Here is a 72089-nt window from a genome sequence, read left to right as displayed (position 1 = left end):
GAATACTTCCACTGAAATTGGGTTTAGTATATCATCAAATACCAGAACTAAACAGAAAAGCATACAGTTCAAGTGAGATTATGCTGGATTGGTTATACTGCATTAACATAAGTAAAAAATAAAGCTTTTGAAGTCCTTTTAAAGTAGGAGATAAAGTGACATTATGGTTACCAACAAATCCTCACTATAGTTAACTACACAATCCATAACTCACACATAACAGCCATGAAAACCATAAATCAGCAGCCTTAGTGGGCAGGCCATCAATGTGCACTCACTAAATTCAGGTTCATGCACCCCAAAAGTTGTAGGCCGCTATTGTCTGTTACCTGATACTATGACAACAGAGAATGGAATGGAATGTAACAGGGTTCTATGATTTTTACAGTCCACTGCCTTGCTACTGAAGATGCAAATTATGGGTGCCATCTTGAACGTGTTGAGTCCACAGCCTTGATGATAAGAGCATGGAAGCGTGTTGAAAAGCTTTTTATAGTACTCTGCCTTGGTAGCAAGACCACATACTATGGATCGTCAATTCAGAGGGCCTACAGTTGCTGGGTTTCACTATCTCTTTAATAGGGCCTTAGACCATGGAAAAACTACTGACATATTTGAGAGATATGTAAAATTAAAACTATAGCAAGTAACTTCTTAAGTGTCAACCTTTAAATGGAATGCCATCATAGGGAATTTTCAGGGACAGGCTTTTATAGTGAACTCAAGTTTTTTTATGTGCAGAGTCCACATTCTCTATCACGTGACCACATACTCAACAAGTCTAGCAATGAAGGTAGGAATTCTATAGTTCGCAAACTTCCGGTTGAGTCCATAGACTATTTTATATCAAACAACCATTGAGTTTCTCATTGGATGATATCTCAGGTATTCTTCCACTACATGAAAAAGTGTCTTTTCCTTGGCTACTCTTGGTAATACGAGGCACAGTCACCATTTTCAAGAGAGTAGGAGACATGGAAATGTGATACTATGCATCACAGGTTATATTTAAGAACACAAAAGCTCAATCAACTGAAGGAAAGAGTTCTGAGTGAACTTATTTTTTCTAGAGAAGGAAAAATAAGTCCAATGACTTGTGAAGAAGTCAAGAAACACTTGGGTGTGAAGTTCATCATTTATCCACCAGACGAGAAGAAGCTGAATATACACTGGGCCATATGTACAATAAAGTGGCAGAGAGAGGCGTTAGCCTTCCTGGCTTAACACCTCTCTGTGCCACTACCGAAATGCAAGGCTGCACCATATTTACAAGAATGTGGTGTAGCCTTAAATTTGCCCCTGCGAAGGGGCTAAGTTTAGCAACTTAGCGACAACGCAGGCACCCTTGCACCCTAGTGCAAAGGTGTCTGTGTGCAGGGGAGGGTTTTTTATGTGTTGGAATGTCACACTTCCTGCACATAAATAATGCTGAATGCCATTCTGTCACTTTCATATGTGCTGCTTCATGCAGCACACATGAAAGTTACAAAATGGAATTTTTCTTAAATATTGTTTATGTATAGGAAGGGACACCTTCCTGTACATAAACAATGCATGGCAATTTGCTTTTTCTATGTGTGATGCACAAGGCAGCACACATGGAAAAAGCAAAAACAAGGAGAAATAATGAATTTCTCCTCGTTTCGCCAATTTAAGACCAGGATTGACCTGGCCTTAATTTTGGCGCTGCCTCCTATGTATGCCACCCTTGCACTTGGGGGGCAGCGTCAAAAAGAATTGTTGTTGCAGTGCCAACGCCCACTGCAACACCCACTACCCACCCCTTTCATGCTAACAATAACGTGAAAGGGTCCTTATTTACAAAGCAGCATTAAGCCATGTTAAGTGGCTTAACGCTGTCTTGTAAATAAGGCGCAGCCCCTATCGCCACCACAGCGTCGGTAAAAGTGATGTTGTGGTGGTGACAGGGGCTTGTACATATACCCCACTGTGTCACCTACAATATATGTGACCGTTAGACCTGTCATATCTTGGCGTGATTACCCCTGACTTTTTGCCTCTACCACCTTTGCATTTGGATGCTGTGGGTACTCTGCCACTGCTGATCAGTAACAAAGTACCAGTGTTCCCTGTTTAAATTGTAATGGTGATTGGTTGGCCATGATTGGTATGTTTTCTTTACTAGTAAAAGTCCCTAGTGATGTGCACTGTGTGTGTAAGGGCTAGTAATGCAAGGATGCGCAGAGAAGGGAACTCAGGCCTTCAGTGTAGGGCCTGTGCACAGAATGCTAAGTTAGCATGTAGTCCTGACAAGTGCAACCACTTGTCAGGCCTGACTTTCCCTTTTACATACACATGGGGCACCCCTGTGGTAGGTACCAGGTAACCCCTGGGCAGGGTGCAATGTAGGTAAAAAGCAGAACATAAACTGAAGTGTGTGTTATGGTCTGACAGTGAAAACTCTTCATTTCGTTTTTCACTGCTGAGAGGCCATTCTGCCCATAGGACAGAATGGGGGAGGCTGGTTGTTGTGTTTGTTAGTGATTGAGGATCCAGACTCACAATATCAAAGGGAGAGAGGTGACACTGGGAGGAAGACACCCAGAACTGATTTAGGGAGGGGTCAGGGACCTCTGAGCACATACAAACGTCAAAGACATTAAGGAGTATAACTATGAGAGCTGAAACCCCTGAACGTTGGAATGAAACAGATATGGATTGAGACTGAAAATGCTTGGACCCATTCTGTGGTCAAGAGGAACCTCTGCTAAAGAAGGAACAACTGAGGAGGATGCTGTGGATAGACCTACCCTTGCTCCGTGATCTGGGGCTGGTCAGCAGTTTACCGTTCTAACTGAAGAAGAGGCTGTTGGGACTATGCTTGGAGGCGCTGGGTCCCCCTGCTTGAAGAAGACTGTGCTTTATGCTGTGTCTGTTAACTCCAAGGGCCCGAGGTGAGTTGGCTCCCTGTTTGGGAATACAGGATCATAAAGGTTTCCAGATAAGTCCCAAGCAATGAAGTGTGTGTGTTCCTTTTGGCGCTTAAGGCCCTCAGAAGTTGTGCCTTGTGATCGTGGGCACGCAGGAGTAAGCTAAGTCTCAGACGCGCAGAATGCGTGTCATGGTGCAGACCAAGGCGTTGGTGAAGAGCATCTGGTCGTGGTGTGCACAAGGAGATGAGGAGAAGCTTGGACGCGCAAGGGTGCGTGTCGTGGGGCAGCCCGGGTGTTGGTGAAGAGCGCCTGGGCTCATGTGCACCAAAGGAAGAAGCGAGACTCTGAAGCGCAGTGTGAGTGTCATGGTGCAGCCAGGGCATTGATGAGGAGCGCTTGGACATCGTGTGCACCAACTGAAGAAGTGAGTCTCAGATGCACTGGGTGCATGTCATGGTGCAGCCCGGGTGTTAGTGAAGAGCGTCTGGGCCTTGTAGGCACCTTAAAAAGAAGTGAGTCTCCCAAGTACAAGAGTGCATGTCATGGTGCAGCCAGGGCATTAGGGAAGAGCGCCTGGACATTGTGTGCACCGGGACAAGAGGAGAGGCTTGAATACGCAGGGGGCGTGTTGAGGTGCAAGCCGATCGTTGGTGAAGAGCTCTGGTTTGTCCTGAGAACCATAGGAGAGGTGAGTCTCAGACACGCAGTGTGCATGTCGAAGTGCTACCTGAGGTGCTGGTGAGGAGTGCCTGGTGAGGGTGTGCACCGAAGTGAAGTAAAGTCTCCACATTGCTGAGGGCAGGTCTTGGTGTGGACTGAGACCGCCGGAGTGAGGGCCAGGTCATTTGGGGACCATGGAGTCAATCAGCAGCGGCCCGGACCGGCAGCCATGGAAGAGCTGAGTTGCCGGCCCAAGTCCGCTACAGCCTGTGACGGAGTTCTAGATCAAGGCCAAAGTCGCTGACGTACGGGAGGAGAGTGGGATCGCACCCCCCCCCCAGGAAACATGGATCAACACCTGGGGTGGGGTGCGGGCCCAGAGGGACACTCTCTCGCCCTCCCACTTCAGTCAGCTGTGCGAGCCAATGCTTCGGCTCAGATCCCGGTCCGTGCTGACCCAAGATGGGGCAGTACTGGGGCCGGAGAGGGAAGCAGTATTTTTTGTGTCATCTTTTGATCCATAGCGGGGGCACTCTTAATGAAGCGCGTAAAACTGTTGTATTACACTTTGCATTATTGCTGCTAACAAACTAACGAACTATTGAACTGTCGTATGACGCCTGACCTCATTTGTGCCTAACGAACTGTATGCTGGGTGCGCTACTCACTGCATTCTTTCTCCCTTGCATATTACCTGACTGTAATGTGGCGCATTGCATTATTTCTTCAGTGCACAATTTCTGAGTATAGCGTGGCACAGTGTAATATTTCTTCATCGCACCGTACAGGATTGTAGCGTTACGCATTGCTTTGTTTCTTCCTGGTACAGGGAATGCTGGTGGTGATACACAATGCATTATTCTTTCAATTGCAAATTGCATGACTGTGGCGCTATGTATGACATTGTTACTCTGTTGTTTGTGTGAATACAATACTCAGGCAAATCTCCAAGTAAACACTAGCACATGAACAATGACATTTGCCAAAAGGAACAATAAAAAGTGATCAAAACAAGTTTTTGCACATTTGATGCATTTTAATTAATCAGTATAAAAAAAAATTCAATTATAAAAATATCTGGTACATTCATATACATGTATGATAAAATATTTCAGCATTATAGCATATGCATAAGTTCAGACATTTATCATATAGCAATAGAGTTAAAAGATGGTTTCCTGTCTACGCGTTTCGACACAGGTGTGTCTTCCTCAGGACTGTACCATCGTATTTCTGTAAAACATATTAAAAATATTTACAAATCTGTGTATTACAGTGCAAAAACCGTTTGTAAATCCAATTATGTTATTACATATACAAAGCTAGTGTTTCATGATTTACATGTTTGATAATACCGCTATCAACTGATATATGAGTTTGTCACAGAGAGAGAAAAAAGAAAACATCATTTGTACATATATACATCTATATACACGTCGTCAGACATCTATATACATAATTACAAACTATTTCTGAGCACCTAATGTTGCTCACTATAGATTTTACCCTTCTATTGAGTAATATGTTGTTTTTATTAGAACACAGTTTATCAACAAACACACTTATAGTAGAGGATGAAAAGAACCATATAAGTGGGAAAAACAGGGAAAAAACTCAGAAATGTTTATACATAATTTTAAGTTCTTATGCTTGGCATTAGAGCGATATGTCCCTTTATATATCACAATAAAAGATTAGTATGGGTTTTTATTGGGATTGCAAAAAACCACATCAGGTAATTTGCAGCATACTCAGCATATTGATTCAAAATCAGCTTACCTAGATGATCTAGAAATAACAGCTAACGTCATGTATTGAAGATTGGAGACAGCGAGTTATAGTTCCTGAAAGACGGATAGGTAATATTACTCTCTACTTAAAAGGATTCAAAAAATTATTTCATTGCTGCATTTAACCTCACAGTATGGATTTGCCTATTCTTTGGCTGTTTTTGGCTATTATGTTGGACATTGTTTTACATAGTTATGAGTCGGACAGGTAGTATTACACTCTACATAAAAGGATTCAGAAAATTATTTCATTACAGCATTTAACCTCACAGACTGCATGGTGTGCCTATTCTTTGGCTATTATCTATTATTACATATTGTTTTGGGTATTATTTTATCTAGTTATGAGTCTAGTAAGGTAAGAAAAATGGCACGGTGGATCATAGATTACTCGTTGACAGATCCCCAAATAGGTGCTTAATAAAGATCTAGCATGTATCTCACAGATTATTATTGTGCAGGAGTTTTTCTTACCAAATAAGAAAACGTAACTGTAATGATATTTTCTGGGAACCGCTGATGGGAGACACCGTCCTTACTGAGAAATCTAGCTCTAAACAATGAAAGGGGTGAATGGTATGTATTAGGTTTTATCCGTTGTATCTGAATTTTGTAATCTGTTAATACACTTCTTAGCCTATGTAGTATTAGCACATAATGTAGCCTTCTTACCATAATTTTTTAAAAAGCCAGTGGATTAATGATCGTATTTCAATAGATGGGCAGTGGCGTCGCAGATAGAATCATCTAATATTCTGGATATCAAAGTATAGCGTGAGTATAGCGTGGCACAGTGTAATATTTCTTCATTGCACCATACAGGATTGTAGCGTTACGCATTGCTTTGTTTCTTCCTGGTACAGGGAATGCTGGTGGTGATACACAATGCATTATTCTTTCAATTGCAAATTGCATGACTGTGGCGCTACGTATGACATTGTTACTCTGTTGCACAGTATGAGAATATTGTTACGCATTGCAGTATTGCTTCCATTTGCAAAGTGTGTGCTTCTAGCAAATATGACTTGCCTAATTTTTTGAGAAACAGTTAGACGTGAGCTTGACTGTTAGTTAGAAGCAGTGGTTGGGATTAGAACCTACCAACCCGCCGGAAAGAATACTACCCATTCTTATATGTTGATTTTTTTATCTTGTGGCCATACCGTATAATTGCTTATATAAAAATTATACTCATTATATCAATACTCGTGTGGACTCTATTTATGATGACATCATGGGGTTACTGTGAGCGTGGTTGCACATACTGAACACTCGTGCCTTGGAGATAAGCCTGGCTGCTCGTGCCAAGCTACTAAGGGGGTGAGCAGGGCTATCTCAGACGGTGTCCTTACTTAGCCTAACATTGAAGTGTGGGGTCGGGGATGCACGCCTCCAGCATTTCGTGGCGGTGGTATGTGACAGGGACCTCCACTTCCAACAGTGACCAAATGGTCAGTAGTGGAATGAGAGGACACTAGTCCTTTAAAACATCTACTATGTGAAGATACATTAAATTGAAGCATGAGAAGGATTAAGGGATGTTACTTCATAAGAGAAAAGAAACTAGACACCAGGAATTGACACCCTAGATTTTTCCAGAAGAAGTGCTGTAGTAAGTTGAAGAAAATAATCTACACCTGAGTACCTTTGTATTTTACTGCATAAAGTGAAAAACAAGCATCTGATATCAGGAGAAAAATCCCAGAATTGAGATTGAGATTATGAAAGAACATTATCAAAAATTCCATCAGAAAAAATAAATGTAAAAAAAAGTTTATCGAGATGTCATCAATGATGTCATTTAACACGTCATGAGTGATCTAATATGTGAGGTCATAGGAAGGCATTACAGGTTTTAGTTATTTCACTAAATTAAAACAGGTGAACTTCTACGTTATCGTTGGTTTTAAAAAAAAATGTTTTTACATTATTTTAACACCTAACTATGATGTTTCTTCAACCTTTGCTCCTTATCAGTGAATTTCCAGATTTTTTTTACGAAAGCAAAGATCTTATTACAATACTTAACTATAACAGGACGGCCTCAACTTGCTGCGGGGCTTTGCGAATCCTGAGGAAAATTGTACATTACCTGTCAATTGAAGCCCGTAAACAGGTCACAGTAGCCCTCATAGCCTCCCGCCTGGACTATTGTAATGTACTTTATCAGGGAATCTCCAAACATCGTGTCCAGCGTCTCCAGATCCTGCAAAACGTGGCCGCAAGGTTCGTTGTGGATGCTCCTAGGCGCTCATCAGGCTCAGCCATTAGGAAAGACCTGCACTGGCTTCCTATGCAAGCCATGATTGACTTCAAGACCTTGTGCCTTACTCATCGTGCCCTCTATGGGCTTAGGGCAGAAGACATTAGGCCTCTTGTGTCTCTTTATGTCCCTGGTAGGGTCCTTCGCTCGGCAAACAAAAACCTGCTTGCAGTTCCCAGAATTCTTAAAGCAAGATGGGGCGGGCGAGCTTTCTCTTCCCTTGCTCCGAGGATGTGGAACACCCTTCCTGTGGAACTTAGGGATCAGCCCTCTCATTCTCTGTTCCGGAAGGCCTTGAAGACCTGGCTCTTCAGGGAAGCCTATCCCTAATTGACACTTTTCTTTTCCTCACATTCAGCTTTTTTCCATCACTAGCGCCTTGACGCCCTTGGATAAAGTTGCGCTATACAAGGCTCTAATCAATCAATCAATCAAAAACACCATCTAAACCTTTGCTTTTAAGTGAATATAGAATATATATAATTTAATTGATTTAGTTTTTGTCACAATGTTCTACTGTTGAATACTTTCATTTTATCTTTCAAAATCACAAATGACAATTTTGTGGTACACTGAACTCAAAACGACCTATATGCTAAAAGGCACGAGAAAACCCCAGCTGCTGACACCCCGAGGGAGAACAGTAATGTGTCTGAGGTCCTTGCGAAGGCAAACTTTACTAGAGCCCCTAATAAACCAAAATACATCTGGAAGCACACATCTGTGTAAAAGGTAAGCCAGGTTGCGTAGCAATGTTTACCAACGAGTACAGCAAGGAAGTACCAGCACATTGGATCAGTGCTGGGGTTCACCTCCCCATCTTCTGTAACAAGGAGGTAGACAAGGAGACATTGGTGTTTTCTTATTTTCAAGTTGGTGTTTCTAATGCGCACAATTAACAAACAGTTGGCTATTAAAACTACTCATTATGTGGGAGTGGAGTGAGTGGAGTGGTTTGTGTTTGTTGTGCTGTGGTACCATAGCTTTTAAATGAATGTCCACAATTTAAAGTTCAGAGGCTAAGAGAAAAGCAGCTGTCTTTAGATCACGCATTTTGTTATGAATTTATATGTATGTGTCTGCAGTAACAACACAGAAGCCTGTTAACATACTGCTAGATTAGCTCATGTGTGAAGAAAGGGAATCTGCACTGAGTAAAGGAACTGCAGGCTCCATTAACGCACAAAGCATTTAGCTAAAACTAGACTCTGTGGCAACCACTGCATCTAAAAAAAAAAAACTCAACATATTACCATTTAGCCTGAGGCACGCCTTTGAAGATCTAATGAGATGAAAAACTTAGCAGAGTATGCGAATGCAACTATCACAATAAGGTCTTTAAAAATGACTGTGTGCTTGGGATTTTCTCAAAATAGACATGCCTCTGCAGAGACAAAACCAGCCGCCAAAAAGGACATCAGCAACATGACACTGGGTTCAGAAATCAGCAATCAAGTGAGTGAGGTTTACCGTTGTGGACACTATTGCGACGAGTCGCATCAGGATTAATGAGTATGAGAAGTAGTACTACAGAAGTAATATTTTATGTTCTCTTAAATGCCTTTTTGAATCAGTTCCAAAATGTCTTGGCTACTATTAGTAATACTGCAGTAATGTTGTTTAGCATTGTTTATGAATATTCCCTGAATTTTTGCCATTTAGGTGTTTTGGGACACATGTACAAATGCACTTTACATACTTGACAATGTCTTTACCCCACACTTTTTTCCTGTAAGCGATAGGATCCTATTCACTAAGGAATTTGAGAATTTACAGACATAGTACTCTTTTACATACTCTCGATTGCCTTTTTGAATCAGTCACAAAATATCAAGGACCTCATGTTCAAAGCGTTTTGGCTTTTGCAAATCCTCTAATTGGGTATATCGGAGGGTTCGCAAATGCAAAAACCCTTTTTTAAATGTACCAAGCCCATTTAATGATCGGAAAGGTTTTCTGAATCATTAGATGGGTTTAGGAAACCATTAAGAATTGCTATTTGGGAGGGTCGTGTTAAGGGCATCCTTTCTAAATAATGATTCCTTATTGAAAGTATTAATGTTTTTGACCAACGTCTGGCTGCAAAACATTAATATTTTAGCACCAATTCAATGGAGGTTCTAAGCCCTTCAGAAATGGAAAGGGGTCCTAAAGGGGCCTCTTACTTTTTTAAAAAACACTTTATTTAAAAGCAATCACAGATATGGTGATCTACTTACCTCTGCAGGGGCTATCCCTCTGATATTGGCTTACAATTTGTGACCTATCATGAATATTGCAGAGATAGAACCAATTGCAACTCACTATGCTTCTGTATTTTGTCAACTGCCCTATTAGGTCATAGGTCATGTCACAAAATAACAATGCATTTGATAGAAGTCGGTACCCAAATTGCAACGATTTTTAACAAGTACACTTTAAAATATTCCAGAAAAGAAATCATAAGTTGTTGTTAATCACAATTTACAGGTTGTTATTTTGAATCTTTGTGCAAGAGGCCCCATTACTGTAAAAAAATTAGTAATATTCTGAGAATTTTCAGAAATATTTAGTACAAATAAAGAGGTGTTTTGCCTGGATTGTCAATGCACTTTGTTCGTTAAGAACTTGATGAAATCAATCTGGTATCATTGATGTTATAGTGTTCACTATGGAACAACCCTGAAGCTTAATGGAACAAGATGATTATGTTGGACTGCCTGTCATGCGACAGGGGCTCCTGTATTTTGCGACTTTCTTATATTAAGGACACTTGTAATAAGTTAGGCAGACTAACTTATCCAGCTAACATCTCCAGTAGGGATACAACCTTGGTTAAGTCCAGGTTCAGTGACCTTAGAAGGGGGGAAACAATTGGCGTAGCTGAAGAAACTGGCTAATATGAAGTATTTGTTGATCCACACCACACAAGGGTTGAAACCATATTAAGAGCGGGTGCCAAAATCTTGGGAGGACTTTATTGACCAGATTTAGGCTGGGACTATTCAGGACTCAGCGATCGTTCACTCAGGCCCAGTATGGTCTTAATTTTATTTTCATTTGCCCTTGCGACAGACACTCCCTGCAAACCCTTGCAGACTTTTATTTTTTTGCAGATTTTATCATTCTTATTAGACCTGGCACCATTGGCGTGGGTCTCCATTCCATTTTTTTGTTTGCTGTTGCCCCATGTATTTTTTGCAGGTGTTGGATGCTTTGGGCACTGTGCCACTGCTGTCCAGTGCCACAGTGCAAGTGCTCCCTATTGTAAATTGATATATTCATCAGTGGTTCAATGTTTGGCTATTAGTTTACTTGTCAGACCCTAGTCTAGTGCACTGAGTGTGCCCAGGGCGTGTGAATCCAAATGCTTCTGGTGGGCTTGCAGCAGTGGTTGTGCCACCCACAGAAGCAACCTTGTAAAATGTGTCTAAGGTCTGCCATTGCAGAGCCTGTGTGCAGTCTGGTACTGTCACACTGACTGGGCAAGTGCACCCACTTGCCAGTCCCTAAACCTTCCCTTTTCTTCATATCAATCACCCCTATAGTAGGCCTAAGGGTGCATTGTAAGTATAAGGAAGGACATGCCCTGGTGTGTGTCATGTCCTAATAGTGAGTTACAGCCATTTTCGATTTTCACTATTGCAAGGCTACCTGTTCTCCATAGGCCAGAATGGGCTGTTAGAAGTATTACATGTTATAATCCTAACTGACTCAGAGAACATGGTAGAATTTCAAGCTTAGTATGCCTGAACTCAGAATGATAAAATACATATTTTAGTGAAGTTGGTTTTGATATTCTGTGTTTGAAAATACCACTTTTAGAAAGTAGGTATTTTCTTGCCTAACCTTTCAAGCCTGCCTCTGCTAGGTTGTGTATTCCTTGTCTGGGGTTTGTGAATGACAGGGCTGGGGGATTCTAAGAGACAGGATGAGTCAGCCCAGTGGTGAATAGAGAGATCTGCATCTAGATGGGAGGGAGGAGTTGCACCTGAACCTTGAATAGGGTTGTGCCTGCCTTCCACAATGCTGGCTCCACCTCCTGTGGTGCGGCTGATGTCTCTGCCCTGCACACTGAAAGAAGAGAAGGAGTCCTGTCAACAAAGTGCTCCAGGGCTGTACTAGCCTTCCACAAAGCTGGCTCCACCTCCTGTGGGGTGTCTGATGTTTCTGCCCTGCACTGTGAAAGGAAAGGAGAAGTCTGTTCAACAGAGTGCTTCGGAGTTGGTTTGGACTGGGCAAGGGCCCCTTTCCCCTCGGAGAACAAAGGATTTTGAGGAGAGGAACCTGAAGAAACTGAGGAGAGACTATTCCTAAGCTGAAGTGCTGCTTTGGGGATTGGCCTGCAGTGGTTGCCTTACTGCCAAAGAGAGGAGAAAGGAACTTTGTGTACTTTGCTTTCAGCTTGTGAAGGATCTCCAAGGGCTTGGAAAAGAGCTTGCCTCCTCCTGAAGTCTTGTGGACAACAGACTTCAACCCCAAGCTCCCCAGAGTTCTTTTGGAAGTGCCTGCTGCTGTTTTGGGCCTTCTGAGGAACTGCGTGTCGCAAGGAGTTGGAAGCGCGACGCAACGAAGAGGAAGCAGGTCGCCGTCGCTGCTGCTGCCGTCGCACTTCTGAAGAAGGATGTCGCCACTGGTGGTGTTGAATTGCACCGCATCGCGAGAAGCATCTCGCAATGAAGAGGAAGCGTGTCGCCGTCGCTGCTGCCTGCTGTCGCACTTCTGAACAAGGGTGTCGCTGCTGGAGTTGTCGTACTGCACTGCATCGTGAGAAGAGTCTCGCAACGAGGTAGAAGCGTGTCGCCGTCGCTGTTGCCTGTGTCGCACTTCTGAACAAGGGTGTTGCCGCTGGAACTGTCGCATTGCACCGCATTGAGGAAAGTGCCTCCCATCCCCCGAGAAGCGTTCTACCGTCGGAGCTGCTGCCGTCGCATTTCTGAACAAGAATGTAGTTTGTCGCATTTTGCAGAAGCTTCACTCAAACGTGGGAGAAGAGTGTTGCAGTTGAAGCTGTTGCGGTTGCACTTCAGAACAAGGGTGTTGCCGCTGCAGTCCACACATCGATCCGAGAACTTCTCGCATCCCCCGTAGAAGCGTGCTGCATCTGGGAGATCTTCACGTCTTTATTTCTTTGCACCCGAACTTTGCCGCATTTCCCTCGCTGCGACATTGCTTGTCATGGAAGCGCAACGCATCGTAAGGTACATTGATGCAAAGTGTCGCATCTTAAGAACTGAACTTAACTAAGCTAAAACTACCATTTACAGTAAAATTATTGTGTATTTTTGTCGTTTATGGTCTTGTGGTAAATCTATATAAAGTCTACTTTTTTTAAAATATAAAAACCTTGTTTGGTGTCCATCTGTAGTGTTGTCACTGGGTTACTGTATGTGGTCACAAATGCTTTACTCACTGCCTCTGAGATAAGACTTTCTGCTCGTGCCAAGCTACCAAGGGGGTGAGCAGGGGTTATTTTAGGAGGGTAATCCCCTTATCCTCACTAGAGGCAAGGGTCCCTATTTGTCACAAGTACCTACCTGTGTCAACTAAAGACCCACAAATCTAACAATTGTTTTACCCAAAGGTTTTTTTCCTCTCCATAAAGGTGGCTTGATTCCTAAGTATATTGTGGCCCTTCTATTTCTAAAGAACCTCCCCTCCCTGGAAGTATATTTAGAGTTGGCTACTTCTTTGAAGTGTGCCGTCCAGCGCTGACAATCTCTTTTGTTGCAGCTTACTTGATTTTCCCTTATAGTAACCTTTATAGGGTTTTGGTCTGGGGCTGTGCCCCTAAAAACTGTCATGCAAAAAACTTGTTGTTAGCTGGGCCGTTCTAGTGAGTGTGATGTATGATTTCTACTGTCTTGTTTGGACTCTGCACCTTGCCCGATGACTTTGGCTCTTAGGCTTTAAATCTGTTTGTAGCATGAAGGCCTCTGATATTAAATTCTAATTTGAAATATTTCCCTTTTTTAGCAGTATTTTTTTAAATGTTTTTATGTGCAAGTGCTTTTATGGTTTGCATTTGTGAACTAAATAAAGAAATGAAGTAAAATAAACAGGGTTGGGCCTTTTTTCACTTTTATTGATAGGGTTTCTGGGCCAGATGTATCAAGATACCGTATTGCGAATCCTAAATAGCGATTTTTTGCGAATCGCTATTTAGAATTCGCAAAACGGTATGTATGTAAAAAAACGCAAATATTTTGCGATTCCTTATTATTCTTTATTTGCGAATTCGCATTTTGCGAATTTGCAAATAAAGAATAATTTCCAATGCATTCCTATGGGCCAGGAGGCCCATAGGAATGATAGTGCAATAATTCTCAAATTGCGAATTCGCAATTTGCTAATCGCAATTTGAGAATTACATCAAGGGTGCAGGGGTGTCTCAAAGACACCCTGCTGCACCCCTCAAATCTGCATGTGTGTGCATGTGGCACACATACATGCCCTATGGGCATGTATGAGTGTCACATGCCACCCTTACAAATGCCAATTAGGGCATTTTTAAAAGAAATCGCAAATTACCACCAACTACAAGTTGGTGGTAAATTGCGATTTCTTAACACAAATTCGCAAACCAAAAATGTGTCATACATATCATTTAAGGAATCGCAAAATTTGTGATTCCTTAAATGCTATGGCAAAATAAGGAATCGCAAATAATTGCGATTCCTTAAATTGCGATTTTTTCATACATATCAAAAATCGCAAAACGGCCGTTCCAAAGGCCGAAATTCTGCGAATTTCGGCCTTTGCGAGTCGCAAAAGCCTTGATACATCTGGCCCTCTGACTTTTGGGGTCTGATTCGCAAGCACTTGAAAACATGCATAAAAGTATCACAGGAGTACATTTTTACGTAGTCCAAAATGCCTTTGTTAGGAAGCCCCTTGGTGTCTCATCACATAGAACAGCATTTTCATTTTCTGTTTGCTTCCTTCCGATGGGCCATCAGTTTCGTGTTTTTCTTGGTAACACAATGCATGCTCCTCTGGAGATAGAAATCGTAACATCTTCTCTGTCAGTTCCTTGCTGTCAGTGGAACTTATAAAAATGAAGAGAAAAAAAAGCCTTGCTTTTTATATCCTTGCTGTGTGATACATCTTAGAAGCACTGAGTGATGCATACGGTTTGGTATGGGTTTAAAATCTATTCAATTTAACGGAGGTGTTTATTGAATAAAAAGCTCTTTTGTTGCCCAACTTCTGCGTCTACGATTTGGCAGAAATAAAGCAAATGCAGTGACTGTGACATGGATGTTTTTTTTACTTTTGACAAAATCCGCTTTCATTAAATTTTGATCAAACGCACAGTGCATGGAAACATTATTTTTCGCTTGATCTTGCTAGACTGTCGTTCTCTTACCCTTCTGATGATCACACCGCTCTTTGATATGATATATCTTTGTCTTACTTTGAAAATATAGCGCCCCTACAAACATAGCAGGGAATACTGTTGTGAAATGTACTGTAACATGTTCGGCTGGAGAGAAACCTTCTGAGGGATGACAGATATCAGTAGACAGCTAAAGCCGAACAACGTCCCACGTTTCACGCCGTTGATTTGACACATGACTGATGCTCTTTCTAAACTCCGCTGCTTTTCACATTAAAAAACTGCATTTTTCTGCCGCTTGCTTGGCATCATAATTCTCTGACATACAGACATGCTTCACTTTGGAAAAAAAACAACAGTTCCTTTTTCACCCTTTTTTCAGCCACGTTCCGGCAGCACTGATTTCCTTTGAAGGAGCTGATAAAAGCGCTCAGGTCCTCATTACGAATTGTGGGTCATATTATCAAGAAGCAGCATTAAAATTATCGCTACTTTAGTGGCGGGAAACTGCCGCTAAAGCGGCAATAATGGTCTTGATAATATGCCCTTGTGAATTCCCATAGAAGCCCATGTAGTGGTGTGAACATGGGCTTCTATTGGAATTCTCAAGGGCATATTATCAAGCCCATTATCGCCGCTTTAGCTGCAGTTTCCTGCTGCTAAATTAGCGATAATTTTAACGCCGTTCTTGATAATATCCCCCGTGTTTTTTCACCCGGAGTGGAAACTCTGAAGGAAATAACGCAATTGGGTTTAAAGTTTTCATGGCCTGTGAATCCCATGCCGGTATTATCTGGTCCACAACCAGATCCAACAATTCCGGCTTGGAAATAGCCAACCTCTATTAAAGAGTGAAGGGGCTTGGTCTTCCAAAAGCAGCATTGGAAAGCCACACCTGCTGCAGTTCGGGGGGGGGGTGGGACCGTTAATGCATCAAAACTCAGAGGCAGCTTCTCCACTAGGGCGGAGGAGCGTCGCCCCACAGCTTTCTCGCAGTGTGAGAAGCAGAAACATAAATGGAAATAGCTACCACTTTATGTTACTGCTTCTCGCACTGCGAGAAAGCAGAACAGTAGGGTTTGGTTGCAGGCGGGTGGGAGGGCTCTGCTCTGCGAGTAGGGCTGGGCCGGGGAGGAGTGGTGTGCCACTCCTGAGCGCGCATGACTGGTTTGGTCGGCCCTCATGCGCACTCTGCCCTTTCTCCATGCATGCTGCAATGCAGCCTACATGGAGAAAATGGCCAGGCTATTAGCCCCTGGCTGAGCGGTGTCCTGACCAATCACAACGCTGCCATTGCAGCATTGTGATTGGCTTAGGGGAGGGTAGGGAGGCTGCCTGCTTCCTGTTCCTAGCAGGGGAGCAGAAGCAGGTGCCGTGACTGCCACTAAGAAAACGCGGGACCCTGCTGGCAGACAGGTATATTTTCCCTTATTATTAACCCCCCTCCTCGCCACCTGTGATTAATGCCAGCCATGACTGTCAAAACCTAATTCCCAACCAGCTGTCCCGCTGCCATTTTCCACCTGTTCTAAAGAGACTGAGAAAATGTTAACTTTTTTTTAAGAAATGGTGAAACCTGCTCTGAACACCACCCAATTAATCTGGTTGCTTCCAGATCTCATGGAAAAAACTCATAATGGCTGGAGTTTGCCGCGGAGATACAGAGAACTTGAATTCCAATAGCTGATGTACTCATAAGGAGCCCTCAGTGAGGCACCTAATAGGTCACACATTCCTGCTAAGGTTTGATGTCATTTCACTGCCTCATTTAGACCATTGGGTAGAAGTTGGTTATACTGTGTGTTGGACCAGGCCCTTTTTTCAGGACTGTTCCCAATCTTTATGCCTTCCTCTTGTTTTTTTTCAGTCCTGTTTTTGTTGGCTTTAAGACTCTGGGCACCTTTACCACTGCTATGCAGTGCTTAAGTGTATGTGCTCTCTACTTTAAACTTGGTATGATTTGTCTACACCTGTTTAGCATATTTAATTTAGCCGTAAGTCCCTTGTACAGAGGTATCCTGTACACACAGGTCCTGTAGATTAAATGCAAAAAGTGGGCCTGCAGTACTGCTTGTGCCACCTCCAGAAGTAACCTTTCAAACCTGTCTCAGGACTCTGCCTCCTCAGCGTCTGCTTGAGTAGTTTACTGCCATGGTAACTTGGCATTTAAAGTTGCTTGCCAAGGCTGGAACTCCCCTTTTACTACATATAGGTCACAGCTAAGGTAGGCCCTTGGTAGCCCTATGGGCAGGGTGCTGTGTAGGTAGAATGTAGGACATGTGCCTTCATTGTGTGACATGGCCTGGTAGTGACAAACAGCCTATTTGGTTTCTCACTGCTGTGAGGCCTGGTCCTCTCATAAGTTTGCATTGGGAATTTCCTGATATATGTTTCAGTGCTAATTTCTGATCTGAAAGGTGTAGCATTGCCATGTTTGGTATGTTTGGATTAGTGGTGCTACAGCCTGCTTATTGGTGAAGATGTGTCTTTATTATTATTTTTAAAAAGTGGGAATTTTTGTGTGCTTATGACCCTTTGTGAATTTCAGACTGACTCCAATGAACGTCTGGTTTAGGCTGACGCACCTGTTGGTGCATTCACTCTAGACAGTCACACATTTGAAGTTGAGTTGTGTCCTGCATATTCTGATGGTCCATCATCTAGCTGATTGGCCTTCCTGAGCTAGAGTGGTGAGAGGAGTTGTCACTGACACCTAAAGAGAGCTGTGCCTGTCCTCTCACAATGCTGTCTTCACCCCCTTTTAGTGTGTCTGGAACCAAGGCTGGGGGTCGAATGGAGGTGCTGTGCATTTCTAAAGCTTGTTTGGAAGTTACCTTCACATCAAAGGCATTTTGAGTACAAGGGGCTCTGGCCCCATAATTTTAGACTCTGCATGGACTTGTAACTTGATGCTGAAGGATCTATAGACAGCACATTGCTAGAAGGAGCTGTTATGCTGACAGGAATAATCGCTATTAGACTGACTTGCTTGTTGTGCTGACCTGTGGCCTGTGAGCTGTAGGAAGGATTGCCACTTACTACAAGGACCCTGCTGCCTGTTTCCTTACTGCTTTAATGCCCCCAGTGCTCTCAAGGGGCTGTGGACCTTGCCTACACCCCCGTTCATGTAAGGGGTTTTCGGAGTTCATTAGGATCCTTTTCAAACTACCTAGAACTTCATTATTCTGGAACGAATGTGGCTAGCGTCAGCTATCTGACTGTTTCCGTAGAGTTTGATGTCAGCTTCCCTTTCCTGGCAACCAGCGGGTGTGGCGCTGCTTGTGGAAGTCTGAAGTGTGAGTACTTTATTTTAAGAAACTCAGCATGGTGAGTACTCCATTTAAATTTCCTTTTGTCCCAGAGGCCAGTGCATGGTGATTGTGGCATTTCAACCCCAGTAACATAAATCAGAACAACCTTTTTCAGAGCAAGTGTGCTTCTATTCCCCCAGAGCTGCATACCCTTGTGGTCCACCATTCGCCGCACCTCAGTTAAGGGCCACAGGGCCCCTTTGCAGGTGGTGCAGCTTACTTACTCCTGAAAAGCCACAACCCGGTGGCAAAGAAGAGCTCTGATTTCACCAACATTAGTTATTTTTTGACCTTGTGGGGTAAAACAGAGAGAGAGAGAGATCTCTGTGTGTCCTGGGGAACCGGTCGCTTTCCCTTAAAGCTTAAGTTTCAGATAGGAGAACAGATGCACGGTATCTTACTGTCCTAAGGGTTCATGTTATTGCTAAATAATGTTTTAGGAGAGCAGAAACGTTGCACTCTAGGTGTGTATAATGTTATTTAGTATTCTTTGTACGAATGATGACTCGTGGTGATTTATGTGCTTCTAGCCTTACCAAACTACTACATTTGTCATGCCATGAGCATTCACGGGGGTTGTGATTTATGTCACTGTCAATAAATACACCACCCAGAATACTGAGTAATGCTTCAGTATTGGCATAAGGTCCAGAGTAATTATGGTTTATGTGTTTTTTTCCATTGGATGCTTGCTGCATGTCATGTTCATGGTGCGATGTTGGTTTATGCCTTACACTGCCAGGACAATGAATAACACAGAATGCAACTGTATACAATGCACAGTAATGATGTTTTGGTATTGTGCAACATAGAAACCCTTCTTTTAATGCATGCATTGTGATGTTATGACAATTGTCTAGTTGGCAAAGTGATTATTGGGTAATGTGGTTTTAGAATATGTTTTATATGCAATACAGAAACGTATTTTTATTTACGACTGTGTGGAGGTCCTTTTGTGGTGTATTTAATGTGTCACTGGTGTGTATGTGTTCTACAAATGCTTAACACATTGCCCTTGAGAGCTACCTGGTGGTATCACAGCAAAACAGCTTCCCAATGACAATAACTTTGTTTATGCAAACAGAATGTGAACTTAAATTCTGAAGCCTGACTGCTGTGCCAAGGTACCTAGGGGGTGAGCAGGAGGTATCTTGATTGTGTAACCCCCTTACACTGACTAGACTGGTGGGTTCTGCCTGGCTTAGGCACAGACTCTAGCCAACCAGAACCCCAATTTCTAACACTGTGTTCAACTTCCATCGTAATAAAGATATCCAACCTTTAGCAGTGTGTAAATTGAAAAGACATGCTTGTAATCTACAGTAACTTCCAATTTGAATTTCTTGTCAATGTAACATTTTTTACTGTGAAGTTCAAGTTCAAATTCTGTTTCCGTAAACAAAAGTTATTGTCATTGGGAAACTGTGTTGACGTGATTCCACCACATTTGGTATTTACTGGTACAACTGCACCACCTCTGATGAAACGATTTCCGGGACAACGTGTACTTCTGTCACTGGGTACACTGCGCAAATAGAGAGACTTGTGTGGTTCTCTGCTCTTTAGATGAGTAGTCTTTGCTTTTGAGCACTGGTGGGTATCTGCATGGCAGAGGAGGAGTTTTCTTTGGACTTGGTGTCTTGTCTTTTGTAACCTGGTCGGGACTAGTCAATAGCCCGCATTGCAGAAAGTTCTGCACAATGGTGAGAGTCATGGTGGTATGTCACTACTAGACATTTCTTGCCTCCAGGGTATTTCAAGTCAGGTTTTCTAGCAAAAATAATTCCCAGCAGTGTTTCAGGCATTTATTTTAAGGCATTCCCAATCCATCTTGAGCTCTAATTACTCTCTGCCCATATGTGTCACTTCATGTGTTTGCTTGTATTTAAGGCTGCAAAGGTATTCAAGCCATTTGCTAACACTAGCATCTATCTCTAGCTGATCTTGTGCTCAAGCCATTTGCTGGTCTATTAGGCTGGTTTTTCATGAGTCAGTAATCTTCAGTTCTTCAATCCTCTGTTAACTTCTACTGAGATTCAGTAAACCTTGCAGATTTTAACGCCAATCGTGTGAACAGACCATAGTTACCTGATCCACAGAAGACACAAAAGTTGCTGCTATATGCATTGGGCTATAGGGAAGGTGGGCTATATGAAAGACATGTAAGCAGAGAAGTCTGAACATTGACACCGGAAAGAGAGAGGCTGAAAAGGAAAATCTACCCGGTTATTCAACTTCAAAGGTGGAAAAAGCAGGATAGGTGCAGAAAGATCAGTAGACACTAAAAGCTACTGATGTTGTATCTACTGAGGACTGAGCCACACTAGCAAGCACATACTCCAAACTAATATGAGATTGCAAATTTGAAAGTTAGGGTGACCTGCGGAGTGCCTAAATCATTTTTATAATGATATCAGAAATGCATGGAGGAGCTAAATTAAAGAGGTGACATGTGAGCCGCTGTCTTATGTTAGAAACCCTGAGCTCCATGGAAGCACAAGATTATTCATACTGCAGGAAAATGGCATTGCTGGTAATGACCAGGTTACTTACCTATAATTGTTATTACTCTGGGACATAGTCTTCCTCGCCACAGTCCTTTCAAAATGAACTACTCTGTGGCTCAAGCACAGTTTTCACCCATCAAAAAAAGAAAACAGAAATCTCCCTACCAAAATAACCGCACAAGAAGTGGATAGGGATTTGACCATATAGGTGGAGCCTCTGCAAGAATATTTCTTGAAATTACAAAGCTAAGATGCTAAACACAATACATATATCGATCACATTTCTTCATCCCTTCTCTGTTTAGGGAGGGCCTGGGGGAATGCTGGACTGTGAAGATTATGACTTAGAGTAATAAAGATTGCCAGTAAGTAGCTGAGGGGCATATTATCAAGGGGGTTTATCTCCGCTTTTTTGGCTTTAAAAGCCAAGAAAGCGGAGATAAAATTATCTCCCTATTACCAAGCTGTCGCTAACACCAGTTAGCGACAGCTAGTAGGAGATAGCGACCATCTTGGGCCCCACTTTGCATGTCAGTGATATTTATCACTAATGAGATGCAAAGTGGGCGTGCCAAGATGTTAGAGACTGAAAACAGTCGCTAACATCGCTATCTCCTATTACCAACTTTTGGAGATATTCGCGCTAAGCGGGAATATCTCCAAAAGCTAACACCTGCCCTGAGCAGTTCTTAGCCATGTTATCCAATGGGAGGTGGATAACATGGCTAAGAGCATTTGCTCGATAATGCATGAATATCGCTGACTTTTCAGCGATATTCATGCATTTCGGCCGTTTTTTATCGCATTTGCGATAAACCTTGTTAATAGCAAGGTTTATCTGCGATAAAAATCGCCGATGTGCGGCGATAATTTTTGTCTCTAAACAAGTTAGAGACAAAAATTATCGCTAGTTGTTGGTAATATGCCCCTGAGTTTTTACCTATCTCGTCCATCTTCCCCGCTGCATCGAGCATGTAGAAAACCTAGTTGAAAATGGAGTTGGATTGTTCTCCAAAACATTGAGGCAACACCCAGTGAGCTTTTATTCTGAAACAAAAGTACAAAGAAAAAAACAGCACATACATTACTGTACTGCAAATAGAACAGCAGATCCAAAAGATGAAGAAAAGTCATCTCCCATTCTCAATTTTTAATGAGATATGAAAGGGTGTGGAGTAGACCATGTAGCTGCATGAGAAGCACCCATAACAACCACCCAGGAGGAAGCCAACCCCCTTATTTAATGACCCTGCACCCCCAGATGAAGGTAAGTTACTGCTTTCTGGTAAAAAAAGAAATCACAGTCTTAATACAAAACTAGGAGTAGAATCAGAAGGGATTGACCCCTGTTACCCATGCCAAAAGAAACAAACAAAATGTCAGTTTTCTCTAAATATATAGTCTGTGCCATGACCAAATCCAAAGAATGCCACGAGACCACCTATTCTGAGGAATGGAAGGGAAAAAAGCATGAAGAACCAGATCTTGAAAAACATGACAGGAAGAGGAGACTTTTGGAAGAAAAGTCTGGTCTGGATGGAGAACCACGTTAAGATGAAACAATTTGAGAAATGGCACATGAAATAGAAGAGCTCCAATTTCTCCCAGCCTTCTTCCAGAAGGTATGTGACTAGAAAAAAGACCTTCAGAGTTAGATATTTCAAGTAAACTGGGGAGAGAGGCTCAGAAAATCCCGAAGTCATGTCAACACCAGGGACAGGTCCCAAGGAGGAACAGGGAAATGGATCACTTGCTTCTTTAGGTGGAAGCTTCGTAACTAACAGACAGGAGGCTAAAGTAACGAACTGTGCAAGAGAAGGGCCTTTAATTGCTTTATTCACAGCCCACTGCCTATGTAGGGTTGCAATTGAGAGACCTAACATAAAACCTTCTTGCAGAAACTCAGTAATACTACAAGACAGAAACCTTTGGGGGAACACCATCTAGGAAAGATCACTCAATGTCTCTCGGTAACCTCTAAAGTACGCTTCTTTCGTGAATTTTGTATGAATTCTGGAATCTCAGAAAAACAACCTAAGGATTGCAGTCTCTACCTTTTAATCTCCAGACCCCAAGGCAGACTTCTCATAGAGAAGTCTTTGGTGCGCTAGGGGATCGGAGGGGAAACAGAAATAGAGGGGAAACCCAAGTGGGTTGGACTGCTAGCTGGAGTAGCCATGGAACCCAGGACTGTCTCTTCCAAAATAAGACTACTAGAAGAACCTTGACCCTTTCCTCCAGAATGTTAATTAGTATATGGAGGTCAAGGGAAACAGGGGAAATCCATATAGAAGGCTAGGAGCCAAGGAAAACTCATTGCATCCACTCCCCACACTTCCAGAAAATGAAAGAAGAGAGCAAAAGTTGGGGAGCAGAGCATATCTGGGAGGTGCAAACAGGTCCAGCGATGAAGCGCATAACTGGTTTGAAATCTCCTGAAATGTCAGAAGAAACAAATAGACTGGGGAGAACTACTCAGTAGGTATGCATCCCCCTTCTCCCTTCCTGGAAGATATATCACTGCCAGAGATAGGAAGTTGTCCTTGGCTCAAACCCATTTCTGCTCTGCCATAGATGCCACGAAAGGAGAGTGAGTGGCTCAAAAATGATTCACATAAGCCCTTGTAACCTGACTGTCTGTTCTGATCTGGACAGAGCTGTGGAGGATGTGAGAAGGGAAAGTTTGGACAGCTTTGTGATCTGTAGCCAGTTCTTTTCAATTTGATGACATGTTGGATTTCAAAACTGTCCAAAGACCTTGAGCTGAAAGGTTCCCCGACACTGCACCCCCGATGGCTGGCATCTGTTGTTATTGTTAGAAGAGGGGGAGAGGAGAACCCCTTTGTTTATGTTTGATACAGTCAGCTACCACTGAAATTTCGGGACTCTTGCTGGGGAAATCTGGACTGGGGTATAGAAGATTGTTAATGTAATGTAATGTCAATGTGTTTAATGGAATGTTGTTGCTCAAGTGTGTCTGATAGCCACATCACCAGTTCACAAACCCATGACAATGTGAAATCCCCCTGGGATAGATGCTGAGGTTTGAGGGTGCTGTCAGAAGTCCATAAATATGCTTTTTTAGTTCAAACATAGTGAAACAAACAACCAAACAGAGGAATCATGAAGGAAATACTTTTGTCAGAGAGTAGTCAAAGAAATGGAGGAGGTCTTGGAATATAGTCTTGGAAAGTGGAATGTAGGGCATTGTATTATCACCATATGGAGATAAAGAAAGATACATTGTAGCAGGGAGAGGTGTAAGATGGGTTGGGGTATTCAAGAGGGCTTGGATACATAGAAATAGCAAGAGAAGACGGAAACTGCAATTTGCACAGCATGTTAAAGAGTTTCTTCTTATAATCCATAGCAGATGTATCTAAACTACACCAAGGAGTGTTCCTGGTTTCTTCTTTACTGGAGAGATTATCCTTTCCTCCCATGTTAGGAGTAGCTGTCTTGTTCAGATAGATTACCAGTGGCCCCCATGCATCCACTACAGAGGTCCATTTGTATCATGCATAAGGCCCTTCATGGCATCGGTCTGGTTTTCTACAACACTCCTTTAAATGGTATAGACCAAGGAGAGCTCTTCGATCCATGGGTGTCTAGAAACTGGAGATCAACAGATTTATACTCTCAGACTGGGAGGGGGAATCTTTGTTACTACAGCTAATTAGTGAAGTTCACTTCCCCTACAATTCAGAGCCACTTCAAAACTGCTGCCATTCAGGAAGGTTCTTAAAGACTGGCTTTTTCTGCCAACTAAGTATCCATCAGGCACCATATCAGTTCACCATGAGCTAGCGCCTTGAATCCTAAGGGTATTGCCAACCTCTACAAGCATCTATAACATAACTGCAGAGATCTTATTCTAGAGTGTGTAAAATTTGTAGTTGAAGATCCACCAATGAGTGACTATTATCAGCTGGGGTCTTTCCAGCCAGTCAAAAAACAAAATTGGGGGTTCTCTTTAATGGTTGTTTATCTTAATTTTTGAAAATTGTCAAGAAAGATTTCAATTTGCTATATCAGTATGTGATCTTCAGAACAGGTATAAGGTGACTCATTTGATTTGAAGAAGGCATCTTGTATTTTTTTTATTCTGGTAACCCAGTCTACACATGTCGGTTTCCTCCATGCATGCGTTTCCTGTCAATCCTGTATCCTAGCACTCTTGGTTAACTAGAAATTTAACAAAGACCAGCAACTGCTTCTCAAATCACTGTTCATTCCCCTAGCTAGGAAAAGCTTCAGGAGCTAAATAAAGGGCACACCAAAAGGGAAGCACAATGGGCCATATGTATCATCAACCTGATTTGCGATTCTCCAATAGCAATTTTTGAGAAATTGCTATTTGAGAATCGCAAATAGGTATGTATGTACAAAATCACATTTGTTTTGCGATTTCTTAAAATTCGCATTTAAGGAATACTTTCCCATTCATTTCTTTGGTCCAGGAGGCCCATAGGAATGAATGAAAAGTTATTCTCAATTTGCGATTCGCAATTTGCTAATTGCAAATTGAGAATAATTTCAAGGGTGTAGGGGTGTCCAAAGGACACCCTGTTGCACCCTTGAAATATGCATGGGTGCACATGTGGCGCACATACATGCCCTAAGGGCATGTATGTGCATCACATGGCACTTTGAAAAATGCAAAAATGTGCATTTTTCAAGGAATTCGCAACTTACCACCAACTAGAAGTTGGTGGTAATTTGCTATTCCTTAAGGACATTTTGCAATTTTTTTTTGCTTCATACATTGCATTTAAGGAATCGCAAAATTTGCGATTCCTCAAATGCAATTGCAAAATAAGGAATCGCAAATTTTGCAATTCCTTGTTTTGCAACAGATTTTGCTTTATACATACCATTTAGAAAATTTGCATTCGCAAAGGCCGAAATTCTGCGAATTTCGGCCTTTGCGAATGCGAATTTGCTTGATACATATGGCCCAATGTTCCTATAGAGCCAGGCTGGAATTTAATTAAATTCTGAAGGAGTATTTCAATCATCATGTTTTGTCAGGATCCCTCATATTTCCTCCACAGGTACTAAAGGAAGTTCTTCAAGAGAGCTTTTTTCTCTTTCTGTCTTGAATCTGTCTAACAAACTGGGTGAGAGGGACAATTGAACGGTGCAATGAACTGAAAACCTCCATCCTTTCCTAAAATATTTCTCAAACCTAAGACGTCTCCCTTTACAATAAAATGAAGTGTATAATCCAATATACAATTTCCACTGTCCAAAATCTACAGATACATTTGTGAATTATGCAATTGTGGGAGAGCTTCCTCTTGCCACAAGAGTCTACACTCTGTGCAGAACTCTGTGAAAGAACCAAAAATATTCTTCCAAATGTGCAGTGCCATAATCCCTCTACTTGTAAAAACAGAAATCAACCCCGAAGCAGATTCCTGCTGCCACACATCTATCCATTCACAGTATCTTGCAAAAAGTAAGTTAATCAACTGCATTTCTGCTCCATCGCATTGCCCATTATCACAGGAAACATTTAAACAATGAGCAGAGGCACATGACCTACCAGTCGGCCAGAGGAAAAAAACAACAAAAACAATTTGGTGTTGTAAAGCAAATGGGGTAGCAGCTTCAAATGGACTGTGAGAACAAAGGGGCATATTATCAAGGGGGTTTATCTCCGCTTTTTTGGCTTTAAAAGCCAAGAAGGCGGAGATAAAATTATCTCCCTATTACCTAGCTGTCGCTAACACCAGTTAGCGACAGCTAATAGGAGATAGCGACCATCTTGGGCCCCGCTTTGCATGTCAGTGATATTTATCACTAATGACATGCAAAGTGGGCGTGCCAAGAAGTTAGAGACTGGAAACAGTCGCTAACATCGCTATCTCCTATTACCAACTTTTGGAGATATTCGCGCTAAGCGCGAATATCTCCAAAAGCTAACACCTGCCCTGAGCAGTTCTTAGCCATGTTATCCAATGGGAGGTGGATAACATGGCTAAGAGCATTTGCTCAATAATGCATGAATATCGCTGACTTTTCAGCGATATTCATGCATTTCGGCCGTTTTTTATCGCATTTGCGATAAACCTTGCTAATAGCAAGGTTTATCTGCGATAAAAATCGCCGATGTGCGGCGATAATTTTTGTCTCTAAACAAGTTAGAGACAAAAATTATCGCTAGTTGTTGGTAATATGCCCCAAAGTACCTATCTATGCAGGGGTGTAGCTTCAGAGGGGTGTTTGAGGTGTTACATCCCCCTAATAAATGTTTTTCTGATAAATAGTTGGGTGCAGGTGCTTTCAGTCGTGTATGCTGTGGTGTCTGTCCGATTTCACTAGGAATCTTTACACAGACAAAAATGACCACACACTGGAAATCTCTCTCTGTTTGAAAAGACTTACATTTTTTTTTTAGCTATTTAACAAAATAATGTGCTTTCACTCACTTAGTATCGCTAACCAATCAGCATTCCACTCCCTTTCAGCTGTCCCTTAAGCCCCTCTCGTACACCCTGCTTGTCATATAAATTATTTTAACATTATGTGCCACAGTGATTGTTGAGAAATCTGAATCTCACAACCCCAGTCTTACTGACCAAGTTATGCCCGTTTCTATGCCATAGTGACATATTTCAAGAGCAGAATACTGTACAATACATTGTAATGCACCGTACAATATATTTGTACAGATGTATCTGGATCTGGATTCTGGACTAATACAGTTATCAGAAAAGAAAATAGCTATTAAAGTTACATATCTTCCAGTGATGGCCAAGTGTCCTAACTTAAGCCACACCTGTCCTACAGTATAATGGTTGCGTTTAAAACACTCCGAACCTTGCAACTTACACAAATCATCCACTAACCCTAAGACTAAAAAAGACTTCAGATTTTTAGTAGACAGGGAAATTTCATGTTAAAAGAAAAGAGGGGAAATGATTATTACTGTTTTCTGATCCTTTTCAGGATCCATGCTTTATGGTTGTATGATAAAACAACAAATGGTTTTACCACACGTGCCACTACCATGCAGCCCATCCACGAATGTGTCTGAACCACACATTCCTTTACCACGCATGCCTTTATCACGAAATGTCATGGTATAGGCATGAATGGCAAAGGGGCATGTGTGTCTAATGTCTTCACTACCCCACCACCCCCACCCCTGCCCCCTAGCTGTCCCTTAAACTACCACACTCCCTTCCTCTGCCATACAACATATCCCAACCCCCAACACTAAAAACGACTCCAACTACCCATTCCCCTCCCACTGCCTTAAGGCTTAAAACCCTACAATACCCTGACCCCCCTGGCCCCCTGCCATCCCTTATACTACCCCAACTCCTTCGACTTCCTTAAATCCTACTTAACCCCCAACCCTAAAGTCAAACCCAACTACCCAGTCCCCTCCCATTGCCCTAAGGCCTAAAACCCTACACACAAAGTTACATTACCTTACCCTGTCCCTTAAACTACTACAACCCCTTCCACGGCCCTAAAACCTATGCCGAACCCCATCCCTAAAAACTACCCCAACTACCTGTTCCCCCCTACTGCCCTAACGACTAAAACCCTACACTACCCTGCCCCCCACGCCATCTCTTAAAATACCCCAACCCCTTCCACTGCCCTAAAGCCTACACTGACCACCTGCCCTAAAAACGAACCCAACTACCCATTCCCCTCCCAATTCCCTAAGGCCTAAAACCATACACTCTAACTTACACTCCCCACCGCCCCTGCACTGTCCCTTAAACTACCCCAACCCCTTCCACTGCTCTAAATCCTACCCCGACCCCCCAGCCCCATCCACCTCGCCATGTCTTCCTGCTTCCTTCTGCCTTCACTGTAATCCGTCTCTTCAGCAGCTAGACCGTGCAATGGCTTAACCACGCATATGTTTCTTACGGCACATGCGTGGTTCAGACCGCGGTATTCCGGCTATTTCCTGTGCTTTGCTTTCAGTGGATTAAACCTGTCTCCTAATGTGATGGTAGATTATATAGAACTCCGGAAGTGAAGTGCTTATAGCAGTCACTCATATTAATGGTACAGTAAATCCATCTGTGGACATCAAGATGGGTGGTTTGAATTTCTCTTATGGTTAATTGAGGTGATTCCGTTTTTTACAAGACAGAACATACGTGTCAATGCTGATGATCAATAGGGTGGCAAAGGAGATACGACTTTTGAGGGAAGTCTGCTGTTTGAAAGAACTTATCTCATTAAATAAAATAATTCAAAGGAAGAAGTGAAGTAATTATATTAAGCTTTGTTTATATCACCTTAAGGTATGTTTAAAAATAACTCAGAAAAGTTTTCGAAAAACCACAGTTATGGTGAAATTATGATTGTATTCATAGTTTACGTGTGGGACTTCTGTCTCTTTTTAAGTATGGCTGTATAAGGTGACAACAAGCCAAAAAGCTGATCAAGGTAACACAACTACCAAGCACAAGCAAATACTTGTTTACCAGCACTGTAATATCAGGGCCTCCATGTTAGGTTTATGATGGAAAGACAGACTCACTGAGGCGAAGAGATTTGGGGGCCATATTTATCTAGAAATAACGCATCCGCTGCAAGTCACCTTGCTGCACTGCATTACAGGAAAAAGGCAGGAATGTGCACATTTATTTCAATACAGTGCATTCCTGCCTTTTCCCAGCGCTGGCGCAGAATTGTCTGCCTAGCAACAACGCAGGGAACCTACCACCATGGTGCAAGAGTTCCTGCGTTGCATTCAGGATTGATTTTGTGCTTGGCGAGGTGTGTTTTTAGTTCCCCGGTTCTGTCAAAAATTGTATGCAATGAATATGATTATTCATAAAATTATTGAAAGTAATTGACATTGATCTTTTTATTATAATTACTTTCAATAAATTGTTATCTAGTTTACCTAAGACAATTTGCTAACTGTTTTGGATGCAACTTCACCCGTGATGACCTTCATGCTTATCTGATCCTTTGGCAAACTTGCCATTTTGTCATTTGTATGTAGTTGATATAAGACATTAGTCTTTATTAGGCTAAAAATAATGTGAACAGATATTCTGAACAAGTTTCGAATTATATTACACTAGCTCTGCAAAAAAAGAGGGAATCTGTTTTCTACGAAGTCCAAATATCAGCATGGGAATTTTTTTCAAGTGCTTTATTTAACAGCGACAGCTCTGAGCTGTGTATAAGAGACCAGCCAGTGTGAAGCGAGACCAGCCAGTGTGAAAAGTGGAGGATTCGACTGCAACGTTTGGACGGTTTAAATTGAGAAAGAATATTCTAATAAGAAATATAATGCTCTGCATCTCCAAGGCCGACTTTGAATAAGCAATACATAAAATAGAATGACAAAGATATTTCTTTCATGGAGAAATACTGATACTAAGGGGCATATTTACATGTTCTGGCGCATCTCTGCAAATCAGCAGGGATGCGCCAGAACAGATGCGTCATGCAATCCCCTCCTTTTGCCACCACAGATGCGCCGCATTTACAATACGGCGCACCATGGTGCAAGGAAGGGAAGATGCGTGAGGCATCTTGTGGCGTATGGGCGGCGCAACTCCTGCAATGCACAGGGGCCATCCATATTCAACGTGGTGCGTCACTCCTTACGCCTGCTTCAAGCAGGCATAAGGATTTGACGCAGCAGCGTCGTAAAACTGACTCAGTGAAATCTTGTAGATTTCACAGCGTCAATTTTACAGGGCTTTCCTGCGAGGGAACGCCCACCCTGCGAAAGAAAGCCCACATGAAGCCTGACGCAGGTTTCATTTGGCCAAGGGCTTTACAACGTGACGCATCTGCCTAGATGCGTCACGTTGTAAATAAGTCGCAACGTGGCGCATTGTTTACGCCGCCGCTGCGTCACAAAAGTGACGCAACGGCGGCATAAAAGTGTTGCAAGGGGCTTGTAAATCTGCCCCATATTGTTTTTTAAATGCACTTAATTAAGTCTCCCTTAGTGATATTTGACTTCTTTAGTGACGCGATTCTGGCCAAGCTGATTAGCGCGTCAGCGTGCAATATCATCTCTCATTTGTTCACCCAATATGTGCCAGCTGCTCCAACCAAGATCTGTGTAGTCCCTATACTGACTTTGGTGTGCCCCAATTGGACTCGTCCCTAGTTTATTAAATCTTGCACATCAAGTTACAGTTGTAACGTTCTAAATAGGAAGGACCAACAGCGACTAAATTAAAAAAGTTTAGTCAAAGAAGAGAAGTACAGCTGGACCATCGACCAGTTAATATAAAAGCATGTAGGTCATAAATACAAGAAGAACTCAGTAAAGCTCTGAAAAAAATCCAGCATAGATTCACCTTCTAAAGGGGCACAAGGGTCCAGCCTACACCATAGAAAAAGTGTGTATTTTTATAGGATTTTAGACAAAGTAATTAATACATTTAATACACAAGTACATGATTCACAGGACAAGCGCCAATGGTAAACAAGCAAGAACATATTTTACTACAGAATGCATTGGAAGATTCTCTCACAATAGTATTACATTAGGTTCAGAGGTTTTCAGAGTCTGTTTAACTAACCTGATTGATGCATGGTAAATATTGTAGCCTGAGCCAAGTTTGTCCTTGATTAGGTACATCGGGGCCGATTTACAAGCCCCTGCGCCTCTTTTACGCCGCAGTTGCGTCACTTTTGTGACGCAGCGGCCGCACAAAAGATGCGCATTGGTGCTGGGTATTTACAACGTGACGCATCTCCCAGATGTGTCACATTGCAAAGCCCTGCCCCAGAAGGAGGCGTTCCATTGCAGGGGGGGGGGCGTTCCGGCACAGGAACGTCTCCCAAAAGTGGCTGAGTGAAATCTACAAGATTTCACTCAGTCACTTTTGGGCCCATGCTGCGTCAAAACCCTGCGCCTGCTTCAAGCAGGCGTAAGGATTGATGCAGCATTGTGGAGATAGGGCCCCCCAGAGCATTGCTGGAGCTGCGACGCAACTCAAGCAATGCGTCGCTTTTACGGCACAGATGCGTCACGCATCTGTTCCGTTTTTGCCCTATTGTGCGCCGCATTGTAAATGTGCGCATCCAGGGTGGCGGCGCTGCGGCGCACAATAACTGGCGCATCCCTGCTAATATGCAGGGATGCACCAGTTATTGTAAATCTGCCCCATCATATTTAGGGTGACTGGAAAGTTTCAGTCTTTTAGTGTAAACTTCAAAACTCTCCATTAGAGCAAAGAAAGTGCAGTAGTACCTTTATCTATTCGAGCATGTACGGACCTCACTACATTAAAACAGCTCCTGAAAACTTGGCTTTTCTCTCAGTAGTCAAATCTCTTGCAACTCCCACATTTCAAAGGCGCCTAGAGATCCCAATAGGGATGACTTGTGCGCCTCACAAATGTAACTAATAATAATAATAATGTGGTACATTACGACGTCATATAAAAATGGAAGAAAGCACACATTTGGATTCTGTTAGGGTAAGCTCGATTTCTAGTACTTTAAACACTACGATTCGAAAAAAAGGTTCCCCAACTGCAAGTAAAAAAATCAAGCCATGAACACTGAGCAGACAAATTGAATTGGAGTTTGAAGAGCAGCCCTTCTCAAATTATGCCTCATATTATAATGACCAAATAATGTAAATAGTAGAGGCTTTATCAAACACAACAACGCTGCTAATGGTATGAGCAATGGATAATTAGTAGGCCTCAGCTGGCTTGTATAAAGATGAATGAAAAAAATATTAATGATCAGCAATGGGAGGCAGATTAAAGATTTGCAGCTGTGTAAATCCCGCCACACAAAAAGCAAATGCAAAATATTAGCATGAAAACCTTTGAATAGTTAAAGTATTGCAAGCATTAGCCAAGAACAGCATAAATTAAAAAAATCTTTTTAGCAAACCGAATGTAGGGAACACAGTAAGTAATTAAAAATGGTATGCTAATAGAAAGATTTTGTAATATTCTGATGCACAGAAGTGCACATGCATAGGAAGGAGTCACCATACATCGAATCCATCTACATAATGAGGAGGCTGCAGTCATGACGGAAGCCACAAAAGGCTACTTATCTGTCTACAGTTTAAGAAAGAAACGGACTGTCCTAACAGAAGCTTATGTGGGTTTGGGAGGCAAAACCCCATGCAGAGGTATGGGATGGTTCTCAAAAAAAGATTCTTCAGCAGAAACTGTTTGTAAGTTGACATTGAATACATTCTTAGATCATTGGATTTGTTAGAACTTTTAAAAGTTGAGAAACAAAGTATACAAGCAGCTGGTGGGTTCGGTTGAGTGTTGTTGGTAGACTTCTTAGAGCACACTGCAATGTGCAGGCCAACCAGACCTGCACATCAATGGCGCACTTATCTTTCTTCTCCCATCAAGGCTTTCATCAGCAAACTATGCTGTACACACAAACCCTGGACAAAAAAGGCTTCAGTCATCTCGACAGAATCCCAAATGTAATATTGATCTGCTCTCTTTGCTGAAAAAAAGTTAAAAGAGTATATTACCAAACCCAGGAATAATTTAAACCATGGAAATTATAAAGTATAAATTATGTATTTGTTTAGAATAATGGCTCCAAGATGAGGAGAACAAGTTTATTCGTATAGATCCTCATGCACCAACTGTAGAATGAAGTTACACAGTTACACAGAACATTTTAAGGTGAGCTTCACCTCAAGATTCTAACAGTGGTAAGTACCAATGGAGACAGAAGTGAGAAGGGTGGAGGAAAGGGGAACAGGATGAAAGGGAATTACAAGCTATTAGAACACATCTCCCTCACACAAGAAGTGCAAGAGAACAGGATGGAAAACAGTTCATCAAAGTTACAAAACGAAGATACCTAATGCCAAAATGTAAACATTACATTTCATAATCCATTTGCCAACTGGGAAGACGACGGTTCCTAATGCCCCTAGCATTACCCATACTGGAGTTGGTAGTATCTGTACCTCCGTCCTTGACACACGGGAGTGCCCATATTAGTACATCTCACAACTCTGTCCATGCTCCAAGTACTACCATCTTCCAATATCACAGAGATGTTGTTAATCCGCTCAATTCTTAGTGGTTCAGAGAAGGCTGAACGTTTAGGGCAATTCACATTTGGTCTCTTAATAACAACCCACTCACCAACATTCCTTTCCATGTTGTGTGTGCCCCTTTTCTGGTCATACCGAGATTTGTATTCCATTTGATGGCTTTTCACCCTGTCTAATACAGTCGCACGGTCAACCCAGACAAGACTTCCCCCATTGAGCCAGTTGGGTATCAACTTAGAATGAGGATTTCTTCCCTTGAGAGAAACAAAAAGAGATACACCCGACACGCTATTAGGAGTAGTGTGGTACGACCACAATGTTTTTTCACTGCATCTTCCACAGATTAGATTATTTGGAGGCTAGAGTCAATTCAATTGTGTATTTTATCATCCTGTTAGACCTCTCCGCCAACCTATTGGCCATGGGAGAATAAGGGGAGATCTTACATGAGTAATGGACAACAATTTGACAAATACTTTTATTCATTAGAAACAAATTGCACTCCATTGTCAATTAACTATTGTGCTAGGAATCCCTTCATTCGAAAAAATGTCCTTAAGAAGTTCAATGTGTGCTTGAGTGGTGATATTGGTGACAGACTTAGTGGCGATCCAATGAGAGTGATAATCAATGAACACAAACATGAATCTTTGACAAACATTGAGCGAAATTAGGGGACCATTGATGTCCAAACCCACCTTATCCCAAAGTTTAGAAGTTTAGAAGGATGAGTGGGTCTATGTGAGTGATCTTAGTTGTATCACTGGAGCCACAGCCAAACAATCCTTCACCACATTTTCTATCATAGCGTCCATTTCAGGGAACCAGTAACTGTGCCTAACTTTACTCTTTGTCAAACTCCTCTAAGGATGACCTTCGTGAGCAATTACAATAATACGTTCGTACATGCCTCTGGGTGGAATGATTTTGTTGCACCTGTGTACATGGTCGCCAATGATGGATAATTCATCTTTTACAATCCAGAAAGTTCACCCCTTACTGATGATGGCCTTAAGAGACAAAAGGGTGTCATCTACCTGGTTGCATTTTCCCCATTCTTTCTTATCAATTGCCGGGATAACAATGGTGAGAATTGCATCATTAGAAGGCTTAGTGAAAGAATCCTCTTCCTCAATGGGAAGTCTGGAAAGACAGTCCGCAACTTGGTTTCTGTCACCCGGCACATACAGTATGTTATAATTAAAACCTTGAAGACCCAACACCCACTTAGATATGAGTGGGGTGGCTTTCTAAATGTATTTACTGGAGAACCTTGGCAACAGAGGTTTGTGATCTGTTCTTCAAGTAAATGGAATTCCCCACAGAAAAAACTTTAAATTATTTATTACCCGATAATAAGCAAGAGCTTCCTTCTCTATGGTGAAGTAATTACGCTCTGGCTCTTTAAGTGTTCTGGACGCAAAAGCTATTCCTTTTTCCTTCCCACCAATAACTTGTGTGATTGAAGCAGCCAACCCTTTCATGCTGGCCTTGCATATTCTTCTCAGGACATTTTCAAGAACTATATTGTGTTCCTCTGTAGACTCACCATATATTAGAATGTCGCCCCGAAAGCACAGAACCTTATCAGCACCCTGCAAACTGTGTTGCATTACACGTTGGACCACTGACGCAGCAGATGCCAGGTAGGTACCAAACGGAGTTATGAAAGAAGTGAGGGCTTTGGAATCAGGGTGTAGAGCAATTTGGTGGTAAACTGATGAGAGATCTAAGACACTAAAGTATTTCGCTCCCTGTATGACAATGAAGCACATCAATTATATTAGGAAGGGGGTGGCTGTCCACCCAGAAGTTAGTGTTTAGTTCACTCAAATCGACACACAACCCGATGCTCTTACCCCCTTCCTTGGCTGCGATAACAATGGGGGCGAGCCATTCAGAACTCTCAATCTACTCAATCACACTGCTGGCTTCCAATCTGTTTAACTCTTGTAGCAAGGGATCTTGTACCAGCAGAGGGACACACCTGGCCTATGTACCACTGGCTTGAACTGGTCTTTGAGTTTAGTCTTGGAAGATAACCCTTTGGTAAACCTAACTTTTCAGAGACAATCTCAGGGATTTTTTGCATATATCACAACCAGTGCTTGGTCTGTCAACCAGATAAACAGGATTAGTATTGGGATCCAACTTAATCCCCAACTCCTTTTTGTGTTTCTAACCTAGTAGATTAGAACAGTTTTTTGTAATGTATATTTTCCCTATGGTAGATCTATCCTTGAAACTGATTTGCATAACCAGCATTACTGCTAATAGTATTCGATCTTTATTGTAACCCTCCAGACTGATATCTGGAGATAAGAGAGTATATTCCTTTCCTTGAAGTTTTCCTTAAGACAGGTTTCACTAATAAGAGTGTAAGGGGAGCATGAATCTGCAAACACCCTCAAGAGAGCATCATTTAAAAGTATATCACATGTAGGATAGTTTCTGTTGGAGACTCCTACTTTGTCTGCAATTTGAAAGATGATATCTTCATGAACCTCTTCACAACTGACCATGAGTGAGATGATATTCTTTATATCCCTGCAAACATTAGCAAAGTGTCCATGTTTGTTGCATTTCTTGCATATATCCCCTCTGGCAGGACATATTATGTTATTGGCCAAATGATTCAAGTTGCCACACCTAAAACACTTGAACTTAGTAGATTCACCTTTTTGCTTAGTAAACTTCACTGGTTATGATTTGCTCTTATACTCTTTTCCCATGACTTTATGTACACAGTTATTAACTTGTTTTATGTCTACAGTTTCTTTAATTTCATTGATTCAAAAGGCAGTATGTTCAATGCTCTTAGCGAGGTCTATGGCTTGCTTGAGACATGGGCATCCGCCAATAGTTTTTCTTGATTTTTTTATCACTAGTGCATCTCACCAGTTGATCACTGATCAATAACTCTGTCAAAGGACCAAAATCACATGTTGCAGCTAACCCTCTCAACTCCGTTATATAGTTGCTTACTTTTTCAGTTTTGCCTTGTGACCTAGAGAAAAACCTATGGCATTCTAAAACTACATTCAATTTCTCTTCAAACTGAATTTCTAACTTTTTAAGAGTGTTGTGATACACATCCAGTTGAAAATCAACACTAGCATCTTCATTGCCTTCACGACTTTCCTCGGTAAGATCAGGAAGGTCCTCGTAAATTTCTACACCTGTTTACCCTTATTATGTAAGAGAATATGCTGTTTCCTCACAGAAGAAAATCTATCACCTTCTATTACAATTAAATAGGATCCAAACGGATTTACCCATTTCTTCCAAGGAATAAGTGGCTCGTCCACATCATTCAAAAAGGACGGTGGTTGTGACATAGCAAAAGAAGCCTTGATAATAGGAGTAAAGGAAAATATGAGAATAGAAAATAGAGAGAAAAAAGAAAAAAATTGTAATAGGTACAGAAGAGAAAACAAGATGAAAAGAAGAACAGGAAGAAAGGCTAGACATAATGATGATGTAGAATCGGTAACTGGACATAATATCGACTACATAATATCGAATGGACAAAATATCGACGGAAAAATATCGACATTACCAAAATATCGACTATAGGAATATCGTAGAAAAAAATATCGACTGCAAAAATGACCAAAAAATATCGAATACAAAAATATCGACTCAAAAATATCGAGTAGACAAAATATCGAAATATAGTGAAAGTAAAAAATATCGAGAAAATGTTAGAAAATAATAATTTTATAAAAAAAAATATATATATTATATAAATAAATAGTACCTAATGTTTAGGAGCGGGTTGTGGGTTTATAGGGGAATAGGGTGGGAAGTAATTTAATAATAATTAATTAGTTAATATATGTTTGGTAATTGTTTCAATTAGATTTTAATTGGTAATTAATTAATATTAATTAGTTAATTGTTTAATTGATTAATTAGAATATAATTTAATTGAATAATTGATCATTAATAATCAATATTTGTAAAAATTAATATCGAGTAGACAAAATATCGAAATATAGTGAAAGTAAAAAATATCGAGAAAATGTTTGAAAATAATAATTTTATAAAAAATAAAATATATATTATATAAATAAATAGTACCTAATGTTTAGGAGCGGGTTGTGGGTTTATAGGGGAATAGGGTGGGAAGTAATTTAATAATAATTAATTAGTTAATATATGTTTGGTAATTGTTTTAATTAGATTTTAATTGGTAATTAATTAATATTAATTAGTTAATTGTTTAATTGATTAATTAGAATATAATTTAATTGAATAATTGATCATTAATAATCAATATTTTTAAAAATTAATTTGTATATGATTTTAATTGATACATTGTTTATTAATTAATAATAATTAGTGATTTATTGGATTAAGAATTAGTATATTATTTACATTTATTAATTGCTAACACATTAATTATAATTAGTTAATGATGTCATTAATATATTGCATATCATTTAAATAAATTAATTGGTAATTAATTTATAATAATGACTTAATTACATTAATAGTATACATTTAAATGTAATGTGTTAATTAATGTTGATGTTAATTAATTTATTGGAATTAAACAATATTAATTAATCTAAATTATTATTATAGCTAATGTGATAATATATTTTATAATAGTTTTTTAAAAAATATTAGTATATTTTATATATTTATGTTTAATGTTTTGTTCATTATTATTTATAGTGTTCTGGCTTTGTTTCATAGTTTTGGTTATAGGTTAATATTTTAGGGTTCTGGGTCATTTTTCTAGTCATGAGTAAAGGTGTATTTAGTGGGATTTGGAAATTTTGTACGTTTGTGGGTAAATGGGTATATTTTAGGTTGAGGGTCAGTTTTCAGTTCTTGTGTAAAGGGCTATTTGTATAGTTCAGGGTCATTTTTCAGTTTGTGGGTAAAGGGGTATTTGTAGGGGTCAGGGTCAGTTTTCAGTTTGTGGGTAAAGGAGTTTTTGGGAGGTTAAGGGTTAGTTTTCAGGTAGTGGGTGTAGGGGTATTTGTAGGGTTCAGGGTCAGTTTTCAGGTAGTGGGTAAAGGGCTATTTGTAGGGTTCAGGGTCAGTTTTCAGTTTGTGGGTAAAGGGGTATTTGTAGGGTTCAGGGTCAGTTTTCAGTTTGTGGGAAAAGGAGTATTTGTAGGGTTCAGGGTCAGTTTTCAGTTTATGGGTGAAGGGCTATTTGTAGGGTTCAGGGTCTGTTTTTAGTTTGTGGGTAAAGGGGTATTTGTAGGGTTCTGGGTCAGTTTTCAGTTTGTGGGTAAAGGGGTATTTGTAGGGTTCAGGGTCAGTTTTCAGTTTGTGGGAAAAGGAGTGTTTGTAGGGTTCAGGGTCAGTTTTCAGTTTGTGGGTGAAGGGCTATTTGTAGGGTTCAGGGTCAGTTTTTAGTTTGTGGGTAAAGGGGTATTTGTAGTGTTCAGGGTCAGTTTTCAGTTTGTGGGTAAAGGGGTATTTGTAGAATTCAGGGTCAGTTTTCAGTTTGTTGGGAAAGGAGTATTTGTAGGGTTCAGGGTCAGTTTTCAGTTTGTGGGTGTTGGGGTATTTGTAGGGTTCAGGGTCAGTTTTCAGTTTGTTGGGAAAGGAGTATTTGTAGGGTTCAGGGTCAGTTTTCAGGTTGTGGGTTTAGGGGTATTTGTAGGGTTCAGGGTCAGTTTTCAGTTTGTGGGTAAAGGGGTATTTGTAGGGTTCAGGGTCAGTTTTCTGTTGTTGGGAAAGGAGTATTTGTAGGGTTCAGGGTCAGTTTTCAGTTTGTGGGTGTAGGGGTATTTGTAGGGTTAAGGGTCAGTTTTCAGGTTGTGGGTAAAGGGGTATTTGTAGGGTTCAGGGTCAGTTTTTAGTTTGTTGGGAAAGGAGTATTTGTAAGGTTCAGGGTCAGTTTTCAGTTTGTTGGGAAAGGAGTATTTGTAGGGTTCAGGGTCAGTTTTCAGTTTGTGGGTAAAGGGGTATTTGTAGGGTTCAGGGTCAGTTTTCAGTTTGTGGGTAAAGGGGTATTTGTAGGGTTCTGGGTCAGTTTTTAGTTTGTGGGTTAAGGGGTATTTGTAGGGTTCAGGGTCAGTTTTCAGTTTGTGGGTAAAGGGGTATTTGTAGGGTTCAGGGTCAGTTTTCAGTTTGTGGGTAAAGGGGTATTTGTAGGGTTCTGGGTCAGTTTTTAGTTTGTGGGTTAAGGGGTATTTGTAGGGTTCAGGGTCAGTTTTCAGTTTGTGGGTAAAGGGGTATTTGTAGGGTTCAGGGTCAGTTTTCAGTTTGTGGGTAAAGGGGTATTTGTAGGGTTCAGGGTCAGTTTTCAGTTTGTGGGTAAGGGGTATTTGTAGGGTTCAGGGTCAGTTTTCAGTTTGTGGGTAAAGGGGTATTTGTAGGGTTCAGGGTAAGTTTTCAGTTTGTGGGTAAAGGGGTATTTGTAGGGTTCAGGGTCAGTTTTCAGTTTGTGGGTAAGGGGTATTTGTAGGGTTCAGGGTCAGTTTTCAGTTTGTTGATAAAGGGTTATTTGTAGGGTTCTGGGTCAGTTTTGGCCTTTAGGGTGAAGGGGTCTTTTTAGTATTTTGGGACAGTTTTGGGTATTTTAGAGTGCTGATGTATAGTTTAACTTAACAGTGATACATTAAATTTATTACAGGAAAATAGCTATTATTATAACTTTACATTAGTACCCTTTATTTAGATAAAAACAATTTATGTATTAGCATGTTTCCAGACAGTAGCTATAGTGGAGTTGGAATTCTAATTATTAATTGGTTGGTGTCCAGCACCATCAGTAATATTATCAACACTCGAGTTGGATTAATAAAAATACATTGGTTAGTCTCCACCACATTTTATAGTATTACCTTGAGTGTAGTAGGAATAGTAAAATAATTTTTGCTACTGTTCTGTAGCTTCTATCATTTTAGATTGACTGGAGTAGTAACAATACATATAAAATTGGTCAGTATGCAGCACATTTGTATACATTTGTTCATTACTGTATTTTAATAATAAAAAATTATGCAACATAGATGTTTTCAAATTAGTTTATTAAACATTTTTAAATTTTTTAGTGTGTACTACAATAAAATCAAAAACAAATATAACATCAAATTTTTTGAAACTTTTTTTATTCACACAATAACATCTTTACATTTATATACATGTGGTCAATGTAAAAAATTAGTTGGATTACTAGATTATTTCAGTAAATTTTACATATTCCCATCAGTCATTTACAATTTAAAGTATTTATATAGAAATACATTAAACAATGATTTGTTATATATTTATTACATTAATATTTAATAATGTTAATATTAAATATTAATATAATAAAATATATAATACATATTTCTTTTTAACAAGTAACATGAGTATTATTACATTTTTTAGGATAAATTGAAATACAAAAATAAATTTTCTTGGTGTATAATTCACACAATGTTGTTTTTACATAAAACATATAAATCGCTTTGGTTGTAAAGTTAATAATTGTATAGGGAAACAATATGTTTAATTATAATATCTGGTATTTATCAACTTGTAGTAAAGCCATTATATAATTTTGTTATAATTAGAAATAATTATATAATCTTTTTTTACTAATTAATAAAAATAATAATTAATTTATTAATTATTATTATTATTAATTAATAAACATAAACATTCATTTATTATTAACAAAAATATATACATTCACAGATAAAATAGAGACTTTTTTCAGGCCATTATTTATATACTAAATGGTTCTACTTGTTATATTAATAACAATAAATAAGTTATATTATTTATCATTATTAATTATTCACATAAACATTTATAATGTTTTATTAAAATTATACACAAAATTATTCATCAAAATATACAGAATAACTAAATATTTACATCTTTTTTTCAAAGTTTTACATAATTATTTAATATTATTAATATATAATACATATTATATATTAATTTATATTAAATATATATTTTTTAAAAATAAAGGAAAATTGTCATGAGTATAGTGTATTAATTTGTTAAATTATACATGTGTATGTATTATATATTTCATATTTTACATTGTTTATTCTATTATCCCTTTACACAAATGGGTTAAGGGGACTACTTTTTTACCGCGTAAGGTTATTGCGCTCCATTCAGGACTGGAGAAGCTCGCGGTTGGGAGTTGCTTCGCGTGGAGAGAGGTAAGGTTATTTTTAACTACAAATTATAAGTAAGTGGTCATGTTTGAGTGTGTAATCAAACTCTGTAGTGTTTTTTGGTGTATGTAAGATTAGTTTAAGTAGCGTTTGGGTGAAAAGTCTCCGTTATAGATGTGTCGTGCTTTTTTTCCTTCAAGTCTAATTTTAAGTGTTCGGAAATGTCTTCTTACATGGTTAATGTTAATTGTTAGTATATTTACAAATGTGAAGGGGGTATTTGTGGGTGGCTTTCGTTATGTATGTTATTTTACAGGTTTCGGTTCCTCGCATGAAAACTACATGGAAGGAAGCGTGTTTTTTAACGGAGAAACAAATGTTTAAGTTATTATGCTTATATTTTGACTTTTATCTCCTATTTTTCGGGTTTGCCAGGACCGTTTTTTTAACTTTTTTAACCTTTTTCGGGATTTTTGGAGGGTTTCGAATCGGATTGATATATTGATATGCATGACCGTTTTTTTTTAATAGTGTGTATATAACTTTAAATCTTAACGTGTACACACTACTGTTTTCGGGATTTCCTGGAGCGTTTTTTTACGTTTTAGAATTTATTTTCGGGTTTTTGAGGGTCATCCCATATTGGAATACTAAGATATTGGATTGGATTGTATGGATTGATTTTTCCTTGATTGCGTCTCTCAAGTCCAAAAATTATTTATTTAAAAATTTTGATTGGGTGGGAAATGTCGATTTCTAATGTTATGTGTATGTTATAAAAAATTATAAACATTGCATATTTGTTACTAATTTTTTTACATAACTTTTAAAAGTTTGTCAAACAAATATGTTTTATTTATAATTCATTATATATGTTTATGACATGTGAATTTTATTAGTATTGTAAGAAGACATTCGTATATTTACTTGACATTTTTATAGAAGACTTTTTGCTATTATTGCCAGGTATTCTAAACCTCTAGTTGTAGGGTATAATGTGACTTGACTTTGAAGTAGTCGGAACATTTGTTGGGTTTGTTTAGTGAGTTTGGGCCCTATTTGTGACACTGATTGTTCCATTCTTAGTTCCTGATAGCTTTGTTCTTTTTTCAAAGCTTCAAGAAGGTTGTGGAAAGTGGGTTTGCCTCTGTTTGTAGTTGCTTGGAAAGCATTATGCCACCCTTCAACACTATTGTTGGTTTTCGCCTCTTGGTTTAAAGTACTGAGATAGACATTCCACCAAGGGATTTGGAATTTGGGCTGGCGTCGATGTCCTGATCTGTGCAACCTTCCCACCCAAGTGTCTTCAAAATAGTCTAGCAATGGTGTTAGCTTATCCTCATTTCTCTTATAATATGCGCTGTCAATTAATAAATTGTAATGTTCAGCAACATCTGTAACAGGGACGTAGGCCAGGGCTATTAACTTTTTAACTTGATAGGCAAAGGTGCTATCTGTAGAGTACAGTACACTTAAAGTAGATTTTTGGAGATGCCTCCATATACTCTGATTAAAATGATAATAGCAACCCTGGATTGCTGTGTGTGGAAATGTTCTCAAAATGCTATTTATCATAGCTAATTCGAAATCAATAATTATTTTTTCGGGAAAATAATTATTGATTTCCGTTTTGAGAACATTTAAAATTTCGGTGTAGGTTGTTTGCTGTTTGTTGGGTAGCAAACAGTAAATGAAAGGTATGTTAGAATGATGGTATAAACCGTGGATGGAATACAGTTGGTAAAAAGGTTTTGGGCAGGGTTTAAATGTTCCATCCATCATCCATTGGGGACACTGTTGGATTTTACGTAAATTACTTGCAGTTGCAAACATAATTATTCGGTTTGAACTGCTTTCATTATCAAAAAGAATAAATTTATCTTTATTGTGTGTGATGGCCATTTCGGGTGAAATAATAATTTCTTCAAAAGAAGTTGGGTTGGGTTGGGTTGTGCTAGTGAGTCGTTTGGTGCGTGCAATAGTCCGTTTCAGGGAGTCAATAGAGGGTAGTTGCCCTGAAGCATGGGCAGGGATTTTTACAAGTTCTTCTTTAAGTATTTGGGTGGTGGGTTTGTCACTTTGTGTGCTAGCACTTTTAATACTTTCTAAGGCATCTCTAATTTCAATTTCGGTGACATTTGGGGGATGATTATGTTCTCTAGTGAATAGCACATTAGTTTCCTCGGTAGTGGCCCTCCCATAACATTTGTTGGAGTAGTATTTTGTACACTTCCAAAAAACCTTTCTACCGCTTTGTCTCTCCTGATTATACACATAACCCATGTAGCATAATAGCAATTTATTTTTCTGAGACATGACAAATTCTGCACCTTCAGTCATTTTGATTTACTTGTTCTAGGAAAGAGTAGAAAGAAACAAAATCAGTACACATTTTTTTACTTATGTGGTGCTAACATCATTAGTGATGCATTTATACTTACAGTTAATCAAAGTAGTAGTCACAGAAGCAGAAATGTTTTTTGAATGATGGTCTTGTATGTATGTCTTTATTTGCTGTTGGTATTAAAATATAGAAAAACAACGTTAATGTTTATATATTACAAACGTATTTCCTACTCAAAAGCAGTTGTCATTTTAGTCTACTAGTGCATTTGATGTAAGCATTACATATACTTACTTGTTTAAATAGTAGAATAGTAGTAATTGGTGGAGTTCATCAATTTAGTACAGGTATGATCTGTAGAGTAGATAGAAGAAATAAAAGCTAAATATTATAATTTTAATATTGAACCGTTTGGAAATGTAACAGATTTAAACGTATACTAACTTCTACATATGTCGTTTTATTTGTTGTAGGTAGAATAGCTGTATGATGTATTCAGAATGTCTGTAGAGGAAATATAAAATGGATAAGATTTTGTTAAGAACATAGACTGTGTTATTTTCGGCAGTTTTAGAGAAATGATAAATATACTTACATTTTTTACAAGGCTATTCTTCTATATTGGTATATTTTGTGTAGGATGTTTTCATATGATATGTAGAATAGATGTATGATGTTTTCTGAATATCTGTAGAGGCAATTCAAAATAAATAACATGGTGTTAAGAATATAGTTAGCGTTTTTTGTGCCCACATTTTAGCAAATAACAATTATACTTACATTTTTCTGAAGGGTATTCTTGTGTTTTGCTATAGTTGATCTTGGATCTTTCAAATGATCTATAGGGAAGATGTAAAAAGCAAGATATGTTGTTTAAAAATGTGCATTAATGAAATTTGCCGTTTTATAACAAACACATCTATACTTACATGTGTAATTAGGGTAGTTTTATCGTTTTTGCTGGAGAAATAGCACAATTTCTGTATATCTGAAAATATAATGTTAATGAAAAATAAATACTTTTGGAAATTAGTGTTTAAAAAAAGCAGTTGCTGTGTAACAGAGAATTATTATATACTTACTATCTGATTTTGCACATGAAGAAATATGACCATGTAATAGGAATTGTGTAGGAGTAGTTTCTATCAGAAAAGTGGGAAGACATGAAAAAAAAATAAGTGTAAGACTTAAGAGATGTAATGAAAATAGTGCACTTCTAATTTAGTTTTCTACAAAAATGCTGTGTTACTTACTTGATTAATTAGCTAGTAAGCTGGATCTTTAAAGATGTTTATTCTGCAACAAAATCTTCAAAGTGTTGGCATCTACTTTCCAGAGAGGTAGCAGCAACAAATGGTAGAATGCATGTAGCTCTTTTATAGTATATGTGTTATGTGTGCTTTGATTTGATTGGTTGTAGGATGTAAGGAAGCATAGTATAGGCTAGTTTGAATTTTTTTTAAGTTAATTGGAGTGTTTGGTGATGTGAGAATGGTGGTATGTGGTTGTTCCCGCATTAAAGCAGGTTCGTGTTTAAATGAAATATATTTATATGTCAAAATAAGTAATGAAAATGTTAGTTAAATGCAAAGAATAATAGAAAATGATAAAATGAATGTAATAGAATGTATAGTAAATGTGGTTTAATAGTAATGTTATGTAAGAAACAGGTATTATATGTCAAACCTTTTTTTTAGTGAGAAATGAATTTTATTGATGATAAAGATGGTATTTTATAAAGAAAAGTTTGCAAACATGAACTCGATATTTTTTTTTTAACGATATTGTGGTAGTCTATATTTTTGTAGTCGATATTTTTGTAGTGTTAGGGCTAATTTTATGTCCAACGATATAATTGTAGTCGATATTTTTTTAAGCGATATTTATGTATTCGATATAGTTAGTACTCGATATTTTTTACTCGATATTTTTGTAATTTGTGTAATAAGTATAGAAAGTCGATATTTTTGTCGTCGATAATTTTTCAACGATATTTTGGTAAGTCGATAATGTGACCGTCGATAATATTTCAGTGATCCTGTAGAATCACATTAAACAGATACTATACTTCTTTATGGCATCATAAGTACTATCCCCACCTACATGAATGAGAATATGAGGGTAAATAGTTTTTTGTTTTTTTAAAAGTCTGAAAATAGCTTCACAAGGCAGAATAATATCACTTTTAGACGAAGGTCTTTCATCAGGGAAGGTCTCTCAGCAGGTATCCAACAACAAAAAGACCCCCCTGTAGGAAAGTCTGATGCATAAAGGCACTTGAAGAAATGCTCACTGGATGTAAAACGGTTAAGCTGTGCCTGTCAGCAGTGATGCAAGCTGGCAGGCTTTGTAGAATAAAAGTGCCTTCTTTGGAAAAAATATGCACAATGCTTGGCGCTCAAGGAGGGAGAGCTCGGAGTGGCGAGCTGCATGGCACCGCACAGCTGAGAACTCTAAACCAAATGGCGCTGTCAGCCCCTTCCAAGGCTCAAGGTGAAAGAGCAAGTGGCATACAGGGTTACTCAGCAACAGCTGAGGAAATGAAGCATAGTGGTGCTCTCGGCCCCTCCCAGGGCTCTGAGATTAAAACAGAGCAGCGCAATTCTTTACTCGGCAACAGCTGAGGCAAACAAAAATTCCCTCACACAGTTTTGGTGAAGATTGAGGACGGAAGAAGGAAACAGAAGGGCGGTAACGGGGCAGGGAGAACCATGGCTGGAAACTCAGCGCGGCAGCAGGAAATCGAATGGAGCTGAAGCATTGGAAGTCTGCCAAGAGCTCTCCTCAATGCGGAGAACAAGGTTCTTGAGCGCTCTCCTCAATGCTGAGAACAAGATTCACGGTAAGCAATTAGCAATCAGCTGTGCCTGTCAATGTAGAAAGCACCTGGCAGGCGCTCGACGACTGGTAAGAAGGAATAAACTTCGACAGGCAGTGAGGAGACACACACTGCAGTTCTCCGCAGTTCCCTAATGACCCCAATGACGATCGGCAGCAGAGCGGCTGGAAAAGACAAACAGCCGCTGCAAACCAGGGGCAACCAGTCGAAAGATCCCAATAATGGTCAGTTGCAAGAACAACTGGCAGACTCATGCAGCTGCCGCAACCCAGGGGAAAACTGCACACAGACGATACAGGTCCGAAAGGGACTGCTCATGAAACTTCCAAACCAGGTAAAGAGTAGTAACAAGCCCAAAGGAGTAAGGACTCACCCAGGAACTGAGTCTGAAGGAACCCACAGTGATCAGTATCTCTAGAAAAATGTTCACATAAGATCAGGAAGGTCACTGGCTGTTGGTGATGTACAGAGGATCCCATCTTGCCCTCACCGCAGCAATCATTGCCAATTTGTTAAGAATAATGACTCCAAGGTGAAGAAAGCAAGTTTATTCGTAGAGACCCTCATGCACCAACTGTAGCATGAAGTTACACAGAACATTCTAAGGTGAGCTTCCCCTCAAGATTCTAACAGTGGTAGGTACCAATAGGGACAGAAGGCGGGGTGAAAAGGGTGAAGGAAAGGGGAACAGGAAAGGGTGAAAGGGAATTACAAGATATTACTACAGTATTTACAGAGCATTTAACAGGATTCTCCACTCAAGAGGGTAATGGGACCATAAGACAACTTAATAGGGGGAAGTACACGTACTACCCCATGCACCTCTTTCAAGAAGAATTTATTTTAAGGGTAAGCCACTACTGAATAGGATATGAAGACATCCTTAAGCTTAAAGTGAAATATTAATTTGATCCCTGAAAGTAACAAAATGTGGAATGGTTAGTGGTCACTCTGATAAACCTTTTCTGGAACTTGTTTACAAAATGATTTAAGAAGTATTAACTCATCAACCTCAGTTATAACTGGATACAGTTTAAACACAGCTCTATAAGAGAACTGTAGGTTGTTCCAATGGTAGGCAGACAAAATATAGATTTTTAAATATCGACATACAATAATGTCGATGTTTAAATATCGAAGGGACAGAATATAGAAGGTAAGTAATATCGATATTTTTAATATCGATGGGACAGAATTTCGAAGGTAAGTAATATTGATTTTGTTAATATCGATGTTAGTAATATCGATGTTAATAATATCGATGTTAGTAATATCGATGTTACTAATATCGATTTTTATATGAGTTTTATGTATATTATTATGTATTTAATATGTGATTTTTAAAAATATTTAATTTAAGTACATTTTGTATTTTAGTACCGTAGCGGGTTGTGGGTTTATAGGGGAATAAGGGATGGAAGTAATTTAATTATACTAAATTAATTGTTAATTTTTATGAATGATTAATTAATTTTAATTAATTGGTAATACATTTTTAATAATTGGTAATTAATTTTATTTAAGTGAATAATTGATAATTATGTTCTGTAGCGTGTTATGGGTTTATAGGGGAATAGGTTGGGAAGTAATTTAAATGTATTACGTAATAATTTGTTTTAATTAATTGTTTTTGTTATTTATATTATTGTTAATTAATTAATAATTGGTAATTAATTTTTATTAATTGATAATTATGTTCTGTAGCGGGTTATGGGCTTATAGGGGAGTAGGGTGGGAAGTAATTTAAATGTAATTAAGTAATCATTTATTTTAATTAATTGATTTTGTTAATTATGTTATTGTTAATTAATTATTAATTGGTAATTAATTTTTATTAATGGATTAATTGATAATTATGTTCTGTAGTGGGTTATGAGTTGATAGGGGAGTAGGGTGGGAAGTAATTTAAATGTAATTGATTATTATTTTATTGTCATTAATTGTTTTTGCTAATTATATTATTTTTAATTAATTATTAATTGGTAAATAATTATTAGTAATTTGGATTTATTATTAATTTATGTTTTCTTAATTATTTATTGGTAATTATGTATTTAATAATTATGTATTGGTATTTTTAAATAGTTTAGATTTATTTAAAAAAAATTATATATATATAAAAATATTAATTTATTTATAAGTATGTTATTTTTAACTTCTACGCTATCCAACACTTTTCCTACTGTTGCACTCTCTGGATTTGGAAAAGTAATGTTTACCCCTACGCTATCCAACACTTTCCCTACTGTTGCGCTCTCTGTAGTTGGAATAGTAATTTTACACCTAAGCTATCCAACACTTTCCCTACTGTTGCACTCTCTGGATTGGGAATAGTAATTTCTACCCCTATGCTATCCAACACTTTCCCTACTGTTGCACTCTCTGGAGTGGGAATAGTAATTGTTACCCCTAGTTTATCCAACACTTTCCCTACTGTTGCACTCTCTGGAGTGGGAATAGTAATTTTTACCCCTACGCTATCCAACACTTTCCCTACTGTTGCACTCTCTGAAGTGGGAATAGTAATTTTTACCCCTACGCTTTCCAACATTTACTTACTTTTTTAAATTTGTTTTACATTTTTATGAATTTTTTTTATTATTATTTTATGTGTATAAATGTATTTGTAATTAATAATATGTTTAAATATTTATACATTATTAAAATAATTATTAAAAGTTATTATGAAGGAAGTATATATATAGGGATCGATTTCGATTCGGGAAAGAAAACCGTCCGTACGATTTTCATCTGGAGCCATCGCTGTACGATTCGTATCTGCCCGTCCGATTCACGTAGTACGATACGTATTCCGTCAATCCGTCCGAATCATCGCGATCCGCACGTATTGCAAGGCTGAAACAGTGAACCGTATGACTCGTACACATGCCGAACGACCCGACGAGTATGATCTAGACCGGGGTATGAGGACGTGATTCGTACAGTCCACAGCAGGTAAGGGCGATTCGTACGGAAAAGCACACAATCACTTACACACCCTACGTAGGGTGTATGCACCGTACACACAGCGAACATGGGGTACGGTGCGTACACCCCGAGATCGCGGGGTACGGTGCGTACACCCCATGATAGCAGTGGCACGCACTGTACCCCAGCAATCATGGGGTGTTTTGTACCTGTTTTGAGGCGAACTCTGCTTTTACGGCTGTTTTCAGCTCCGGTAGAAAAAAGGTCGTACGGTGCAATCCCGACACAAATCATACTTGCCGGGGCAGAAAAAGCAGCCGTGATTCGTACAGATGTCGCGTACAGCGGGTTCCGATGGAGATTCGTGCGGAGATTCGAGTCGTGCGGTCTTTGTACGATTCGTATGGAGTCCTGCTCCTGGTACTAATCGTACTTCGTCGTATGTGTGGGGGATGTTGCAGGGTACGATTCGTATGGGAAAAACTCTCCGAACGGCTGGTTGGAGCGGTTTTCCCGAATCGGAATTGACCCCTATGTATTATATGTATATGTTTTATTATTAATTTTAAATAGTATAACATATTTTTAACTATGTTTATTACATTTATAAGTATTATTTTAGTTATTTTACATATTTTCTCATTAAAAAAAAACAATATTTTTTAATTACAATATTTTTGACATCGACTTTTTTTTCTCGATATTTTTGTACTTACGTTGTTGGAGATAGGATGTCGATATTGTTGGCATTAATATTTTTTTTGCGTTATTTTTGTAGGTCGATATTTTGTATATCGACATTTTGTCAGATATTCATTCCAATAACTCCATAACCACAGTTCCTATATGAAAGGTGAAACATGGTATATTTTACAGCAGTATAACCCAAAACTATTACTACATGATAGCACAAGCTTCCCAGAAGAGCAGGTACTGTCCATGCTTCATGCAAAAGCATAAGTTGAACTACCCAGCAGCAGTACAAGTTTGCCTCATGCTGGGACTGCATGGGATCCCTTCATCTTGGCAAGGATCCATACTGCATCCGATATAAGAAAAAGGGATCCAGGGTTGGTCACAAATGATAAAATGATCACTCCATTGGATGTAGAGGCCAACTGTTATACAAATTTGCTATGAAGGGAACTGTATACTTGGGCTGCCTCAAAAAATCTAAGACCAAACACCTAAAACTGGGTTCAGAGGGAACATCAATACCTCTGATAACAACTTGGCGCTATCTATGTTAATACACAAGACAATGAAATATAATGAAATATAAGAGATGTAATCTATATGTCTGCTTCAACAATTACTGTATGACTTTCAATGGCATTAACCATTCCAAGCTATGGTCAAAACTTGCTAGAAGGAGAATTCCTGCACCTCAACTCAGGGCTATCTATCCTTTGTACTGGAATGCATGGGTAAAGGTCAAACCAGCTATCAATGGCCATGTTACATGAAAATTTACCAGTAGAGGTTTAAATCAAGGGTGTGTATTGGTACGCCTGTTTTTTAACCTGTATATTGCAGATTTAACAGATGCCATTACAGTCGAGGGACTTTACCTCCAAGGTTTGACACTCTCCTTATGGAGTCACTAGAATATGAAGACCACCCGATTATGTTTGATCATACTGCCTCTGGTCTTTAGAACTCCATAGTAGCCCTTGACAAAATTAAAAAAGACTGTAAGTTCATAATCAGCGCCCACCGGCAAGTGAGCTATTTTAGTATCCAGTAATAAACACTGTGAAGTGAAAAACTGGCAAAACGGCAATACCTCAATTGAGAAGCTGCCGAAATATTAATATTTAGGAGTGTGTATTTCTGGGAACGGCTCTGTCTATGAACACTGGACTCACCTGAAAACAAAATATGCCTCACTTTCATTTGCTTTCCGACGCCTACAGAACAATTTGGAAGCACTAATGATTAAACAATTACTCACGATATTTAATGCAAACTTTCTTATGTGTCCATTAATAATGGGCTGGCAGCGTTTCCAGGAAGCTGGGCACCAGGTTAGATAGCTCACAGTGTACACTACATAGGCCACAATTCCACCTGTCAATCAAAAACAGGGTGGGGAGTTAACCTTCAACAATTATCCCTGAAACTCATGTCCATATCCCTGACCACTTGCTATGCGATATAGTATGCTAAGAAACACTCCTTAAGAGACACAATGGCATACTCTTTCAACAGGTTTTGTGAGATCCCTACACTGGTCAACCTATCTAGAAAGCGTTCATTAAACCTTGTATTTAGAAGAACTTTGAGATGCAAGAATCTCTCAATTTCAATTTAAACAGGTAGCCAAAAAACACATAAAAGTTATTTTAGCTGCATGGGACATTGAGAACATGAAAACAAGAAAACGTACAGAAACTACTGTGAATAGCTTCTCTAGGATGAAACTGATCAATTATCTTTCTTGCCCTTCAGCAACAACAGTGAGACACCATTTTATCCACAAACGCTTTTTATGCACACCTCTGATGGAGTTCAGGCAAGCATGATCAATATATAAAGGCAACCTTGAATGTTGTTGTCTATGAATAAATAAACTAGAAACACTGATACCTACGTATGTGTCCAACTCGTTTATCCAAATGGTGAAGCTTTCTAAGATCAATCTTTATTTTTTTTAAAAGGTGTTGTCTGGCAATGGTTCCGTGGTGGCATGATGGGTCACCCCACTGAGAAATTCAAAACAGAAAAATAACATTATAATATCACAAAGTTATTATCACTTTATTTAACTGTACTGGCTCCGTTGGTTGTGGGAGGAGGGGCTGGGCTGTTTAGAGCTGGGGGAGTTGTGGTAGGCACTTCCTAAGGGTCGGCCATATAGTCATGTGTTCTTTGCATATTCTCCACCCAGGCTGCATTACAGCCTGGGTGGAGAACATGTACAGCTTCCCTAGCCTAGTCAGAGCGCTGAACCACAGTGCTCAGACCATGTGATGGGTCAGGGGGGCTGTGAGGCTGTGTGCTTCCTGGTTCCTGCTGCCCGGGACAGGAGAAGAGGACAGAGGAGAGGCATTGACCAGAGATATTCAGGTAAGTGTTTTTTAATATTCCCTCCACCCCCGCGCCATTGGACCCCCATTTGGTAGCAGTTGCAACTGCAATAGATGTCTTGCGATACCCAATGACAAGAGAGGATCTTCAAATGAGAAAGACTTGTAAAATTCATGGTTGCAGCTCTTTCACTTCTGAAGGCAAATTGGCCCGACTCAAAAGTGAAAAAAACTCCTGAACTGATTTCATATTAATAGGAGAGATTAGTTTTTGTTACTATTGCTTTGGAAATATATTTAAGTTTTATGTCTTACTAAGGGATCTTAATGGTATTTTTAATCATATAGTACATAATTGTATGCCTGGATACCGTTTGCAATTTGCTAACTTTTAATGAACTATGTATTGTATAAAATGATTAATTAATTTCACAATGAATTCTTATTGTCACAGCACAGATGCAGCAGCGCTCATAGCAGTGCAGGCTTCTTCAGCTTACAAAAGATGTAGCATTGACAGTGGCAATGACGTCTTCACACATAGAATATTGCCTCACAATCAGTAACACTAAATACAGGTATAGCATGAGCAGCATTAATGCAGCTTCCCCCACAACTACAGAAAAGTCAGGGCATGTGAAGCAGCAATGCAAACTTGCCTCACTCACAGAGTTTCCAGCATGCTTGACAACAGTGGAAATGTATATGCCACAAATAATGGATGCAACATACTTAATAGCAGTGAAAACATATCTAACACTTACAAAACAGGGAGACTATGGTCCCGAAGAGTGCAAGCTTCAGAAGCTCATAATGAACTGATTCAATGCTGCATCAGTATTGCTTTGATCCAAAGTAAATTGCTGCAGCAGCCAAGCAATATTTATCTTCACAAACAGAACACATGTAGCCCTTGCAGGACAGGACAACAGAAAGCACAGGGTCAGCGTTGTCATTAATTATATTGGGAGTTTGACTTAGACACACAGAGCAGGTAAGGCAATGACATCAGTACTGTCAACATTCCTCCTGCACATACCAGAAAACACAAACACCACTAATGTGGTCTTTTATCTAGGCCTGGGCGGGAACTCGTGGAATTCCACTCCAAACCGGCAGAACTAGGCACATTGCACAGTGATTTAGTGCGGATATATCATTCCTTGCTGAATAATTCATGCGAACGGCACCACACGGCACGCCAGAGGATTTTCAACTCGAGTGGCAACATTCTGACCATAAGCGATTGCGACCACCTGCGTTGGAGGAATCTTGCTGGGAGCCCTCCATGAGATCGAAAGTTGAGATGGGGATGCCAAAAATGACTTGTACTTGCCAACTTACTGTTGGCAAGCTGCATGTGAGAAAAAACTTCACCATGCGGAGGTTTGTGATATTTGGCTGCAACTCCATGTTACAAGCTTAATGGGGAGTGGTCAAAATTGCACTGGTAGTAAAGAATATATTGCCCAACCCTAATTCTATCACACACAATCAGGTTCAGTATGGCAGTAATGTAATCATCAACAATAACATTCAAACACAGGGAACTAGAGATATGTATTTTTAAAGATAAATAATTTCTAATGACTAAAAGCCAAAGGCACCAAATTTGGACATCTGGTCATATTTGACCAGACAAAGTCAGAGTTTCATGCTGACTGCGAGGGAGCCCGGGTCGGATACAGTGAGTGATAGTGACCATCAGTTTTTAATCACTCTTTTGGAGCTTTTTCTCCTGACCTCGAACTCAGATCGTCGTCAGGCCGGCTTGTGAGAAAACAAAGAATGCTTGCTTAAATGTGAGAACTTTGTGAAATCCTAGAGGTCTTGGAGCTCTGGAGCTTTCAGCTAGACGATCCTGAATTTAAATCCAGATCACAGTTTGACATCAACAGCTTGACTCTCGATGACAAAGTCAACTTATGGAGCTTTTTTAAAAAGAAAATCCTAATGATGTCAAACTTATGGATCCTTGTGGGCTCTTGAAGAGTCCACAATACCAGTCCAAGGTTCCAAAATCTCTAAATTGCTCATTGGGATGCTGCGACTACAAGACCCACAATGCACCTGACCAAATCCTTAAAAGTCCACTGAATGCTGTCAAGCTAGGTTCTTCTTGGTAAAGATGATGCAGGTTGAGCTCGTTTAACCTGTTGCTTTGAGGAATTCCACTCCTCAAGCTTTTAGAGTCAAGCAAAGTCCTTTTTTCGCTGAAGCCCCAAGTGTGAAGCAGGTGCAGTCCTTCAGAGTACAGCCCTCTTAGTACAGGCCATGGGTTCAGCAAGGCAGTCCTTCTTCTTCTTCTTTCTTCTAGGCAGGGGTCTGAGTTGCTGGGCAGCTGTGCCATATTTATCAAGGCTTCTGGGCTAGCTAGCAGGGAGGCGCCCCTGTGAAATGGGGTGCAGGGTGCCACCCTTAATGATGACCACGTACTGAAGTTTGGCAGAGTCTTGTCCCAGAAGGCCCAGTAAGCACTGTTCCATAAAATATAACATGGACAACATTTCTCCTGGAGCTTAAGATCGGGCTAACCCTACCTACAGGTGTAGATAACTTTCACTAACAGCCCCCCCCCCCCATATCCTCTCTACTAATTCAATTACAGGGGCTGTATCTGGAAGGGTGTGCAGGAAGTGGGCGTGGACCTGGTTCCTGTCTGTATTTTCTTTTTCCCTTTGAAGACCGGTTTGCTAACCAGCCCACTGCCTGTCTTTTGCTCTGCTGGTTGCAGATCTCCCCCACTAGATGTATCTTTGTTTTCCTTTCAGGCCACTTCACGTCGTAATCAAGAGTGCTTGGGTCAGCCTGTCAAATCAGAAGAAGCTGCTAACCAGATGAATTTAGACACATCAGAAAAGTATGTTTTATGACTTCTTTACTGTCATAGTTATAATAAATCTAACATTGACACGTTGTTGGCTTTATTCTAACTATTATTGAGTCACGTTGAATTATTATTTTAGCTCACTCCTGTCAATAGTTAGACTTTATTAAAGTTTAATAAAGCCTTCCCATTTTAACCTAAGAAATTAATGCACTACAATGAGGGGAAATGAAATTGCCAGTTTTTCCCCTCACACGGGTCTACAAAACATCTTTTATAATGTCCTTGCGTTTTTTATCATAGCACCCTACCCTTGGGGCACCTAGTGTAGTTCTTATGAGTGACTTATATGTAAAAATAATCTAGTTTAAAACTTTAGAAGTACCTTTAATTCCAAAGTTGAATGTGGACATTATAACTGGACCTATGCCTGGTTAGTAGGGCCCAGGACACAATCAGAGCCCGTTACCATCCATATCAATAAAAAAATGGGGGCGATCAGGGCAGAAATTATGATTTTCTCACATTCGGTAAACACTTGTGCTCTTTTTCTGCTCATGCCGTTCTAAAACACCCAATCTGCCTATCTCACACCGTATTTCTTTCCTCTTCAGCAGCTGTTTTCCCTCTCTCCTGCACATACTTCCTTACATATCTTTCACTTTACAATCCCCACACACAATGCACTCACACACCGGTAAACACTGTTGGGCTTATTTATGAGACCCCTGCGTCACTGCTTAAAGTGGTACATGCATGACACAGGGATATCAATTCATGAAGCCTTGAAAAGTCTGATTGCGTGGCTTTGTATGACCTCATAAATCATGAGTAAGGCAACAAAGCACAAATCACTGCATCACCTTACTCCGTGCCTGGGAGGCATTCCATGGGAGTTGCAATAGGTGTTCCCATGCAAAACACATGGAATTTGATGCTGCCCCAGATTTACAAAGAAATGTGAACCTGGGGAAGTGTAAAATTCATATACCTCGAGAGGTGGGAAGTAATGAGGAGGAATATGTTAATTTCTCTTCATTTATACTCTTTCCATGTGTGCTGCATTCTGTCCCTTCCTGCATAAAAACAATCCTGTCTGCAACTAAGGCACCAGGGCTGCCAAAATGGCACCAGCACAGGCAGAAAGGACAGGAATTCACTGTTTGCTTAAATATAGTGCATTCCTGCCCTTTCACTTTGACGTAGAGCAGTTAAGCAAGGTCTTTTGCTGTTCTGCCCTACACCGAAATGCCATAAATGAGGCCCTGTATCTTTATCCTTCACACACTTTTGCATATAATCTTATTTACAATTGGCACACCTGACCATTGCTCTGTGTGCTATGGAGAGCGGGCAAGGAGTGGAAGAGCATGGATTTTGAACCCCTTTATGACTTACTGACAATCACTGTAAGAAATTCGCACAGCATTAATCCTAAACTCTAGAACTCCAAGGTATGGTCTAATCACATTCTGAACTCACACAGGTAAACATGGGCGACTAATTCCACATCATGTTCTATACATGAGTAATTTGTTGCTAGAAAAAACTACAGAAACACACCATTCTGGAAAAAGAAAATATTCTTAGGGAATGCAAAAGCAAGTAAAACATGAAATGTACACAGCAATAACATTGTTTTACCAAGGCTGATAGGGCAAGGTCTGTTTTTGTTGGTTGTCACTGGAGGCAGGATACAAGGGTGGGAGGGGGGTCACACTGTTTACAGATGTGGCACCAACCTTGTCTGGCTCCCCCAAGCAACATCACTTCTAACACACACATCAAGCATAACCCAAGAAAACTCAAAAATGGGAATCGCGCTGGCGACATCAGAGAAAACCTCCCCACAAGTTTAGGTACATTATAGAAAGCAGAAGTGCAAGCTTCTGTCTCTTATCTCATACACATTCAGCCACACAAACTGTATGCCCACTGTTTACACCAATGGTTAATCTCATCTGGCTCATTGCACCACACTGCACCACTGCACCTGAAGGGATGGAACTGTTACGGTTGTGTAGAGGGGTCTCCTACTCCACTGTGTGTTTATTGGTCAGTGGTCCAGTTCAAGGGGCTCCCGACTAGGTTTTGCTGTGTCTTTATTTGGAAGGGCACTTCGGCTTTGCAGTAGTGCCAGCATTGTTATGTACCCCTTTGAAACTTTGAAGTGTTGACTTCCTCGATCTGTGTTTTCAACACAAGAACTAAAACAAAGTGAGTGTTTACATTCAAACCAGAAAATTATACTAATTTTGTGATCAGATGGTTTGGGCTTTACTGACTGAAACAATATCAAAATATTTTGCTTTGATAGGTAGGAGCAGAAAATGGCATTGCAGCAGTGCATTCTGTGCCTTTTCTGTGTTTTCCGATGGCATGTGGAATGAGAGAAATCAGAACAGTAGCTTTTCTGTAGCTTAATAGAGGATGTTGAACAGTGATGCTGAAGCTAAAAATACAGGAGGTGTTGCACCTTCCGCTGAAACCAAGAAGGAATACCGGAATAGTGGACCATAACTATCACTTTGAAATATTAGTTTTAAAGCCACTATGTTAAAAAATGCATCCTGGAGGGGTGTGGCCTGACTAGCAATGGCGTGGGATGTGAGTTCTTGACTCTCCGTTCCCTTGTGGTAAACTCCACACCAACCACCTCACTAGGGCCGGAACATTCACTGGGAAGCTCACCTACAAACCTCTTGCACTCTCCCTACATGCGGGGGAGAAACTGAGTGGCTGTCCTGGTGCTGGTCCTGACCCAAATAGAGGGGACCCAGACCCGCTGCCTGGCAACATCAGCTCTGCCATCATGAGGTGCCCTGATCGGATTGTAAAATCTGACCCCAGTGTCCTGGCACCCTTGAAGCTTTAGTAGAGGCCCTAAGTTGCATATCTGGTCTCTGCCTGTCTAAAGCTATTGTCCAATGCTAGTGGAGTGCCTGGGATACCTCCTGCCACTCGAGAGGATCATGACTGTGGCGGATGCCAGGGATTGGTAGTTGCGGGAGTGCAACGGCCTGCGACACCTTGTACGGCAAGCGTTGAGTCGGCTGCAGCATTGCGGCGACTAGGATTGCAGGTCTCCAGAGAAACAGTTTCAGGCCCTGAAATAGATCGCTGTGTTTGATGCCTCCCAAGACGTATAACAAGGCAATGTTTAAGCAGCGCCTGCCCTCTGGCTGATCCTGAGGCCTCTTCAGACTGTGGGCTTGAGGAGCAAAAGGCACAAAGACAAAGACCTATTCCATAAGCAGCGGGCCCCTGATGCTAGATAGGCACTTGGCCTCGCATTTCACCCATACGGGACTGAAAGGGAATGCACCTTTGGCTCGTGATGGGATTGGAAGCAAGCAAGAGGACTTGGAGAACAGAAGCCAATGAAACATTGTACGTATTGAGGGAATCCTTCATGCAGCAGTGTACAGCGACATCATGCAAATCATGGCAGACCTCCTTCAAACCATTTGGGGGAAAGACGAGGCCCCTCTGCCTGACCTTGATAGGGCATATCAGCTGGCCTCAGCCCTGACTGGTCGGACTCTATTCCTGATTTCCTCACTGAGAAAGAGGCCATTCTCAAAGCTGCCAGAAGCAAGGTAGACCTGGTGTTTATGGGATACACAATCAACTTATACTGGGATGTATCCCCTATAACACTGCCACATCCTCAAGACTTTAAGCCAGTAACTTATAAGCTTTGAGAACTGGAAATTCTATATCAATGGGGCCACCCTTAGTTTGCTTTTCATCATGTGGGAAGGTAAGCACAGCTCCCTTCCCTCCCTTGAAGAGGCGAAACAGCACCTAGGAATGGACATTAAACCTTGTGACAAAAAACACCTCACCGGCTTGAGGACCTCTTCACGGAACACCTGAAGCCGATCTGGTCAACAGTGTGTCCACACAGCATGGATAAATATCGCACAAAAGCCTCATCTCAAGAAATGAAGCATGATATCTTCCAGCAGCTTCACATTAAGAATAAAGACACCTCACTGCCATCCTCTTTCACTGACTCCCTGTAATCAAGGCAAAGACCCAATACTATGTTCATCCTACCAACGCATGCCCTCCTGTATCCAGATGCCAAGATCGTCACTAAGATCCTGGAGACCAGATTAGAATGCTAGCTCCTGCGTTTCGTTGACCCTGATCAGGTTGGATTCATACCCTATAGGCAGGCGGCGGACAATGTCTGACGGTTTGGGCACATCTTGTTGAGAAGTCGCACTGCATCCCTATCCAGACATGCCTTCTCTCACTAGACACAGAGAAGGCCTTTGATAGAGTACACTGGCCCTTTCTACAAGATGCCCTGAGTAAAATTGGAATGGACCCGACATTATAGCCAAAAAGATGGCCTCTTATGTGGCCCGGGAGCCAAACTGTGGTTGAAGGGATAGGGCACTAATCCCATAGATATATGCAGCAGCACGCCCCAAGGCAGTCCGCTGTCACCCCTGTTGTTCGCCCTAGTGGTCGAAACCCTGACTATCATGTGGTAAATAAAATTACCGGACTATTTTTCTATACATTAAATGACAATAAAGGATAGCTCAACAAATGAGAGGCAGAGTCCGTGGTATCTGAGTCATACGGGCTTTAATTATGATTCTCGAGAACCAGGACATCGAGTTCCATCACCACTAAGGTTCAGGAAGGGACATTCAACATTTTATTAACATCACACATTATATATAGTAAAACAGTATAATTGAAATGAATACAGTAGGCGTAAAAAGTGGAAAGAGAGAGAGATAAGAACACATGGGCGTAAAAGAGGGCGTGTATAAGGGCGTACACGGAGGCGTGTATTGGAAACGTCACAGAAGTGTCATAAGTGGGTGGATGCATAGAAAATTCTGCAGGGTCAGCAGAAACCTTTGGCATGGGTGCGTGCGCAACTGAGCATGACGTGGTATAGACGTGTAACTGGGGAGAGCTGGGGGCTTAACTTTAGCTCTAGTAGAAGAGTCTGGTGTCTGGGATGTCAGAACGACCTGTACCTATAGCATATCTGGTATCTCATGTTTGGAGGATGTGTCGTCTGAAGTAAAAGGTCTCTCGGGCAGAGGCCGTTCAATACTGAATGCTAGTGCGTGCATACGTGTCTTGGTGCAATGCGCGGGGCCATGGGCCTACCATGGTAACGGGTTCTGTAAATCACTTGCAAGGAGGACAGGAAGGCCGGGCCCTTTGCTCTGTAGCCGGGAACATGTTTACCTATTTCACTAGACTGGAATGTGTTTTCGAGGAGTCTGAGCAGATAACTATAGGCAAAATACTGTCTGAGCCGGGCACCGCTTCGCTGGGCAGGAAGTAAGTTAGAGGTCAGGGATGCATACCTAAACTGCAGCTTTCAGAGACAGAAGAGACTCGGAACCTCAATTAAGGGCCTGGCTCGACTGAGCCAGAAAACGTGGAAAACGTGTACTTCGCGTTATTTAAAAGTGCACCATGTAAAGACGTTGGCACCATAGGCCTAAAAGCCAAATTAACGGGGTTTTCATGGAGAACTGAATAACTGACATGTTAACGTTGGACGCAAATGCATATGCGTCTTCGTGGCATGCACGGAAAAGGAATTACACTACATATATGGAACATGGGTGCATGGATAGGGTGCGAGTGGGGGACACATTGATTACCTAAAAATGTCTATTTCCTCATTCCCTCCTTGGCCCCTACTACACCCTTTAGGATACGTCTATTTTCATGAGACTATCTATCTGTTCGTATAGCATCATTTGTTCATCTTTTTTCATTCGGGAACGGGAACGTGCACTTGGATGGAGAATACAAGCTGTGGCGCACAAGCCGCAAATCGCTGGCCCACATTGCAGACAGAGACAACAACTGAATACTATGAGCAGTATTATTCCTAGGAATGACAATACTTTCCATCCCCAGGCCGATATCACACTCCAAAGCCAACCGGACCAAGTCCAGGTGCCAGGATTCTGGTGTATCAGGTGAGCTATCTCATGGAGCCTTGTTATTGCATTATATACTGATGGCGCATTATTAGGAATGAAAATACAACAACTGGATCCAATGACTCTACAAGCCCCGCCCCTATCGGCCAGGATGACGTCAAGGACAAGGCGGTTTTGAAGAACAACAAGTCTCATAGCAGACTGCTCTTCGGTCAGGTTACCTAAAGCAAAAGTAGTCTCATTCACTACTGCTTCCAAAGTTCTGGTTAATTTGCGTATCAGTTTACTGTTTTGGACAGGACCTACAAAGAAAAAGAATCCTTTATTGAAATCTGTATATTGCTCCCATGTTGTTTCAGTCTGGTCGACAATCGGGGTCTTGATCTCCCTTCTATGTCTTACATGCACAAGATGTGGATTTCGATGATAATCAGGTGGGGCTAGGAAAACAGGTGGCAATAGGAACGCAATATAACATGTTCCATCCCAATCTAATGGCAGACGTACATAAGCTGTCTGACCACATATAAAATAAGAATGGCGGGAAGCTTTGAAAGTAGACTTTCCTTTATCACTGAATTCGACCACAGTATTACAATCACTGTGTCCTAGATGTACTGAACCATTCTTTCTGACGCATAATTCGCCTTTCACTGGTAAAACTGTAATAAACGGCAAGTCCGAATTAGTCTCGGATTGAACGTTCAGAATCATGAGGTTAAGTGTAAAATTACCTAAACCATACACTTCATTTTCTAGATCGGTCCCTGTCCTTTGGGGAAGACCTTCCTTGTCTGGGAAACATATTTTATTCATAACTGTATTTAGGTTCCCCCATATCCAATTGCCTTAGGAAACCGTGGACTTACTGTCTAGGGAAGACATTAAAGTAAACCATGCACCGCACGAACCATTATGTGTAAACGGATAAGGAAAGAGGGGCAGAGCTCCCTTGTATTTCTGATAGGGAGGGAGTCGGCCACATACCCAGCAATTTGTGGCATTGCTGGTCTGGTGAGAATGGTGTAACATACGGATAAAAGTATTGTTGCGCATTGCTAATCGATAGGACAGCTCGTGAGGGGGCAGGTCACTGAAAGTGTGCTCTACAGTGTCATTAGAGGAAATATATACATGAGAACCAAGAGGAAAGAAAACATGTAGCATCAAACTTATGCATATGATCTTAAGACTCAGAAGAAACATAAAAATTAAAGTAATGATGCATCTGCTGTGCAGGTTTTTGCAATATTTTTCTCTCTTTTCAATTCGCCTATCTCTCTGACTACTTGGGTCTATCTTATACATGTCAGAAACCTGTCTAACCGCTTCACCCGAGGGGGACTTAAACAATTAAACGCTGTCTGACTTACTAGACCTCAACTTGGCTCGGTACTCCTGTTGTGGAGTTTTCTCTAACAGGGGGAGTTTAGAGTCTGTAGCGGGGCAGTCCTTGGGAACAGTCTTTGGACACAGTCCATGAAATCTCTTAACGTGGCTGGAGTGTAGCCACCCCTTCCTGCCTTCAATCTTCACAGCGGTCCTCGTGGTCATCAACACCAGTTTGGGTTCCTTCCACCTGGGCTCCAGAGGGCTTGATCGGTCAAAGTTGCGGACCAACACCAGGTCTCCGGGAATGATTTCATGCGGTTTCACCTGGGTGTTGTCCGGGAAGGCAGCCGCGACCTTTGAACGACAAGATAGTAGTGCAGACATCAAGGAAGCTAGGTAATCTGTCAGCATAGTACTTTTAACATCGTAATTTTGCGAGGCATAGGCGTACCCCACATGGTCTTGGCAGGCAGGCCAGGCTGAGCCGGGCACCGCTTCGCTGGGCAGGAAGTAAGTTAGAGGTCAGGGATGCATACCTAAACTGCAGCTTTCAGAGACAGAAGAGACTCGGAACCTCAATTAAGGGCCTGGCTCGACTGAGCCAGAAAACGTGGAAAACGTGTGCTTCGTGTTATTTAATAGTGCACCATGTAAAGACGTTGGCACCATAGGCCTAAAAGCCAAATTAACGGGGTTTTCATGGAGAACTGAATAACTGACATGTTAACGTTGGACGCAAATGCATATGCGTCTTCGTGGCATGCACGGAAAAGGAATTACACGACATATATGGAACATGGGTGCATGGATAGGGTGCGAGTGGGGGACACATTGATTACCTAAAAATTTCTATTTCCTCAATCACCATCCAACAGTGACAGAGCAGATTTTCTTTGGAGGACATTCCGAAAAAATCTGGCTTTTCGTAGACAATCTCTTGCTTACACTTTCAAATTCTGTGGCTTCACTCAACCGTGGCAGGTAGCCTAATCGCCTTTAAAACAGTCTTGAGTTTCAAGAAAAACATGGTAAAGTCAAGTGTGCTCAATTTGACGATCACGTTCCAAGTCCTCCACGCCTTGCAAAAACAAGCCCCCGCCTGTTGGTCCTCGGAATCTATACGATACTTGGGACTCCCTCTAACACCAACATTCGCTACATGGACACATGCAAACTGGCCCCCACTTGGTCGCTCTATGCTGGAAGGCCTTCAACAAAAGAAACGTATATATGTTTCCTGGTTAGGAAGGATTGCGGTCATCAAAATAAACATGCTCCCGTTGGGCCCTATACCTCTTCCAAACTTTACCTACCTCAATTACTCAGGATGACATTTTGAAACTACAGAGTGATTTGCACACCTTCATTTGGAATGGGAAGATACCTGAATCTCCAACAGCATTCTGGTGCAATCCAAGCAAAAGGGGCCTGCAGTGTCCCAACTGCCTGGAATATTACTAGTCTGCCCGCTTACTTAACCTTGACTGTCAACTGTCAGGACCAATAAAATAGTAATTTTGCAACAACATCCTGTAACAAACTGCTACTAAGTGTTTTTATTATGAGACTCTTTTTATTTTTGTGTAATAGTAATCCTGATCATTTTGTAACCTATACACTATCTAGGGCAAAGAAGAGAGTTAAACAAGACAGTTATGTCAAACATTTTAAAAAGCTCACAAATGTATAAACCTTGCCCTTTCTTTATGCAACTTACAACTATATCTTATAAAGTATAACTCTGATTAGAAGTATAAATGAGACACACAACCTGTAAATACTGGGCTGTCGTAGTATAGTGGCACCATTTCTTAAATCAGCAACGGAGCATATGTATACTACATGTAATGCACACCAACGTAAACAAAGTTGAGTTTGCATTACTTTTAGACATTTTTCTTCAGGGTAAGTTGACATCATTATAGATTACAGTGCATTTAGTAGTATCACAGTAAGTCTAATGCAATATTGCACACATCAAGACCCCGGTACCAATGTTATATTAATTCTGTTAGGGCTGGCAACCAATACACTATTTAGTTCCTCACAATAAACATAGGTGACTCACAAGAGTTTGAGAAGTCTTTAAAAGTGACATGCAAGCCTATGGCATTCTCAGGGTCTTTTGCTGGTTAGTGTGCCTCAATCTTGGGAAACCAAAGAAGAAAGGGAGCAATAAATAAAGCGGTAAGGCATCTCAATAATATACGAACACCCACGTCACTCCATGTAATAAAAAACAAACTGAACTATGGGCAAAATTATAAAAAGTAATCTGGGACAAAAGCATTAAGGAAAATTCATATTTAGTCCCTCTTATTCACAGCCTCCAAGTATAATGATAAAAAAAGCTTTTGGAACTTTATAACACTTTATCAATGGATATGATGGGGCAAATGATGCAAATACTGGTGAGCTGACCTTGAGAATTCATATAGTCTATATGTTACTTTGTCTGAACCCCAAGTTTCTCTGGGACAGCACAAAGATCTGAATGCTTTGAAAATGTCTACATACAACAGTAAGCAATTGAAGACTATCATAAGAAGAGCAAAATTACATAGCACTCCAGGCCCAAACAGCATTTTCACCAATCTAATTAAGTCAGATATTGATTACTGGGCCAAGATGTTGGCTCTTCTGTTCAGCTAATATTTAGGAAGGAACGAGATTCCAAATTCATGTAGAAGTTCCATATGCCACTTGAGTTACAAAAGTGACTCCTATGGCAATCCAATGAACTACAGGCTGATATCCTTCCTAGATGTCATAGCAAAATTCTTTGCAGGAATATTACTTCAAGATTTGGAAGAATGCGGGCCGTGGCCAGCAGCCAGCGAAGATGGGCGCTAACTGAGCAAGGTGCGCTAGTCCCCAGCTTGTAGAACCGAAATATTGCATCATCATCCGTTGTTCCAGAGAGAACCTGTGTCAGAGGGGTGACTGAGGTTGAAGTGGGCACCTGGACAAGAGATCCCCCATGAAGGTGCATTGCCGAATAGAAGATGCGGCTGTAGACTGGCCCAGGTGGGTAAGATGGCAACACCCGCGCAACGAAAGACGTAACGGAGGCCCGGATTAACAGTCTGGGATCTAAAGTGGGAATGCAGCGGCGGCAGTAATACCACAAGAGACAGTGCAGGGAAACCCAGAGTGCCCCCCCGCGGTCAGCACTGCTGAATGGGTGTGGCTGCAGCCCCCGGAGCCAATGAAGATTGCTCGCTCCTGAGCACCAGATAGAGCAGTGCACACTTACAGGGATCAGGAGCAGGCCACACGAGAAAAGTTTTGCTGACCAGCCTCTCCCCTTGGGATTAGGACATGTTGAAGGGGGAGTGGACACAGCACACGACAGGGAGAATGAAACAGCGCTGGTGGCCAAATCCCCCCTGGCAATACAGGTGGTCATAGAGGCCGGCAGCCATTGTGTGGCCCTGATATAGGGCATGAGATTCCTGTGCGCACCAGCACTGTCCTACCCAGCTCCGGTCCAGGTCGGGAAGCCCGGACAGCGCAACACGAGAGATGGGGTGCACTGGCCCATAAGTGGAAAACGGAGTGGCCTGGTTCTGGGGGATGCAGTGGCCTCCTTAAGGACCGAGCCACAAAGGGGCACAGGAAGTGAACAGTGCAAGAGCTAGTGCGCAGGCGTGCACGGCCCAGATGTGGGGCTGCGTTTGGGCCCTCATTTGCTTGCATCGCCCGGTGAAAGAAGCATCTGACCCTTAAGAGCAGGCTCAACAGTGTAATACACCTGCTGCCCTACATGAATGCTGGCGAGAGGGCAAGACCAAGAGGGGTAAATATGGACAGTAGCATCAGAGTTACTTGTGTCCCCTAGAGACATAGTATAATAGTCTAATGCAGTATCTGGGCCTACCTGTGGGAATGCAGCAGGGTTGAACCAACAATGTGGGACTGGGTCTGGCCATCCACATTGATAAGTATACAGTGGTGATGGGTTGCGAGGATGGCGTGACCAGGGGAGTGCCGCTGACCGAGTTGAATGATCAGACCTCTGACCCCTCCTTGAGAGACATTATGACAGCAATCAGAGAACTGCAGGGGACCCTGGAACCGATTTGACTCTGTAACTGAGGAGGTCAATCTACTCAGAGCGGACCTCCGGAAAATGTCAGAAAACATGTTCACGGCTGAGGCAGGCATTGGTGGCCTGCAGTACAAAACAAAATGGCTAGAGGAGCAGATTACAGCACTGGCCAAAAAACAATCTTAAATCATGGCGAGCCCTGGAGGATAGAGCTGGAAGCAACAACATTCAAGTGGTAGGCGTGATGGACGGAATGGAGGGACCATCAATGGACCTCTTCTTAGAAGATTTGATCCTGAACAAACTGAAGACCAAATACCTGTCCCCCTTGTTTTCGGTAGAACGATTGCACCGGGCACTGGGAGTCATCACCCATGGGGCGCCCCCCCACAATTATAGCCTAGATGCTTAACTTTAGGGACAGAGACGTCATCTTAGAGGCGCCGCTCCAACACCGCGACTTGCAACATAAAAATGCAACCATCCGATTCTTCCCCGCCTTGACGCTGAATGGTTCAATGGCAAAGGCGCACCTTTGATGCGGTTAAAAGGGCCCTTCGTGAACAAAATGTGGAATATATGATGTTATTTCCTGCGAAACTTAAAATTATTGACGAAGGGAAATCCTACTTCTTCAACTCGCCAGCCTAGGCAAGCGACTGGCTGGAAGACTGGCGTACTGTTGGGCAGAAGGGAGGGCAGAACTTGATTACTGCCCATGAAAGAGCAAAACACAGAGAGGCGAGATGCAGACTCTGCATCTGAAAGTCCAGCCCAGAGGCAAAGAACAGATAATTGAACATTAGGGGAGTCCACAAGTACCTGTGGTGTCTCCTTTCGCTAGAGTGTTCCGGAGGGGGGACGTGGAGAGGCTTAGGGGTAGAAGTGTGAAAAGACTGGCTCTAATTGACACTGGGCATTGAGAAGGAGAGGGAGGGGCCGGGGATACTGGCGGGGCCAAGGCCACCGATGTTCCATCAGCCATTTCAACAATATCCTAACCAGGCTTATAACTGGGATGGGATACGCACCTACAGGGCCTTTTCAAAATCAACAGTTTGAGAATCCTCGGTTTCAGAACCCCCAGTACCAGACCACACAGTTCCAAAATTATCAGGGGCCTTTTTTAGTGAGAGGCCGGAACAATGGTTGTGGGAAACCGAGGAGTCAGCAACGAGTGACCTATGGGAACCAGGACCAGGAGATCACCCAACAGATAACCAGGAGTATGGCACAGAGCAGCCTACCGAGTACCAGCAATGTGCCTCCCTAGTTGTGAATTTATCCTCCTGTCCTTTAACTCCCCTAAAGGAACAGGTACTGAACAAAGGGCTGGGCTTTGTTTCAACTAACCCTCCTGACCTATTCAAACTTCGCCAAGACCTAGCAGCCTTTTTCCGTAACCTCAGATTGAAGATCTTCTTCCAGGATCAGGAATCCTTAGACTGAGACAGAGGGGACACCTCCTTTCGACCTAAGTCGCTGTTTACCCCCCAATTATCGCTGCTACTTCCACAAGTGGCAGCTTTTGAAGAGGCGGTAATTCATGACTTGGAGAATTCGAATCTAGTACAACACCATCACTTTTCAAATTTGTCTAATTTAGAGAGACTGGCACTCAAGGAACTTGTGGAAAACAAAGAGATTATCCTTAAGCCTGCGGATAAAGGTGGGGCGACTGTGATCCTGGATCAGGACGCCTACCGCACGGAATGCACCCGCTTACTATCCGATTCTAGAGCTTACCGCAGACTGACGGATGACCCTACAGACACCATCACCAGGGAGATTATAATGGCGGTGGAGGAGGCCCGAACTAATGACTGGATTACGGGTCATGAGGCGGAGTTTTTAATTAACAAACATCCAAAAACCTCAAACTTTTATGTCTTACCGAAGATCCATAAGACAGTAAGACCCCCTCCCGAGAGACCAATCGTCTCCGGGATGGGGTTCCTGCTCGAACCTCTGTCGCAATTTTGCGATTTCTTTTTTAAACCACTTGTCCAGAAACTACCTGCATACTTGAGGGACACTTTGGACATCCTGAATCTTCTCAAAGACATCCCTCTTGATCCAGAAACCGAGTTTCTCATAGGCCTTGATATAGAGGCTTTGTATACGAACATTCCCCAGAGAGAAACCCTCAGAATGTTGGAGACCATTTTATTCGAGGAGGAATGGCCATACTATACACCTAGAGCCTTTATATTAAACCTAGCAGAAATAGCTCTAACGAGGAACTTTTTTTTATTCGAGGGCACTTTCGGCCACATGCATCATCGGGACATTTTGCGATTCCTTATTTGCGAAAAATAGGGAATCGCAAACAAGGAATCGCAAAATGGGATGCATTAATTTATTCGCAAAATTTTTGAGATTCGGTGGAAATTGCTATTTTTGCCAAATCGCAAGGATTTTGCAAATTCTAAATTGCGATTTCGCAATTCCCATTGATTCCTATGGGCCAAAAGGCTCATAGGAATCAATGGGAAGGCATTGACATTTGGCGAATTTCTATTTGCGATTCGCAAAATGTTAATGCATTACATGGGTGCAGGGGGGGTCCAAATGACCCCCCCCTGCACCCCTGAAATGCATTTTTAAGTGCATGTTTCACACACACATGTCCTAAGGACATGTGTGTCTGTAACATTACAGTGTTTAAAATGCAATTTTGAGCATTTTTTTACTTTTTTGCAAATTACCACGAGGTTCAACCTCGTGGTAATTTGCACCCCCTAATTGCGAATTCGCAATTTAAAATGCAATCATGCATTGCTTTTAAGGAATCGCAAATTTGCGATTCCTTAAAAGCAATCACATTTTTGGAATTCGCTAAAAATAGCGATTTTCCCAAAAATGTTTGATGTATCCAAAAAGATATTTAGGAATCGCAAACGGCCGAATTTACCGATTCGCACCGTTTGCAACTCCTAAATACCTTGATGCATGTGGGCCTATGTAATTACAAACCCATGGTTCCTCAATGGGTAGTGTCTTCGCACCCAGCCTGGCCGGACTATATGTGGGGGCGTTTGAAAAGCTGACGATTTTTGATACAACGGGCCCGTTGTTTACCCACCTGAGGTTATGGCGTCAATGACATCTTGGTGATTTGGAGAGATGATAAATCATCAGTTGTCCATTTCCTTGACTGGCTAAACAAGAGAAACCCGCTTCTCCACTTTACCTCGATTGTCACAAAAACTAGCCTACCCTTTTTGGACGTATTGTTAGAACCAAGTGAGGGAATATTGAAAACAAGAGTGTTTCACAAACCTACAGATAAGAAACATTTGTTGGTGTTCGAAAGTTTCCATCCCAAGTCCCTACGGGAGAACTTGCCGGTGGGCCATTTCTTTCGAATACGCCGGAATGGCTTGGACCGAGCCGACTTTGTCACCGAGGCTGGTGCCCTTTCTCAGAAATTACAACGTAGGGTGCACCCGCCTAAGACCATCAAGAGAGCAAGGAAACAGGCATTTAATGCCGATCGTAACTCTCTTCTTTCCAAAACAATAAGATCTAAGACAAACAAACCTGTTTTTGTCTCTCCTTTCAATACAGCGTCCCAGCAGATCAGACGTCTGGTCTTACGTAATTGGAAAATTCTTAACACTGGGGGCATGAGCATGGAGAAGCCATTGTTCTCGTTCAGGCGGAGTCAGAACCTAAAGGACCTCTTAGTGCACATGAGACAACTTTTACTAGGGATACCAAATCAGTGGCAGGTCTACCCAGGTTGATGGGCCACACAAGATGTGGCTTGTGTAGTGTATGCTACCTTACTTCCAACACCAAACACATCAACCTGGGCCTCACCACCCCTTGGTAACAGAGATCCCACACAAATTGTAACTCTCTGGGGGTCATTTACCTGATCACATGCCCTTGCAACAAATTTTACATGGGTATGACGAGCAGGAAGGTGAGAATAAGGATAACAGAGCACCGAAGTACAGTTAGATGAACACCAAACAGACAGCGCACTTCCTGGAATTGGGAGACTCTGCTGATGAGCTAAGGTGGACTTTCATAGAAGAACTAAACTTAGGAAGGCATATGGCAGATGATCAGCACATTTTGCTTCGCCGGGAACAAAAATGGGTCTATCTCCTCAGAAGTCATATCCCGGGGCTTAATGACGATATACTGTGGCAAACCCTGGGGAGACAATAGATGATTTGGTATCTGATGGCTTGAATATCAATACTTAGAGTGCTCCTGTCACCACACTAACCAGGCCCGGGTTACATGTGGATTTTTGAGAGGGAACTGTAGCTGACTCTGGGGATTTTAATTTTAATTTTGATTAGGGATATGAGGAGCTTTGATTCTTTATCTCATTGTTGCCTTTTTCATCCCTAACATTGGTGGTATATCTTGCCTCATAGTTTCACACTTTGGCCCCCCCTTTTTTGATTTTTGGGTTGATTTAATTAATTTCTTTCATGTGATTGAAAAACATAAACATGTATTCCTTTTCTTATCTTTTGGAACGTCTAATTGTGGGAGCTTGGTATTGACCGACACTCCTAATTGTTTACCTCTTGTTTTTACCTCTTGTTTTTACCTCTCATTTTTATCTTGATTAACTTCTGATTATACAAGAGGGGTGGCCAGAATGATGATGTAAGAATGGTTAATACTATGCCAGTGATGAGCACATGTTGGATGCTGTGCCCCCTCGACTTCGAACATCCTGGTCCGAGGGGGACTGCGTTTCCCAGCATACCTTCACGCAACGCGCAGGACCTGATTACATCATACGCGACGTCACGCGGGGGCTGGCGGAACAACCGGTAATGTTGGAGTTTGGCGTTATTACGTTGCACTCCCGGAGCCGTCATTGACTACGCGGCGATACGGAAGCAGGCAATGCTGTGAGGTCTTCCCTCCGGAACAGTAAGGTGGGGGCTTGCCTACACTTTTACAAGTATATTCGGGCT

This window comes from Lissotriton vulgaris, chromosome 8 (assembly GCF_964263255.1).
Source record: "Lissotriton vulgaris chromosome 8, aLisVul1.2, whole genome shotgun sequence".
In the NCBI taxonomy this organism is placed as follows: Eukaryota; Metazoa; Chordata; class Amphibia; order Caudata; family Salamandridae; genus Lissotriton; species Lissotriton vulgaris.
Note: the sequence above shows the minus strand (reverse complement) of the source record.